The sequence below is a fragment of the Primulina tabacum genome, chromosome 18 (genome assembly GCF_025594145.1).
Source record: "Primulina tabacum isolate GXHZ01 chromosome 18, ASM2559414v2, whole genome shotgun sequence".
Classification (NCBI taxonomy): domain Eukaryota; kingdom Viridiplantae; phylum Streptophyta; class Magnoliopsida; order Lamiales; family Gesneriaceae; genus Primulina; species Primulina tabacum.
This window is the reverse complement of record NC_134567.1, coordinates 27671510-27742415: the sequence shown is the minus strand read 5'-3', so window position 1 is coordinate 27742415 and position 70906 is coordinate 27671510. Positions and strand designations below refer to the sequence as shown.

At 33.8% G+C, this 70906-nt stretch overlaps 8 protein-coding genes across 14 annotated transcripts in view; 2 read left to right on the top strand and 6 right to left on the bottom strand.

The window, feature by feature from the left end:
- The first annotated feature begins 5365 nt into the window (after nt 1-5365).
- On the top strand, nt 5366-9039 carry LOC142532708 (violaxanthin de-epoxidase, chloroplastic-like). The gene is made up of 6 exons (XM_075639085.1): nt 5366-5545; nt 5901-6146; nt 6231-6397; nt 7246-7342; nt 7429-7820; nt 8272-9039. Exons 2-6 carry the CDS (start codon nt 5916-5918, stop codon nt 8771-8773), a joined length of 1389 nt encoding a protein of 462 aa, XP_075495200.1. The 5' UTR covers nt 5366-5545; nt 5901-5915; the 3' UTR covers nt 8774-9039.
- A 649-nt stretch (nt 9040-9688) lies between these two features.
- On the bottom strand, nt 9689-12531 carry LOC142532709 (U-box domain-containing protein 9-like). Its single transcript, XM_075639086.1, has 2 exons — nt 12006-12531; nt 9689-11431 (listed from the first exon to the last, which is right to left on the bottom strand). The coding sequence occupies exons 1-2, from the start codon at nt 12303-12305 to the stop codon at nt 10346-10348; spliced, it is 1386 nt and encodes a 461-aa protein (XP_075495201.1). The 5' UTR covers nt 12306-12531; the 3' UTR covers nt 9689-10345.
- A 9057-nt stretch (nt 12532-21588) lies between these two features.
- Nucleotides 21589-29419, bottom strand: LOC142533839 (uncharacterized). The gene is made up of 7 exons (XM_075640745.1): nt 28478-29419; nt 25036-25088; nt 24499-24662; nt 24270-24421; nt 23652-24041; nt 22152-22213; nt 21589-21825 (listed from the first exon to the last, which is right to left on the bottom strand). The coding sequence occupies exons 1-6, from the start codon at nt 29238-29240 to the stop codon at nt 22209-22211; spliced, it is 1527 nt and encodes a 508-aa protein (XP_075496860.1). The 5' UTR covers nt 29241-29419; the 3' UTR covers nt 21589-21825; nt 22152-22208.
- Nucleotides 29420-39810: 10391 nt separating this feature from the next.
- On the bottom strand, nt 39811-44923 carry LOC142533004 (serine hydroxymethyltransferase 3, chloroplastic-like). 4 transcript variants are annotated; one of them, XM_075639585.1, is made up of 12 exons: nt 44773-44923; nt 43943-44216; nt 42899-43094; nt 42629-42803; nt 42431-42548; nt 42236-42348; nt 42010-42132; nt 41694-41798; nt 41479-41565; nt 41294-41401; nt 40971-41043; nt 39811-40671 (listed from the first exon to the last, which is right to left on the bottom strand). In XM_075639585.1, exons 2-12 carry the CDS (start codon nt 44160-44162, stop codon nt 40397-40399), a joined length of 1593 nt encoding a protein of 530 aa, XP_075495700.1. In that variant the 5' UTR covers nt 44163-44216; nt 44773-44923; the 3' UTR covers nt 39811-40396. The 4 variants fall into 4 exon arrangements, with proteins under 4 accessions (XP_075495700.1, XP_075495699.1, XP_075495702.1 ...); XM_075639584.1 differs by having other exon boundaries at nt 43943-44220; nt 44773-44921; XM_075639587.1 differs by lacking the exon at nt 39811-40671 and adding an exon at nt 40826-40894 and having other exon boundaries at nt 43943-44220; nt 44773-44922.
- A 2026-nt stretch (nt 44924-46949) lies between these two features.
- Nucleotides 46950-52827, top strand: LOC142532785 (uncharacterized). 4 transcript variants are annotated; one of them, XR_012816611.1, is made up of 9 exons: nt 46950-47065; nt 47196-47313; nt 47405-47692; nt 47782-47932; nt 48475-48815; nt 50366-50756; nt 51635-51725; nt 52281-52358; nt 52686-52827. XR_012816611.1 is itself a non-coding variant. In XM_075639243.1 (8 exons), exons 5-8 carry the CDS (start codon nt 48487-48489, stop codon nt 52737-52739), a joined length of 852 nt encoding a protein of 283 aa, XP_075495358.1. In that variant the 5' UTR covers nt 46950-47065; nt 47196-47313; nt 47405-47609; nt 47782-47932; nt 48475-48486; the 3' UTR covers nt 52740-52827. The 4 variants fall into 4 exon arrangements, 3 of the variants coding, with proteins under 3 accessions (XP_075495358.1, XP_075495356.1, XP_075495357.1); XM_075639243.1 differs by lacking the exon at nt 51635-51725 and having other exon boundaries at nt 47405-47609; XM_075639241.1 differs by lacking the exon at nt 51635-51725.
- Nucleotides 52828-53434: 607 nt separating this feature from the next.
- Nucleotides 53435-56367, bottom strand: LOC142533335 (uncharacterized). Its single transcript, XM_075640075.1, has 4 exons — nt 56103-56367; nt 54859-54966; nt 54536-54703; nt 53435-53713 (listed from the first exon to the last, which is right to left on the bottom strand). Exons 1-4 carry the CDS (start codon nt 56202-56204, stop codon nt 53591-53593), a joined length of 501 nt encoding a protein of 166 aa, XP_075496190.1. The 5' UTR covers nt 56205-56367; the 3' UTR covers nt 53435-53590.
- Nucleotides 56368-61793: 5426 nt separating this feature from the next.
- LOC142533130 (zinc finger CCCH domain-containing protein 20-like) lies at nt 61794-63108 on the bottom strand. Its single transcript, XM_075639775.1, has one exon. It carries the CDS (start codon nt 63046-63048, stop codon nt 61987-61989), a length of 1062 nt encoding a protein of 353 aa, XP_075495890.1. The 5' UTR covers nt 63049-63108; the 3' UTR covers nt 61794-61986.
- Nucleotides 63109-69483: 6375 nt separating this feature from the next.
- LOC142532574 (serine/threonine-protein kinase EDR1-like) overlaps nt 69484-70906 on the bottom strand; it is a 6150-nt gene continuing 4727 nt past the window's right edge. Inside the window, exons 8-13 of the mRNA XM_075638876.1 lie at nt 70901-70906; nt 70725-70823; nt 70560-70628; nt 70407-70456; nt 70140-70316; nt 69484-70034 (exon numbers count right to left, since the gene is read on the bottom strand). The exon at nt 70901-70906 is cut by the window's right edge and continues 73 nt beyond it. Of these exons, the coding sequence (XP_075494991.1) occupies nt 69878-70034; nt 70140-70316; nt 70407-70456; nt 70560-70628; nt 70725-70823; nt 70901-70906 (558 nt within the window). The 3' untranslated portion in view covers nt 69484-69877. The remainder of the gene's footprint in view (nt 70035-70139; nt 70317-70406; nt 70457-70559; nt 70629-70724; nt 70824-70900) is intronic.

The following is a 70906-nucleotide window of genomic DNA, read 5'->3' as shown; positions in this document are numbered from 1 at the left end:
GTAAAAGAAAAAATTATAATATATTTTAAATAAGATTAAAAATGAAAATTTGAGAGTGAGTAAAAGAAAGATGAAAACAAAAAGCTCAAAATTAAAAAATTAAAACTAAAAAGAAATAAAATAAATATTAAAAAATTTTAAAATTTTTTTGACACATCATTCCCTACCTGTGGGGATGCATTTTGTAGCCATATATGTAGTTTTGAAACAACAAATGAAAATATCCAGAAGCAAATTTAATACTATACGGAAAAATAAAAGATTTAAAATACAGATATAGATTATGGGCTAGTTTTTGACCCAACTCTACATTGTACACTATATATGATTTTGCCTTTTATATATTATTGCTTTGGTTTATGTGATGTCTATTTATATAGTTGTGATAATTATTATTGATTTTGACATATTTTTATTATGAATTATTTCTAAAAATGCAATGATATAGATATACTGAAGATAAATACATACTTTTATAAATTTAAAACACTTTTAAAGTTGGATAAGATATGTTAACATCAAATACATCAAAACTAGTTAGTCTAAGATAATTTTTACTTTATAATATAAAATAATATTTACATATATATATATATGTATATATAATGCATTATAAGAATTCAAATTGAGGAGTAAAACTTGAATATTTTTTAAAAGTTAGAATTTCTAACTATAGATAAATTAAAACTATATATAATGCATATCAAATTGAATGATAATACTGCATATTGTTTAAATAATATGTCTTATGTGAAACAGATCGACCTGGTACATACCTATAGTGAAAAGTAATAATTTTAGCATAAATTCTTTTTATGAATAGAGTATGAAATTTGTCTCACAAAATTGACTTGTAATATGATATCATAAGAATTTTTGGGTTATTTAGAAACCGTCCATCAATAATTTTGCCAACAAATATTGAAGGGAAAGTTCAAATGTCACAAAAAGAGAGTATTATTTAACATATAAATGTTAATAAAGGTAAATTATTAAAGCTTCAATCCCATCCGTTTAATGAACTATGTATTTGATGTTGATCCTCCCACATGATTACCTGAAAACATAGGCAAACATTAAATTAATTACCAATTTTAAATATTTATTATATTTCATTTATTCGACATATTTCACATAAATCTATTATATATATATATATATATATATATATATATAAATGAAATATAATAAATATGGTTACTTATCATATAATGACACATTACAAAATTTTTATTTTGTCTATGTACATGAACATAAATAATGTAGCATCAATTTAACTCAAGCATAATATAAGTTAGATTACATACAAAATGCTAATCGGAAATATATATGCATACATAATTTGTATAAACGATGTTGAAAAACAGATACTCGACCCGTGCACACCCCTAGTTATGAACGAAAATTTATATTAACTATATTCAAAGAATTTTTGTGGCTAAAGCAACTTACCATTTGCGTTGCTTGCAAGAAAGGCTCGGATATGTGGATCCATAGGAAGACCAATTTCTTCATACTTATTATCATAAACTCTGTACCTGAAAAAGTCCATTTCCAATCCAAGAATTAATTATTAACGAAAATCAGCATATTATTTATTTCAAAAACGAGATTATATATATATATATATATATATGTGCGTGTGTGTGTTGTAGAACTAAATTTTTGTATTCACCTTTCACCAGGAGTATCGAATACCGTGAAGTTTTCTCCTTGAAAGTTAATATTGCCTTGGGATATCATTGTCCTCTACAAAAAATTGTTTTAGAATAAGATAAATTATATATATATATATATATATATATATATATATATATATATATAATATTGAACCATAAAAAGTGTTACGTTATTAGATTTGCCCTCAATTTATAATTCGTTTGAGTCTCGAACCATGTATGACACACGCAAAGTAAATTATTCACCGGATCACTTGAATAACGTGGTACTCGACTAGGCTGAGTACTGCAACTCATGTCCTGTGTTCCGGTATATACCTTGTGTGGTGCAGCACCTTGAGCCGAGCTCTCTCCGACGATGTAGGTAGTAGAGCCACCACCATCCGAAACATCGTTTGCATTTGGAACGCCTTCAAATCGCAGCACTCTACAATTATTAATATAGGTATAATAAGTACTAGTTTTGTGTATATATATAAAAATTTACTGAATTTTCAAGAATATAGGAGCTAGTAAACATTATAAACCTTGGTGGCAAGGCTGGCAGTGGATCGCCTCGCAGGTTTCCAATTAGTGCCTGCGATATAGAAGGATCAAATATTTAGAAAATTAAAAACATCCGAACAGATGCATTGGATTTAACCAGTAGATATGAAATTCCTTCAATTCAAATTCATAGATCGATTATAAAAAGGAGTATACTCTTGATTAATTCGGGCACATACGTACTTACCCGGTGCCTCAGAGACGGGTGCTGCTGAAACCCGAAAGAGTAGAATGGTTCAGGTAAAAGATATCCTCTCGCAAAATTCTGGTAGTTTGCAGCATTATTTGTGGCTGCATGCAGCAACATAGCGTTGGAGTACGACGACGCTGATAAATTGCTGCTTGATCCCTGTAATTAAATTAGCTAGGCGTGAATCTACTGTAATTAAGAATATATCAAGTGGGACATGCATGATTCACATTCTTGGGTTACGAACAATTTTATAACACACTAAATATACAAAAATATTACTCTAATATTTACGAAAAATATACACTTACAAGCGTTGTTGTTGCTGTTGTTGCTGTGGTTGTGAACGCTGTGAAATTCCTTGCAAGTAGACTGAATACAGATCTTCAGTAGTTCTTCCCACATATGATAATGACTCTCCCTACTCGTTTATAATATTAATCAGTCATATTCACATATTAAATATATATGGAAGAAAAATGTATACACATGGAAAAACACAATTTTTGGTCACCTATGTTTCTTTACGATTTTGATCATATGTATAGTGTTCAATTTCACTTTTTGTCATGTATATTTTAATTCTTGGCAATTTTGGTTATTTTTTAGTAGAGTGTTGATATGATACTGCACATATCGTCATGTCGAAGCAGCGTAGATGCATTGGTGGCACAACACGTCAACATTATATCAGTAAAATGACAAAAGATAACTGAAAGTTTGACGATATAAAAGACTAAATTGCAGAAGACAATGCACGAGACTAATACCTCTGTATGAGAAGAAGTTGATTTGTCTTGCAACTCTGCTGCACCCTCCATTGATCTATTTCCAATTAAAGGAAAGATGTGAAAATAAAGCGACTCCACAGATTTAGAAATACATGAAATTTCAAAAGATTTTTACATCCTTTCTTTTTTTAATAAAGTCGGATACTACATGGGATTCAGTATTTATATATATATGAGAGATTTATACCACTTCAAAATAAAGGTGGTGCATGTCACTAATTATTTATTATCTAATTAATATAGACAATCAACCAAAAATTAAGTTCTTATATCCAAAACCCATATAAATAAACTGGGAAAATTATTATAAAAACCAAATAAACGTATTAATTTTGTTAATGAATGAACTATCGGATCAAGGGGACATATGATTTATTTTCGTTAACGAACGAATCTATAACTTTTTAAACGAGAAATTATACAACTATCAATTTTTTTCGGCATATAAAATCCGTATCGCCAAATTATACATGTAATCTATAGCATTCGCGTTTATTGCCGAGTACATTCAAATAAATGAAAACAAATGCAAATTAAATGTCAATACCTCAACTTGTACTTCTCCTCACTTCTCAAACTTATAAAATTCTTCGAAATTGCCCGCGTAACAATAAAACGAATAAAAACGATAAATATAAAAAGCGAAAAAGAATTAAGAGCGCATGAATAGATGGATTAGAATAGTGAGTATACTTCTGTAAAAGACTTGGCAAAGAAACGAGTTTTCCAAATAGATTCGTGGTCATTTTTATAGTGAATAATATTAGCTTAATTAGGTTAAAAAGAAAATGAGATTGCATGTATAATAAATACATTTAATTTTGCCTTCGGGGTATCCTTTAGGCGTGATCTGTCTGTCAGATAAGCACCCATGCAAAAGCACAAAATTATTTAATGCGTTGTTAAAATTCAAAACACAAAATTATGCAAGGAAAATATTGGTGTGAACTCCAACACTTTTAAAGTTTATAATTTAATTTCAAAAGTCATAAATCCATTATGGATAAATGATAATGAATTAGGAAACCAGGATACATATATCTAATCACATGCTTTTCAAACATAAGTAGATCTCATATGATACAGTTTTACGGATATATATATCTGTGAGATATGTCGATCTTGTTTATAACTGCAATGAAAGTAATATTTTTTTGACCTAATAATATTTTTTATGGGTCGTGTTAGATTATCACAAAAGTGATCTGTGGGACGGTGTCATATAAATTTTTATATTTAAACGTATCATTTTTCAATAATTATTAAAAATAAATTTTATTAAAACTATCAAGTTAGGCCCAGTTTGGTAAGTATTATTAAGGTTGGATTATTTAGTAATCTTTTGTTTCCTTTCATTTTTAAATTTGACATTGACTGTCTTATAGACAACTTTTACTGTTTGCGTTGGAGAATAAATCCATGCATTGAAGATGGATAATATTTATCCGGCTACACTCAGAAAGAGTAATGACCAAAATACCCATGATTGTGAATTAAAAAATTGCAAGTGGGTCTTGTACCGCCATTGTCCCTATTTCTTCAGAAGAATCGATCGCTGCACAATAGCTTCGAAATTGAAAGTGGTCAACCGTAGATCCTCATTTCTAAGAAAGATCCGAATAAATCTGAAGCTTATTCTCGAACAACATGTTCATGCTTTATGTTCACCTGTAAAAAAAATTTATCAGAACAACATGTTCATGCTTTATGTTGGGTCTTCGGTTCAGAATAACACGGATCTCACCTCATCTTTCGATCTTCACGGACGAAGAAAATGGAGAGGGTTTCCAATTCGCATTTTTTTGCAAACAGACAGTAGGTTTGGGGAGAAGTAAACAGTTATGGGAAATAAATTAAAATTAAAGATTAAAGGGTATTTTGGTCATAAATAAGTTTGTCATGATTTTATCACTCCTCTTAAATTCACATAACACATGATATCATATATCTATCAAATACATATCTCATTCTATCAAACATTTATCAACCAAATTATTAATCATTCATTTATCATATCCTAAAAATCAAGCTAACCCTTAAAAAAAACAATATGAATAGAAAGATGAAATTTATTTAAATGATATAACCCAAAAACATGTTAGGTTAGATTTGAGGTTTTTCCAACGCATTTGTAATTGTCTGAGACTCACAATTCACAAACCAAACCCCTACCAACGTAACGAGGTTAAGGATCACACGACTCCTTATCCGATTTCAACGCTTTTCGGGAGACGTGTCACCCTCTATTCCCCATTTCTCAATTCATACTTCGATACTTTCGTATTTCTTCATTTGCTGCGTGTCGCTGATAATGTTCAAAACAGCTATTCCATTCAAAGGTATGTTCTTTCGTCGTTGGGCATCTCACACTTGCGCAATTAAAGCAGTCGCATTATCATTCTGTTGCCATTTTTTGCGTTAAGTTTTTCCTAGCTGTATCAGAATTCTTGAATGTGTGACGGGTTTGTTTATGCGAATGTGAAGCTTGTGTAATCATGTATATTGCTGTAAAAGATTATGTAGTGCAATTCTTGGGCCAGAAATTGGTTCTTGGATTGAAGAAGTCTATTTCAGCAAATTGTAAAAGTGGACGTTTTTGGAGTGTTATGGCCTTAAGTATAAGTTTCCTTTGGAGGCTTTTTACCTTTCGTGAGTGCTCAAAGAGTTTAATAAAATTAAGTTTGCATTTGGCAGTCATCACAGTGAAACATGGCTTTTCCTCTGTACTCGGGAGAGCTTTCGAATGGCCGAACCATTCTCTTCCGTGCTAAATTGCCGCTGGCTGAAAGAATGTGTTCCAGTAAATGGAACTCCCGACACTTGGAATTGTCGAAAGCTCATCAATTTTGTGAAGGGTTGGGGTTGAAATGCTCGAATCTGTTCTCTCGAGGAATGGATAGGATTTCTTCAACCTGTACGAGTAATGCAATAATAGCTGAGGTGACTTGTACTTTTAGCCATTTTTACTGCTTTTACAACATCGACTTTTACCTTTGGAACTCATCATAATTGAGATGTTTCCAGGGCATAAAGAAAGTAAACTATGTAAGGGAGGTGACCCTCGTTGCATGGAAGGGACAGAGCTATATTGGGTATGCAGCAGTCTTACTTTCATTGACATTGTTGATCATCCCTGCAGCTGATGCTGTGGATGCTCTCAAAACTTGTGCTTGCTTATTGAAGGAATGCAGGTAAATCGACGAATACATGCTATGATGCTTGTGGAATGAGTAATTTTAGTAATTAGGAAGTGGCTTTAGGGTATCAACGCCCTGAAATCCCTTTACATGAGCAATTAGATCACTAAAAGTTGAAGTTCATTGCATTTCTCTATTTTGTGGTGGACTAATTTTTTAACATCTGGACATAGTGTTTACATGGTTGAAACCTAATGTGATTTTTCGAAGCTTTTGGCTTTTGGCTTTTGGATTGGATTGTTCTATTCAAAGGACTTGACTGATCGGTTCTGGATCTCCAAACACAATTAATTCTGCAAATGTTGACTAATGGAAAAGGAAGACATATTAGTAATATGAAATATAATCTGAGAAATATATCAGCCAAAGATATATCCGTTTACAAGAAGAATAAACTCACTCTCCTTGTCCCTAGCACAAGCTAGCAAGAACAAAACACAATAAACATGAATGAATCCCTTTCCCGTCTCTCTCGCCTAATTTATCTTCTCCCCCTCCTAATCCCTTTCCTCTTCTCCAAGTTATTGTTTCTAGAATTCTCTTGATAAATGCAGAGGCCCAATTTATCTAGGCCCATGATACTATTCCCATCTTTAATAATCCAACCCAATTTTCTCAAGTACCTAAAACTTCATTAGAGTTCATCCTTGTCACCAAATATTCTTGATATTTGAATTAAAACTTTCATTGTAAGGCCCCTCTATTTCCTTAGTTTACGATCTTCCTGAGCTTCTCTCTTATGTATCATAAAAATTGTGCTGGTCGAACGAGATAGTCTAGACCCTTGAGGCCGTGAATGATTACTTCATCGTACGTTATCCAATTGCATGATGTTTGCACAGGTTAGAGCTTGCCAAATGCATAGCAAACCCATCATGTGCCGCCAACGTTGCTTGTCTTCAAACATGCAATAATAGACCCGATGAAACTGAATGCCAGGTAACACTGTCGTCGTCCTCGACCTTCAGCGTGGTTGTGTATCTGCCAGGTCCTTTTCTGATCAGAAGTAAATCATGTTTACACAGATCAAGTGTGGAGATTTGTTTGAAAATAGTGTTGTAGATGAGTTCAATGATTGTGCGGTCTCACGAAAGAAATGCGTGCCTCGTAAATCTGATGTGGGTGAATTTCCGGCTCCTGACCCTGCCGTTCTTGTGCAAAACTTCAAAATCGACGACTTCAATGGAAAGTGGTATATAACTAGTGGTTTAAATCCTACATTCGACACCTTTGATTGCCAATTGCACGAGTTCCATACCGAGTCCAACAAACTTGTGGGGAACTTGTCGTGGCGGATAAAGACTCCAGATACTGGTTTCTTCACTCGATCAGCAGTCCAGAAATTTGTGCAAGACCCAAAGTATCCTGGGATATTGTACAATCATGACAACGAGTTTCTTCACTACGAAGATGATTGGTAACTCTACTTTTTACAACATGATTCCGTTATATTTCATCTGGCTGTGATTGTATTAGCTGTGTTTGGTTGGATTTTGAGTGGAGATTGATTGCCAGACAAACTTTGAAAGTCAGGTTTGTTTTTCTCAAAAAGTTATACCAGCTATAGATTTTACGTTTCAAATCAATTATTCAACTTATAATAACAAATCACTCTGTCTCTCTATTTTTTCCCAACAATTGATAAGATTGTGTTTTGATTTAGATATTTGGATTTGTGGGAGAATTTGAAATCCAAATGACTACGTTGGAAAGTGTGTTTGATATTGAAGAAAAAATATACTTGAAACAAATAAAAAAGACTGACCAAACGGCACCATAAGTTTTCGTTCTTGAATACTGTACTTGCAAATGTTGCATGGATTGTAACTGAATGATTACTGATTAGCATCCGAAATGAACCTGAGCAGGTATATTCTCTCATCCAAGGTGCTTAATGAACCAGATGACTACATATTTGTGTACTATCGAGGAAGAAATGACGCCTGGGATGGATACGGAGGTGCTGTGCTATACACACGAAGTCCTGTTCTGCCTGAAAGCATTGTACCTCAAGTGGAAAAGGCGGCTCAAAGTGTCGGCCGTGATTTCAGCAAGTTCATCAAGACGGATAACACTTGTGGGCCGGAACCTCCCCTTGTCGAAAGAATAGAGAAGACAGTGGAGGAAGGCGAGGAGATAATCGTTAAAGAAGTTGAAGAGATTGAATCTGAGGTGGAGAAAGTGGCTAAAACTGAAATAAGCTTGTTCCAGAAACTGGCAGATGGATTTAAAGAGCTTTTGAAAGAGAAAGACTTTTTTTTGAGGGAGCTGAGCAAAGAAGAGATGGAGGTTTTGCGTGAGCTTAAAATGGAAGCTGTTGAGGTTGAGAAACTCTTTGGGAGAGCTTTACCAATAAGAAAATTAAGGTGAGTTATAGTAGTTTGTGTCGTACAAACAAAGTTTAATGAGAGCACAAAAACGCTGGAAATCCACGTTTGATCTTTTTGTTTCAATAACATTTACTGTGTAAATTCCTGGCAATATATAATCATAGCATTTCCCATTTTTGTATATTGGATCCTTTCTTTTTTTATTGGTAGGATCATTTTTCATTTCATGGCTATCCGATTCCATGTATCATGAGACAATTAATAATTTTCGTAAAACGCAAATAAACATAACGTGGGACTAGATGTTAGAGTTCTAGTTTTGCAGGCTCTCATCTAGTTGGCTTGGTGCGAGCATGATGAAATATTAATGGAGTAGACAGAGTCAAAACAGGGATCTAAGAACTAAGAAGTGTCAAATTCGGGAGGAACCATAAATGTGGAGACGCCCACAACAGTATACAATGTAAGGGTATCGGTCAAGGGGAAGAAAGTGATAAAGGGTAGTGCAGCAGTGACTGAACCTGGTGATGACAGTTTTGTGGAAGGTTCTAACGGTCTCGCTGTACCGTCTCGAAATGAATGAGGCAGTTTACCTCTTGAGAGAGACCCCACAGGCAACGCCCTTCTACACCCAACACAAGATCCATATGTGGCGGAATTCTGCCTAACATTTAGTGCATTTTCCTTGTTTAAGAAAACCATCCTAAAACTAGTATCCAAAGTACCCGTCTCATATGTCCTTTGCAACTACCCTTGCTTTATTGCCTAGCTGCAAGTAGATCTCACCTTATCTCAGTCTCCTGCTTCTCGTCATCAATAGAACATAATTATGTAAACCATAGCCCATATTCAATACCTAAAAAATAGAGTCAATAAAAGAATTAAACTCATTACTGACCCGAAAAACCATTCATTATGAACACTGAAGTATGCTTCAATTCGTATATGTTTCTTATGTAATGATCGAAAGCTTGAGATCTTTGAATAAAAAAATAATAATTTTCGCTGCGCTTAGTTCCGAAATTCCAAAGAATGCTGACAGTACTAACCATTCTAGCATCTTCAACCCTTGCTTGTTTAGACCTACTTCTTGTGTTCTTTTCCAGGTATGAAATTCCTTGCTGTGATTCGCCTATTTCAGCCTATACATATGCTTGAATATTAGATTCCCTTACCTCCTGTAAGGTGTTCTACACAATCTTGAAATGGATTCCGACACTTCGAAGGACCAAAAGAAGCAAATCAAAGTTCACAACTTGATGAATCTACCAAAAAAAGATCCTCCGTTTGGGAAGCAGTATCCAAATCAGAGTAACAGAGCCAGTGCCAGAAGATGAATGAATGGTGTACAACCCTTGAAGGACCAATTTATGGCTACACCTGTGGTGATGATTGAATATATATGCTGATAATAACTCTCAATCTAGTTGCAACAACAGTACCCAGAAAGAAATCAACACGGAAAGCTTTAAGATATAGTGGATGATCGAGTAAAAGTTTCTTTAAAAGAAGTTGAAGGTTTACATCTAATCTGGGTGTTATGAGGCACAAAATCGAACCTATTCATCCTGGTTTGATCCAATTTATAAGAAGTTGAAGAATTACATCTAATCTAGGTAGTATGAGACACAAATGCAAACTTTTGCATCCTTTCAAGAATCCCACTTGCTTTCCTCTTTGCCCTTGAAGTTCCTGTTTGTGCAACCTGAGTGAGAATTTCACATGCATTCTCGACCCCCCTAATCTCCCTTAACTTTCTTCTATCATTATAACACATTGTGTAAAGAATTGCGACACAAGTTTCCTTGTTATGTTCATCAGTGTTGTCCATGAGTATATTGAAAAAGTGAACTATCCCACCGTGCTCTTCTATCTGTTCAATAGCCTTGTGATGACTAGAAAGTTTAGCAAGAATCTTCAACATTTCATCTGTAAGTATAGAACCAGTAATCTTGCACATCAAAACAGCAATCGCTCCTTCAGAAATAGCTTTCTCCCGATTCTCAATCACAGTGCAAAGATTTTTCAGAGCTAAGGCTGCATCCTTTGAAACCAGCGGATGCCCTTCTTCAAGAAGATCAATTAAGAGCTTAACAATGCCCAATTTTCCTAATTCGTGTTTCTTTGGGTCAAGGGCTGATAACAAAGAAAGTACCGCAGCAGCATGGCTTTTAATTTCAGTCCTATTGACTTTTAAAGACTCCATTACAAGAGACACCGCTGATGGAATTTCAGATACCATATTCATGACGTTGATGTCATGAATGGATATATTCAAAATCGTTGCAACAAAATCTTCTTGAAGATCATCGTCAGAGTATATCCCCTTGAGTAAAATTGGATTGAATAACTGAGGAATGGCGTATGAAACATCTGCAAAAAGAGCTTTGAAAGATGGAAATCTATTTGTGAGCATTCGGAGTTCTTTTCCTGCACTTTTGGCATCAGAAAGAGGAGAGGATGATAACTTTTCGAGAAGTTCAACCAGATGATCCGAGTTTTTATGTGCTGGATTTTCTTGATCGTTATCAATTATCCTGCACGGCACCTCAGAGTTATGCAACTTGCACCATTTCACCACCATATTCTTGATTGAGAGATTCGGTATAAGAACAGTATGGGGCAGTAATTGATTTGTCCGAGGGCAAGTCTGATGGCCATCTTTCAGCCATTTCTGGATAAATGGCTGATCGTATGTCTGCAAGATTCCAACCCAAAAATCTCATCACGTATCATCCAAAACGCATAGAACAATATGGTATTATAGGCTTCAATAATGGGCAAAGGCAGACATATTTCACTTTCCAAATTTAAATTCAAAACTTTGGATATATCAAGAAAAGCTTTGGATACATCAAGAAGAGCCTTTTAATCCCATTCATTAATCCAAGAAAGTCGAAGTAAAATTTAATTTTTGCCTCGGTATCGTTCATTCTTCTTCCATCCATAATATATCCAAAAACTTGAGTCACGTACCTTTCTTTCCCCATCAAATATAGAACTAACCATCAACTAAAACCCATTACTAGATCATATTACTCAACGTTGAGGTCATACTAATAAATTCAAGACGTAATTAAAATTTAACAAATCAGCAACTGATTATTATAAAAACAGTGCTAATAATAAAATGTGCTGACATCGAAAGATGAGTATAACAATGCAAAGATATAACGAAAGAAGATCAGAGGTACTCCATATTCAAGATTCACAAACAATTTCCTTTTTTTCTCATCGCACAACGAACAAACAAAAATTCAAGCCGATCCAACCTGACCAGAGGCTAAAACAACAGGTTCTTTGAAGAGAAGCCCAGAAATCGGGCACCTGAATTCAACAGGTACCCCTTCAGAATCCTCGCTCAAGCCATAAAGACCCTTCAATTTCGCAGATTCTTGGGGCTGATTTGACTTTGAGTTTCTAAGTACAAACAAAGTTCTTATCGCATGATCAGTAACCTCCAAACAGTAATAATCATCACTCTCATCTTCTTCTACAATGGCTTCCACCAATCTTTGCAACTCTTTCTTGAGCTCTGTAGCACCCTTTGCTCCTCCTCCTTTTTCGGCCATTCTCCAGGCATGAATTATATCGACAGAAGTTGAACCGAGTATTGCGAGATTGTTTCTCTAAAATTCATACTTTTCTTGCTTTTCTTTTTCGTTTTATTATCACTGCCACACTCATACGAAAAACGGTTTCATAATAATAATAATAATAATCATTATAAAAAAAATTTGTTGGTGGTTTTTTTACTTTAAATTTCGATTTGATTTATATATTGCATGGTTTCTTTCCATATTCAGTATCTGATAAATTGCCAATTCTTCTTATGTTCACGAGTTCATGAATTTTCTTGATTTGGATAGAAATAGAAAGTTTGTGTTTTTTTTTCTCGGTCGGTATGTCTGCCTGTTTGGTGGCAGCATGAGGCGGCACGTGTTCTATATTTTCTCTATAAATAAAAAAAAACATTTCTTGATAATTAAGTAAAGAGGGTAGATGCAACGTTTTTGTGCAAGTCTATTGTTAGAAAAAGGTTGGTTGGTCTAAATAAATCCATCAAATAAATAGACTTGAATTGGGTGTTTTCATGCGTGTAAATATCATGTAAATAATTAAAGTTTGGTTTATATTTTCATTTTTAGTGTATTTTATTTAGAACGTTGATATGACATTTGACACCTTTAAACGTTCGATGTCATATCATCGATATTTGACGTTGGGTTAACAATATTGTCGTTTTATCAATTTGTGATATCACATTAGCACATCAATGAAATTAGATTAAAACCAAATTTTGACTGCTTATAAATCCAAAAACGAAAATATTGCAAGATATTTTAGACCATCGCCTCTATAATTTTATTTTCGCTTTTGTTTTAGTGGTTAATTTTTCAATGTTGTAACTTTTTTTTTTTAAAAAAAAATATCAAGTGGAGACGAGCTTTGTACTTCAATTTATCAATTTTAAACTATTGAAACATTGTTGATACCACACTACATGTTCTGGCATATGATAAACTTCACCAAGGGGAGTCACAAGTAACAGGACAAAATCCTTGTTATGGATGTATTATTTTGTGAGTTTGTTTTTGTGTATATATCAGTGAATTAGATTGCTCACGTTCTTGTTAAAAAAATTTGTTTCAATGTGTTTGATCTGGTAGCCGGTACTCTTCATTGCACAGTGGGTAAATCATTGGGTTTACGCAGTAGTCTGCAAGCCACATTGGTCGGATAAACTACGTTCAATAAACTCTTTGCAATATATATACTTCGTCCGATAAGATGTTGATAAGAAGAATCAAACACATTAACATTTATCAAACCCTTACCTACTCACTATTTACCAACTCGGTCGCCCCTTAAGTTGCGATTTTAATCACACGAGTGGCTAATCCTTACTAATGACAAGATTAAGAAAATATTTGATGATAAAAATAGAAACATATGAATAATGTAGCTATCACTTGTTTTCATGATTAGAACATTGATTCACCCCAAACCTAGTCTAATTATTTTTGAAAGCTGGGCTAAAATTAAATTTGGCACAATCAGTCGTTCAAACCCAATAAATATTTGAAAACAGCAGTAAATTCATAAAATGGCAATTCAGGGTTAATGATTTTTCCTTTTTTAAAATATTTTTATGGCTCAATAATTCAACATTTAATGTTTTCCTCTTTGTAAAAAATATAAATATTTTTTTTTTGAAATTTGGAATTTCAAATGCTGATTTATACGGCTCAGAGAGATTCCTCTTGCATGTGAACACATAGTTGCAAAATTTTCTCTAATTTTCAATGTCTCCTAGAATGATTTATAAAATTTCCGACTTTGAAAAAGTGAATAAAAAATTATATTCCAAAGTTGCTTATATAAAAGCTCCAAAACCCTCGTTTGATTTGGGTAGTTGACCATTTTCTCTCTATCTTGAACCAAAATCTTTCCTTTCTTGAACCCAAAATCAAACGAGGATGTGGTAATGTCGTCGTTGCATGGAAATGAATGAAGTTTCTTGGAGTATAGTGGATTCATTTTCTCAAGAATTTCGGGTTTGTTGGTCAGATTTTGAGCTGAAGTTATCAGGCTTGAAGGTACACTAATCATATAGTGATAATAATACTGATGGTGCTGCGAGAATGGCGGTGATGCTATTTCAGTAATTTCCTCGTTTTCAAGATTTGTTTTTCACTATAATATTTTACGGTGTACAATCACACACTGTATTTCCAAACATAACAAGCATTGTCTTAATACAGTAAAAAAACATATCGCAAATATTATAAAACTAAGCACTCAAATGCTATGAAATGAGAGAAAAACTCGAATTGAATGATTTTTGAATGAAGAGGGAAAGAGAGCTCATTGTCATTGTGAAAACGCGTCTTCCCGTCTGAATGTTTCTGTTGTCAAATTTGATACACAAAGCTACTGAATCATTTCACTCAACAATGATGACATCCAAACACCATCATCAATGCATTTAATTCATTTCATGTGTTGCCATCCATTTCTTTGCCGACACTTTGTTCTTGCACAAGCTGGAATTTTATTTTCTTTAGCTGTTGTTAGGATTATGCAATGCTTGATGATTAAGCTTTTTCTGTTTTTTCCTCATGTTTCTTGTTGTTTTTTAGTCTTTCTTGGAGCCGAATGTGGATGAAGTTCTACTCTTGGTTTTGTTGTGGACATTTAATGTTTTACTAGATGATTCGTGAGCAATTTGGAGAAAAATACATCTGTCTATGATTTATTTAAGATTCAGTACCCATGAGTTTTTTTTTTGTATTTTAATACCTGACAAAAGATCAATTTAGTTTTTAATACATGTTTTATGCATTTTTACTTTTTTACCCTTTTAATTAATAAAAAATGATATAAATACCTATTTCTATTGGTCATCTTCTCTTTCCACTCATCATTTCCAATGCATTTGGATGACATGTAAATTGAATTTAAATTTAAAAAAAACAAATTCGCAACTAATTGAACTTTTTGAAATACTTAGTTTTACTTGCGAAATACTTAATTTCAATTTTAAAATACTTGATTTAGTAAATAAAATACTCAGAATGTGTATTAAAATACTGAATATTCGAATATGCAACGCAAGTTCACCAAATGCTCGCATTTCCATCCAAGATCCATTTGGATGACATTTTCATTTCATTTAATTATTTTTTTATTGTTAAAAAAATAAATTCGCAACTAAGCATTGAACTTTTTCAAGTATTTAGTTTTACTTACGAAATACCTAATTTCAATTTTAAAATACTTGATTTGGTAAATGAGATACTCAGAATGAGTATTAAAATACTGGATATTTGAATATGCAACGTAAGTTCACCAAATGCTCGCATTCCATCCAATATGCATTTGGATGACATGTTCATTTAATTATTTTTTTAAAAAAATTCGCAACTAAGTATTGAACATTTTGAAGTATTTACTTTTATTTACGAAATACCTAATTTCAATTTTAAATACTTCATTTAATAATTGAGATACTCATAAAAATTAATAAAATACTGGATATTCTAGTAGGCAATGTAAGTTCACCAAGTGCTCGCATTTCTATCCAAGATGCATTTAGATGACATGTACATTTCATTTAAATATTTTTTTATTTTTAAAAGAAAAACAAATTTGCAACTAAGCATTTAACTTTTTCAAATACTTAGTTTTACTTGCGAAATACCTAATTTCAATTTTAAAATACTTGATTTGGTAAATGAGATACTCAGAATGAGTATTAAAATACTGGATATTCGAATTTGCAACGTAAGTTCACAAAGTGCACGCATTTTCATCCAAGATATATTTAGATGACATGTTCATTTCATTTAATTATTTTTTTATTGTTAAAAAAAAACAAACTCGCAACTAAGCATCGAACTTTTTGAAGTACTTAGTTTTACTTGCGAAATACCTAATTTCAATTTTAAAATACTTGATTTGGTAAATGAAATATTCAGAATGAGTATTAAAATACTGGATATTAGAATATGCATCGTAAGTTCACCAAATGCTCACATTTCCATCCAAGATGCATTTGGATGGCATGTTCATTTCATTTAATTATTTTTTTATTGTTTAAAAAAACAAATTTGTAACTAATCATTGAACTTTTTCAAGTACTTAGTTTTACTTGCGAAATACCTAATTTCAATTTTAAAATATTTGATTTGGTAAATGAGATACTCAGAATGAGTATTAAAATACTGGATATTCGAATATGCAATGTAAGTTCACCAAGTGCTCACATTTCCATCCAAGATGCATTTGGATGACATGTTCATTTCATTTAATTATTTTTTTTATTGTTAAAAAAACAAATTCGTAACTAAGTATTGAACTTTTTCAAATACTTAGTTTACTTGCGAAATACCTAATTTCAATTTTAATATACTTGATTGGGTAAATGAGATACTCAGAATGAGTCTTAAAATACTGAATATTCGAATATGCAATGTAAGTTCACCAAGTGCTCGCATTTCCATCCAAGATACATTTGGATGACATGTTCATTTCATTTAATAGTTTTTTTAATTGTTAAAAAAAAAACAAATTCGCAACTAAGTATTGAACTTTTTCAAGTACTTAGTTTTATTTGCGAAATATCTAATTTCAGTTTTAAAATATTTGATTTGGTAAATGAGATACTCAAAATGAGTATTAAAATAGTGGATATTCGAATATGTAACGTAAGTTCATCAAGTGCTCGCGTAAGATGTATTTGGATGACATGTTCAAGGACATTTCAGCAGCCACAAAGCTTTGAAGGAGAAAAAAAGGCTTAGAGCGAAGATTTGAAGATTTCCGGACAATGTTCTTCGAGAGAATAGTCCGTGATAGGAACGAGTAGCATAATCCGTGGATTTACAATATACAGAGAAATATGAAGTCGGATACACGTCGATAGTCATAGTTCAGTAGGTCGAAAGCTATGAGATTTAATAAAACGACATGCAATTCACCATTGATAAATAATTAAAGAGATTTAATTACTTCACTAAGTTGAATTAGTTTGACATAGCTTGAGAGGGCGTGTTCAGTTGGATATGAAATCTCGTCGAAAGCATAGATCATTGTCGAACGAATTAAGTAGATTAGCGAGGGATAGGTGAATCGAGATTCACAACAAATTCATTTATCATTGAACTTTAATCAATCATTCTAGCTTATTTATTTCATCATTTAATCATTGAACCATTTCATTGAGTTTTTATTTAATAATCGTAGTAGTAAACAATCATCTGAAGTATCGCTGCTAAAAATTGAATAACTGAGAATAATAATTGAGAAATACAGTCCTTAGACAATGAAAGTTTTGCTCAATCACTAAGCATGGAACATTTTGACATCATGCACTTGCGATTATTGAAAGTCAATGACTATATTATTACTTGACATCGTGCACTTGCGATTATTTCGAGCTTGAATATTATTAATTTTTACTAAGAATTTTACAATGAAAGTTTTGATCGATCACTAATCATGGATTACATATTCATCTTATTTAATATTTTTTTGGTAAAAAAATTCTCAAATAATCATGAAAATTTAAAAGTACTTAGTTTTACTTGAGAAGTACCTAATTTGAGTTTGTAAATACTTGATTTCGTAAATGAGATACTCACAATATGCATTAAAATACTGGATATTCAAATATGCAATCTTTCCATGAAAAATTCATTAGTATACTTATTCATATCATTTAAATAAATAAACATAGTTCATTATTCATCATGGACTAATTGAGAGATGCATTATGAACATAGTTCGTAAATGAGCTTGAAGTTTGCACTTTAAGCATATCTATCGATTCTTGGATCAATGATTTATAAAATACTCATAAATATTAATTGACAATACTTTTTGATATTCATTGAATGACTTATTTGACAATTATACTTATTTGACATAATACTTATTGGTAATTATTCATTATATTTATTAGTATTTTTTTCTTTAAATGAGATGAATATGTCATCCAAATGCATATTCCAAGGAAAGATAAACACTTGGTGAGCTTACGTTGCATATTCGAATATCCAGTATTCTATTACATATTATGAGTATCTCATGTACCAAATTAAATATTTGCAATATCAAATTAGGTACTTCTCAAATAAAAACAAATACTTTAAAATTTTTATGCTTAGTTGGGAATTTGTTTTTTCTTTTACAGAAAAAATATTAAATGATATGAATATGTCATCCAAATGCTTATTCCATGGAAATATCAATACTTGGTGAACTTACATTGCCTATTTGAATATATAGTATTTTAATACATATTGTGAGTATCTCATTTACGAAATCAAGTATTTGCAAACTCAAATTAGGTACTTCTCAAGTAAAACTAAGTACTTTAAAATTTTCATGCTTAGTTGAGAATTTGTTTTTTTTTAATTATTAAATGAGATGAATATGTCATCCAAATATATCTTCCATAAAAATACCAACACTTGATGAACTTACGTTGCTTATTCGAATATCCAGTATTTTAATACATATTGTGAGTATCTCATTTACGAAATCAAGTATTTGAAAACTCAAATTAAAATACTTCTCATTTAGGAAGTAAAATAAAGTATTGGTAGACTCGAATTAGATATTTTTTGTACTAATTTAGATATCACATTTTAACTTCACAAATGACACATCAAAAGTCACTCAATATTACTAACTATATTTTTTTTTATCCCGAAATAATCAAAATTGAGTCTTAAAATGGTAAAATCAAGTATATGTGAAATCAAAATAGGTACTATTTGTACCAATTTTAGGTAGCACGTTTTTTATTCACAAATCTCATCATAAAAAAATATTCAATATTATCTTCAAATTATATATTTTGACATACCCAATCGAATTTGATTATTTAAAAGGTAAAATCAAGTATTTGTGAACTCGAATTATGTATTATTTGTATTAATTTAGGTATCACATTTTTGTTTCACGAATATCATCATCGGTGTCACTTAATATTAACTTCAAATTATATTTTGGCATCCTCAAATAATTAGATATGAGTATTTACGGGGTAAAATAATGTATTTATATACTCTAATTAGATACTCTTTGTACCAATTTAAGTATCACATTTTAACTTCACAAATGACACAATCAAAAGTCACTTAATATTACTTGAAACTTAAGTATTTTAAATAGCCAAATCAAATATTTGGAACCCGGAAATAGGTATTTTATTGATCAAAATAAGTAATTTTTCTAATTCAACAATGAGTGAGAAACTGTGTTTTTTCAAAAACTAGATGACATGAATAAGTCATCTTAATGCATTTTCAATGAAAATACCAACTTTATTGAATTTATTGTGATAGCTCGAAGATCCAGTATTTTCTTACACATTTGGAGTATTCAAAGAGTAAAATCAAGCATTTGGAACTCCAAAATAGATATTTTGTTGGTCAAAATAAATACTTAATCTTATTTCATGATGACTGATGACCTATGTTTTTTTTAAAAAAATAAAATGACATGAATAAGTCATCCTAATGTATTTTTCATGAAAATACCAACAATGACTGAATTTACGGTGAATGCTCGAAAATCTAGTATTTTCTTATATATTTGGAGTATTCAAATAGCGAAATCAATTATCTGAAACCCCATAATAAGTACTTTGTATGTCAAAATAAGTATTTACTTTTATTCCATGATAATTGAGAAACACAATATTTTGATAAAATTATATTTTAAATGGAGAAAAATGATATAATTCTGGTGGATAAAATAATATATTTATTTAAATAATAAAGGGTAAAAATGTAAAGTTTGCTTAATGGGTAGTTAAAAATAAATGTATAGAATTGTCAGGTACTGATTTCTAAAAAATTATGGCTAGGTACTGAATTTTAATGAAAATATTGACAGATGTATTTTTGGGAAATTCACCGATGATTCATTGAGAATCTTGGATTCCTAGACCTTTCCTCTTTTTGGTATGTCTTTTTGGTAATGGATATGTTTTTATATTCATGCAGAACCATGTGTGACTGTTGTTTATCTCTAGTGGGAAAAAGATCGGTTGCTTAAGAATGTAATAGACTTGCTAAATTCTAAATTTTACGAGGAATTCACACTTCCTCATAGAAAATAGATTCTGAATTTAAGTAATTAAAACCAATAAAGTGAATTTAATTTTTGTCGCAAATTATTTGTGCATGATGTATGTGTGACGTCATTTGTGGTAAGTAAGTTCTATGATCGTAAAATTATAATAGTTCACTTGTTGTGTGCGGGTGGGTATAATATATTTGACCATGACCATGAATATTTTTATTTTCTACTTTAAAAATAGAAAGACAAAAAAAAAACAATATGAAGGTGTGAGATTTATTTTAAATAATTATAATAATAAATTGGAAGTAGACTAGATGAAGATATCTGGAAATACATCTAGTAGAGTGGGATTCTGAATAAGGCAGTGCTAAGTTGTCCAATTTGACAAGGAGTTGGTATTTCGTGAGACGCTCTCACGAATCTTTATCTGTAAGATTTTTTCATGGATGATTTAAATGAGATATCCGTCTCATAAATATAATTCGTGAGACCGTTTCACACAAATTTTTGTCATTGATAAGAATGTTAACGTGCAGAAATTAAATACTATTAGAAAATAAAAGAAAACCCGTTAACTTTTCTCATATTATTGGTGTGAGATGTGATGTTTTGGCTCCAATAGTCTATGTTACGTGAGGTGGATAGGTCCATAGTTTTGATAGGTTGGTAAATTGTTAACTTAACCCAAGTTACTTAATTTATACAGAACGAATATGTTGATTTGCCTGAGGTTGTGCTTTTTCATACATTTCTTTTCCAATAAAAATATCTCTAATTATGGTATAAATATTAGTTTTCATTTTCATAAACTAGGTGTATTTTTATCCTGATATGATACAATATCATATATGAGTAGCATGTAATATAATGTTTAAAACAAGTAATATGCCTTTAGCGAGTCTGATTATCCTTGTCTTCGTTTAAGTCTGGGGTTGGAGCAAATTACTATAATGCGCCCCGGCCTACGGATTAGTCGACACTTTTCACAAATTTTACAAACGGAAACCTTAAAATATTTAGTTACTAAATTTAAATATGTAGCACAACGTGAAAGGAAAAAAAGTAGGAAAATATTTGACTTGTTTTTCAAAAGAGTGATGAATTACTAAAAAAGAAAAAAAGAAGAGTGATGAATTGAAGGTGGAACACCAAGGGAGACAACTGAATACTGGGAATTCAAAAAGGAGTTGAAATGTTGAATCAACGTTTAAAACTATATAAATTATGTTCTTCGTTATTTTACCATTTATTTAGCAACCAATATGCATTTTATACGTTTAGAAAATTAGCATCCACATAATAAGTTTACATCACATGATCAATTGGGGATATACAAAATCCCAACATCATAAAAAGTAGAATAATTCTAAGCATCAATCTCAACATACTCCAAATATGTTCTAAGACTTCTTCGACATCTCTAAATTACATAGCCCTCAACCTATAGTACTCCTTCCCATAATCTTCGAGAAGAATCCTCAGCAACATCCTGCCCTGTTATCAACCACATACAAAGGAATAACCGCTCTCGAGGAGATGAGCAAAACAGATAAACAAAAAGTATTGTATTGACAAAATAGATGATACCAATGAAATGGTTAACAAAGGATCAATGTTCAACATGAACGCTAACAACGTACTTCAATGTTACATAAACGAAAAGTATTGTATTGACAAAGTAGATTTTATTTTCACGCATTGATGGTTTTATGAATACATCAAATCACACACCCATGTAAATGTCACATAAGCCATGTAAGTAACCTAATCACATTACAACATTGTAGATACATAGCGTATTTTAATCGGTTGTAACATACCTTATCGAAATAGTCCAGTGGCTACAATAGAAGCTGGTATTCATAGAGAGGAGGTGATCACTCTACAATATCAAATTGCAAAACTAAAAAAATTAATCACATGTTGGACTTTCGAACTCGCATAAAATGGCTTAAACTTGTCTAAAACCCAAGCATAAACTCGAACTATACGACATTGAGCTAGGTTCAAACAACATACATTAAACTAAGACAGGCTTTACTCGCTCAAAATATGAGACTCGAGTCTCAACACTAGCCAAATACTTGGTGTAAATGTGATTTATGGTTCAAAATTTTCACCAAAATCCTCGATGAACAACAAAAATTTAAAATATTATAAACCATGTTATCAGCCTCTAAACATGATCTACAAATATTGAAACATCAAAAAATCCAAAGATAAAGGCTAAAACTCGAAACACACGGCAATGATACTTAGACATAACAATATGCAACTCATATCTTCGGAAAAGTATTGTAAAATATTTGTATAAACTATGAACCATGTTTACCATTTTCGGATGAAAAAATAAAAAAATGATGGAAATTAATGTTTTCAAACAAATCTTGCGTCAAGACAAAGAGCATGAAGAGAGGAGCGCAAAATTATGTATGGATCATCGAGATACTGAACAATCAGAGCTTAAAATGAAGTTGAATAGCCTGGATCTCTCTCTCTCTAGATGTTTAATGTGATGGTGAAAAGTTGTGAAATGCCACGAATTTAAAGAAATACTAGTGCACCGACGCACGCGTTACGTGCTTGTATAATATTTTTATAATTCATTTGATTTATATTTAAATGAGGATCAAAATATAATTATAAGAAATAGTGAGGGACTACACTGTAATTTTGATATATAAATTAAAAAATAAATTGAAAAAAAAAATAAACTCAGTAAGAATTGAACATATAACCTAAATCCCAAGTAACAATGATTCTATCCGCTGAACTACTTATAACTTGAATTAAAATTTTAACATTTTATTAATATATATAATTATTAAAACAGATCATGACACCAAAGTTAGTTACTCTAAGTGTCTCAAACTTAATAGAATAGTATAGATATCCCAAAGGAGTGGGATTTGTGCCGAGTCTGGACCTATTGTTTTTAACTTCAACCAACTTTGACTCAAAGGTTAAGGGGTCCGTGCAAGGTTTGTGCAGGGTCTGTGCACGGTTACATGTGTACTCTGTTCCATGGAACAAAAAGAACTCTATGTGTCACGGCATCTGTGCAACCTCTGCGCCATTGTTCGTGTGCGCTTTGTCCAAGAACACAAAATTTAGCATTTCGTGCGGTGTTTGTGCAAGGTCCGTGCACACCAAAACACGATATACTAACACACAGATGTGGCACGGGATATGATGCACATCAAAATTTAAAATGTTTTATGAACCACACATGATTAAAAGGCACCATAATTCTAGTAGTAGTAACTGATTTCATGCTCCAGCAATGTCATCATCAGAAGTACCACAAGTAAAGTCATCACCTGCAGGAAAACTTCTTGGACTGTCGCCATGCTTGACATGCTTGGATTGTGGATCATTTACATCACTAAAAAATGCCTCTTTGCGTTTTTTACTGCTTTCAGCCTCCACATTTGCAAAGTTATGAGCAGTGCCCCAGGGATCATCGCCAATTCTTCGACCTTCATTGACATCAACATCTTCAGAAGTGAATACAGCATCTATTTCTAGACCGTTGTTCACAACAGCATCACCAATTTCTTGACCCTCGTTGACATCAACAACATGGGATGAGAGGTTGATAAAATTAGGTGCAAAGTTGATTCTTGGCGCCAACATTGATTTGTTGGCAAGAACCAATGTCTCTTCATCAAATATTCTGATACCATTTCCTTCAAGAATCAATAGCCATGCTGCAATCAAGATCAGTCACAGTTATACCACTTGCACAAAAGCAAGAAAAGAAATGAGATTGAAATGAAATATAGCATGTTAGTGTAGTAGTGTCGATAGGAGTTGGTGTAGTAATTATCTGAGTAGCTTAATAGTACCGTGATTCTGCAGCTTTCTATAAAAAAATACGATTTATAAAACTGGGATATGATGGTATAAAACACAGTCCAGGTATACCAGCAACTCACCGATGAGAACTTGAGGATGCTGGATGTGAAGCCTATTGATTGGGTCCTCAATTCCAGCTTGAAGTTTTGCCCACTTAATTATTTCGGTGACTATTTGAGATTCGCCAAAAGCATTAATATATGATCTTGCAGTGGCGAAATCATTTGCAGACCTAATCCAAAAATGAAAGGCATTACTTTTTGAGTTTTGACATATTATATATGTAGACTTTAAGAACTTATCCCGTACAGAGCAAATCGAATCGCTTTGTCAGCAACTAACAGCCATAACAGAGCCACTTTTTTGGGTTGGTTGTCAGGTGAATGACTCCATCTTCCAAAATAAAATGAATAGTCAATCAATACCACAGCATCATACAGCACTTTCCGTAGAAGAATCTCATCTGTAGAGCACTGCAACAATCCTCAAGTTCAGTTTGCGGAGCATAAAAACTTTGAGATTTTTATAAATTATTCTCTAGCATGGCACCAAATTAGAATCATGAAAAAGTTCCACTATAATAAATTATTTCCAGAAACTACACTATGCAAGATCCTTTGAAAGATTTTCGATTGTGTCAAGTAAACATGATCTATGTCTTTTTACCAAAAGTAGCAGAGAGACGTGCCACCAAATTAGAATCATGAAAAGGTTCCAATATAATAAATGATTTCCAGAAACTACACTATGCAAGATCCTCTGGTAAATTCTCGATTTATAGATTAAATAAATTGTGTCCATTAACATGATCTATGTCTTTTTACAAAGAGTAGCAGAGAGACATACCAGTAAGGTTTTAACAGGCAAACTTGGCTCCAACAGGGTTTTGAAGAGTATATCTGTCAAGGAGCACACCATTTTTTAAGTATATTGTGTGCAAACACAAAAGCTAAGTACAAATATGGAATTTCATTTAGTACAGGTAGAGACAATTTCTAGAATGAATAGGAACATTTAAGCAAAACAAGAGGGAAGAAAGATTATTGGTGTAGAAGAAAGTTATCACTCTGAGTTGTCATCTAACCAAATCCTTTAATTTGGCTGCATGTGAATCACTAAACCTTGGAGAAATGATGAAGTTGTTTCCAGGTAAATGGTTTATTTCAAGCTAAGTCATTTTTATATTACTGATTAACTATCATGAGAACTTCACTCTCTTCTCTTTACACAGGAATCCTCTGATTCAACACACACTTTCTTAAGGTAATGAGGCATTACTAGAAGATGATCAAGTCCACAATCACGAGCTTCCGTTATTGTACAAAGAAAAAATGCACAAGGTATTCGAAGTGAGTTCCACTTTTATCATGTGAACAAAGATATTTCTATTCAATCATACTCCTGACATTTAAATTTGTAGTTGTTCCAATGTGCAATAGAAATTAAACATAATACATGATGCATGACCTGATAAAGCCAAAACACCATAGCTAAATAGCAAGAGTACGTATGCATTGTTTAGCCTATACAAATTAAGAAATTGGAAGTTGGCACCTAGAACCATAATTGTCAAAAGTGCAAGACGCATTAAAGCGCTCAAGTGTACTGGGTGCAATAAATAAAAAATATTCTCAAATTTAAAAATAAATTCAAATTCTTTTAAAAATATGAAAAATAAAAAAACAAATATTGAAATCATCATTTTTCAAATATCAAATATTAAAACGCAAGGGCAAAGGGCCGAGGTGACACACGGGCAAAGGTGATGGGAGGAAATGCGACGTGATGTTAGGGTTTCATGTGCTCTTTTTATGAGGAAAAGGCGACAAAAGAGAAACTCCACTTTAAGGCAATTTCACCTCTATCATATATTTTTTTGGACAAAAGTCTGTTTTTTCTCCTAAGCGAGCTTAAATGTGAAGAGCAAAGAAACGCACGAAGCACGCACTTCATGAAAGTCGTGTGCTTTGAAGCGCACTGAAGTGCAGGCAATGCATTTCCCTGTGCTTTTCACTTATTAAAGCGCACACTTCTTGCAATTTTGACAACTACGCCTATAACATTAATTTAACAACAAATTGTATGACATTCTCACCAATAAAGTAAAAATATTGAAAACACTTGATTGTCTGGATAGCTAAACTTAACATATCTCTCCGTGAGACCTCCTCGTTAAGGCCTCGATCAATTCTCAAGCATAGCCTTAGAAGTAAAGTTTCATTCATGACAGCCCCAGCCAGATACCCCGGCTGCTCAATAACATCCTTTAGAAACCTGTTATTTAGAATTGGAAAGAATGTAGCCGAAACACATGCATCACAGATCCCCCTGGTCTGATCAATGGTCCAAACCCTTAATAAGTCCACAAAATGTTCCCCAAAATTATTCAACCCCTCATTTTCTCCATACAGATATTGCGAGCAACAAATGCTAAAATAACAAGCAAGTTTTTCTACAACACTCCCAATCTCTTCCAACAAGAGTGTATTCCTCTCTGACAAATTAAGCCCTAAACGATATAAAAGATAAAGAATGGGGGCAATCAAAGCAATTTTTTTTACCACACCGCATTGATGTGAACATTTTCTTATTAAATGCAATAAACTCTTAACAAGAATAAATCTCTTCCGAGGCTTTAAATTCTTGAAACTGGAGCTGTGAAAGGAAATCGCAACATAAAACCATAAAATCTCCAGAGGCGGATCTTTCAATTTCTGTACCGATTTTTGGTACAGAAGAAATAAAGACGAGAAATCCGAGCCATTTTTAGGGTATTCACGCATGAAGTAACTTATTGAACATTTGATCACAACATCATGACCCACTTTTAGGTTCCGACCATCGATCAAGTTCATGACTGGAGCACTCATATTGCTTTAAGGGGGTAAAACTAAGCTATTGTAAAGATTAACTGGTGTTGTGTGTATGATAGGGAAACTATGGAGAAAGTTTGGTAGGTGAATACAACTAAGAAGCAATTTTCGCCAATGATGTAAAGTGCGATGGAGAGAAATTTTCAAATGCAAAAGCGTGCAAAGTGAGAGCATCTTTAAGGAAGGCAATTTACTATTCTAGGAATTCGAAATCCAATTATAGATTGCTTGTATGTTATACATTACAATAATTGGATTTCACAATTAAATGCGTCGGAAAGAAGAACACGGTTAATTGGAGGAAATTTTATATGCTAAGATAAATCGACTAGTTCACATAGAGCCTCTATTCCACTATTTGACAGATATGCATATGGGAAAATTGATACTAGCGCTGATTTGGTACATAATAGGCTACTTAATCTCATTTGAACAACTTTAGAAAGACAAGATTCACGGGGCTAATTCATTCTGCAACAACTTGCAGAATATTAATTTGAATGAATCATAACAATGTCACAAAAGAAAACCATAGGGGCACCATAAGCTTATCGAGCAATGTGATTGAACATTGACAAATAAATTGGATTCAACATTGAAACTGTAACTTGGATCAAATTTTGTTGACTGATCTATTTGTATTCCATCGCCTCTTCTAATATCACTTTCTATGATAAGGTTGTTACTTTATGTCCTGTAATATTATCAAACTCCTTGAAGCTGTATAAATTTGAGGGCTCCATACCACGGCTATCTTTAGTTGTTTCACCAATTTACTGCCTCACAAGTGTAAAAAATAATCTATCAATCACAGCCCTCTCACCATCCATGAATTTTCAACTGCCGAACTACGCATGGTATGACCTGCTATATCCCAAGTCTTCCCATTGTCAGGCATATGTTCTACGTGCAGCATTCAGACCGAATGTCTACATGAAATTACAACCCATGCTTCAATTTATTCCTTAATCATATGAAATATAAACAAATATATAAGTTGATTCCACGAGCTTTCTCAAGCTGTGTAGCGTAGTTTTGCATTATAAGCAAACCTTCATAACCAGATATTTACTTCCAGGACATAACAACAGAAAGGTCTGTTTTTTTTTTCTGGATTTCGCCGTTCCCTTTTTAATATAGAGGACTTGTTCAAAGAAAACTAGCATAAAACTCAGTTCTGTTGCTTAAAACCAGAGCCTTTATTCTCTTGCAAGACACTAAACAATTTGAAGCACGTAATTCTATTGACAAAATAAATCTAAAATAGTGCAACGTTACCATAACGTAGAATTGCTTCGAATTGGTACAGATTTTGGGGAGTATAGAATTTTGTAAGTGTTGTGATCATTCAAGATTAATAAATTTTAGTTTTATACTTTGATTACAAGTACAATATGAAGTTAATGAAACCTCACCTACAAAGAAGCAGTTAAGTAACGCCTTGATCATGCGAACAGTATGAATTTTTGTGTCTTTAAGAAAATCTTCTTTACACTGACCCGAACCAAAACTCAGACACAGCTTCAGCAAAAAAACTTCACATAAAACTATCCCTACAAACTCCTGCATCCCGTGCCTCGAATTCACCCCCCTCCAAATGCAATCACTCAAAACCGGAAAAAACACAGTCAAGTTTTCCCCGATACTGCGACTCCCACCACCTCGATCAGCAGTCCATACACGAACCAAATCCTCAAAATACACAGCCATGTTTTCAAATTCCACAATTCCTTTCCCATAGTCTTGAATTCCAGTGAACAACGTGATATGATTAGTAATATTCTCCAACAATTTACTGACTTCATATTTCACGCTTAATTCGTTTTTTCCAAAATCATACAAGATATTGTACAACTCGTATACAACAGGAGCAAGCAGCACGATCTTTTTTGACGTGCTACTCAAATTAGAACACGAAATATGCAAATTCATCAAGTCTTTTACTATGAGAATTCGAGTGGAAAGGTCCTCCTTTTGTGAGCTGGACTTTGCGGCGTGAAACGTTACCGCTGAGTAGAACCATGTAATTTCGACAGGTGGATCGAGCATTGTTTGTATTAAACGGAAGAAAATCGTCTCAAAAAACGAGAAATCGGAGCTCCCATTTTTGTGCAGTTCAAGGAAGTGCTTGATTGATTCCTTTAACATAAGTTCCTGATTCTGAACAACGGAATTCATCGGCTTTGCGGCCAAGAAAATGAGGAAAATGGCAGGATATCGGGGGGGGTAAAAAAGGCTTGAATTTGCCTACTTTCAAGGATTCTTCAGGCTGAAAGGTGGAGATTTTAGGCTTCAAATTCAGTTTAATGCCCTAATATGGACATAGTTGAAAATTTGGGGATTTGTAACGGATCAGTTATTTGAATTTCCGCACAGAGTATTTGAATTCTATATTATATTTTTTAATTTTATTGTGCATTCATCGTGTGTATTGTGTGCTTGTTTCATTGATTCTTTGTGCGTAATTATTTTTTAAGTTTGGTTAATTTTTATATAAAATTATTCTTTAATTTCATGTGATACGGTCTCATGAATCTTTATTTGTAAGACGGATCAACCTTACCGATATTCATAATATACGACTCGTGAGACCATCTCAAACAAATTTTTGTCTAATATAATTATAATGAATTATATATTTTAGCGCATTATGCACCACATCATGCGTGTGTCGGGTAATAAAAAAAAGTTAATTGTAATTTATTAACCTTGTGATTTATGATAATTAAAAAAAACAAATGAATTTTAAAAATAACAGTCACTCCCTTAATATTTTTACTTATCTTATATATTGCTTCCTCCATAAAAAAATTAATAAAAAATTATTATCAATCAAAGATTCATGTAACATTCCAAATTTACCGTTTTATAAACATAAATTATTACAACTTGAACAAAACATACTTGGTTATAATTTTTAATGTTTTCATAATTACTTTTTTTAATATTAATAATTATATATATTAAATAGATTTTTGTAAATATTTGAACTTTTTGATTTTAAATTACCATAAAATTTGAATGCATTTTAAGTAATTTTATTTGTTCACTAAATTATAAAATTAAAATAAAAAAACTATTATAATTTTATATATTAAAATTAAAATATTTCATATATAAAATTTAATATACCCTAGTAATTTTGACTATTTTCAACATTTTACAAATTATTATACATATAGAAAAAATAAAAAAGTAGGTATGCCCCTGCAAAGTCGAAGTGAAGTAACCGTGATTTTTAAAATTAATTGGATCTTTTTGTGATAGTAGAAAATCTCAAGGACGTGGACGTAATTGAACAAAAACAATAAAAAAAAGAAATATTTTTTTAAAAAAATTAAAATTAAAATTATAATTTTTAGAAATTGAACTGATATGAGATAACATAAAATATAAATAAATATGTTATTATAATTATAATATAATAAAATGATGAAGTTAGTTTGATAAGATGCCTATTTATTGACGAGTCAATTTGGTCTAAAAAATGGGCTTGTTTAAATAATTGTTAAATAATTTTAAAACCAAATCTGTTATCAATATTTCATAAATTAAAGATCAAATTATACGTATAATTTAAAAAATCATATTATTGTGCTTAAAATATAATCCAAGAAGCCCACTTTGAAGCTCATGAACAGTAGCCCAACAAAGGAAAGCCCAGGAGAATAGCGGTTGGCCTAGGGAAAAGCACGATGCACCATTATACGACGTGGAAATCGTGGGGAGATCGTGGAATGTGGCTGAAACTCACCCATGGAAGGTGATAAAAGAAGAAGGAATAATCAGAAAAGGCCCCCCGACAAATCAACAAAAAAATCTACAGCAAAGCTCTGCAGAATCCTCTCAATTCTATGCATGTTTATTTCAATTTCTAGCAGTCAAGTATTTGAATTTTTTACATATTCCTTCAATTTTATTGTAGAATGTTGATCAAAATTCATAAAAGCATATTTAAGTTTGATGTTGTCAATGGATTCTCTCTATAATTTCTGTATTTTTCTCAGTTTACACGTTTAGCTTTGAAGCCATTTCGAAGGAATTATAACTAACGATCGAATCGAGACTCGCAACGCTTGATAAACGAAGTCAGATCATTTCACATTTGGCACGAACATGTGCCTGGCACGCCCGCAAAATTTCGTGATAAACAAGTTGGCACGCCCAGTGGGACCCAATGCCTCCAAAGCGTACTGAGAAGAATGAAAGAATTCCTCCATCACAGGGGAAAAGTCATCGTTCACAGGAGAAAGAGACTGATGCTGATGGAAGATCAGTGGAACGACTGGTACACAAGTTCGAAGAAGAGGCTGTGAAGGAAGAAATTTCATTTTTTGGTGGTGAGGGACTTCCAGCAAACATTATATTGTCCATGGAGAAAAATATCCGTGGGGATCTCATCGAAATGACCAAAGCCTTTATTGATGTTATGATGGAATTTATAGCAGAAATAAGGGAATGGAGGATGTCTTCGAAGGAAGATAATAAGTCACCAAAAGATGATAAACCTAAGGAAACTGGAACAAAACTGTCTGAGGACCAAGGCCAGGGATCGGGGAATCCTCAAGCAGGTGAAAATCGCCGCTTGGAGGAATCACCGACTCTGGGATCTGTTGACGAAAGAAAGTATACTCCTCCACACAGGAGGGAAGATGATTTGGGTCCGAAAAGCCAAAGTTACAGTAATGGTAAACAAGTAACATGGAATATGTTCGCTGTTACTTCTCCTAGCATGCATCCAGAGATGTATGGTGATGGGGGAATGCATGGGTGTTCAGTTCCAGGTTCGGGGAATAACACTCGGGGGGCAAATTATTCCCCGTACCCATCGCAAAAAACTCCAGGCTTGGACTTCGAGACTGTACATGATGTTATTCAAGAGTTGTATGGCCCAGGTGAGGCCAATCAACCGACCAAAGTTACTCAAGCCATATCCCGATGTTGTTGATCGTAAAAATCCTTATCCACGATGGTATAACATTCCAAACTTTACGTTATACTCAGGGGAAGATGGCCAATCTAGTGTGAAACATGTGGCGAGGTTTACGGTACAGTGTGGGGAACTAGCAAATTTGAATAACTTTTCCAACTATAAGCTGCGTTTGTTTCCCAATTCATTGACTAGTACTGCGTTTACTTGGTATGACACACTACCTCGAAATTCTATTATGACTTGGCATGACATGGAACGCCAGTTCCATACACAGTTTTTCAGAACAGTGCCTGAGATCAGTATAGCTGAATTGTCGAGAGTGGTCCAGAAGTTGGGAGAATCTGCTAATGATTTTATTTGCGAATTCAAAAGAGTGATGAGTAGGAGCAAAGTTTTCATTCCAGAATCAGAATATGTGAAAATGGCGCAGCGAGGACTTGGCTTTGAGTTGAGAAAGAAATTCCAGGGGATGGAATTCCGCGTTTTTATGAGCTTGCTGCTAAGGTATCAGAGTATGAGGAATTATTACGTGAGGAAAGTCATAAAAAGAAGCCTATTGTTGGCTCTTACTTCCAGGAAGTTGAAGAAGTCGCCTTGGCAGAAGTGGTGAATTCTGGATCACGTACAGTCCCGTTGTTAAAGCACAAGAATGAAGAATTTCCCAGAAAAAATGATTCTCCTGTTCAAACGCCTTATACCTATGATGCATCAAAGACAGAAGAAATTTTTGATCATTTGGTAAAGGAAAAATTCATAACATTCCCCCCAGATCATAAAGTACCAACCAGAGATGATATCAAGGGAAGAGACTAGTGTAAGTATCATAATTCCTTCAACCATAATACTAATGCTTGTTGGGCTTTCAAGAATGTCTTGCAGGAAAGAATCAATAAGGGGATCCTGAAATTTCCTGAGAAGAAAGAAACAATGATAGTGGATGAAGATCTCTTTCCTCGGTGGCCAATGTGAATGTAAACAACACTGACTTACGTTTCTTAATCAACGAGAGGAGAAGGAATGTGAATGGGCACATGTCCATTAAACCAAGACTTACCATAAAAAAGTGTTGGGTGCCTCGAAAATTGATATTTGAGGCCAAAGAGAACAAGACAGAAGCTGCTCATGGAAGAAACAACTATTACAGTGGGGGCGGCCTGCATTATATTGGGAGGAATATGAGGTATAACAGGGAATCCATGGCCAAAAGGCCGGAGAACCAATACCTCAGGAGGAGCTCACATTCTTGATCTGTGAATGGCGAGAGAATAAATGACCCACATTTGGTCCAGAAGATAATCCAGAGGCCAGCACCTATAAGCGCTGATAGAAAATATGAAAGGAAACCTCGTTTTGTTGTTCCTCCCAGAGCAATCCCTGATGGTGTATGGAAACGGGTAGAACATCCAAAGTTCCCAAAACCTCTTTCTAGGACCCAAAAACGACGTTTGTTGAGAAAAAAAGCTGCTGAACGCAGATCTGGGATGGAGGAGTCATTCAAAGAGAAGAAAAAATTTGGGAGGAATGCTACTGAAGATAATGAGGAAGAAGATGATGACTTGATATCTGAGGAAGACAGTGAACCAGTCAAGAGGGCTACTTTCAAAATGGGGCAGATTCTGATTTCATTTGAGTGTACCACCGGCTCTTTAATGTTGCCAGAGGAATTCAAACGCAAAAGGGGGTTTGAATCCGATGTATTCACTGGAAATCAAAGTGGCACAGAATCCATTCAGATTGATACTTTGAATGAAAGCGTTGGTGTTCTTGTGGATGAAGAGAAAAGAGTGTTGATGAAGCGACCTACCAGTGAGATGACTAAACATATCAAACCACTCTATATTGTAGCACATGTTAATGGTAAGCCGTTGTCTAGGGTATTGATAGATAATGGGTCAGCTCTGAATATTCTACCCTACAGAAACCTTCAGAAGCTGGGGAAGAATGTGGAAGATTTGATTCCTACCGAAGTCTCTGTGGCAGCTTTCACTGGGGAATCTACAAAAACTTTGGGAGTGTTGCCAGCGAATGTTACTGTAAGATCCCGATCCTCGCTGTCAGCCTTTTTCATGGTCAATTCCAGTGCCAGCTTCCATGCTTTGCTAGGGAGGGATTGGATTCACACCAACCATTGTGTACCATCATCCATGCACCAGTTACTGTTGATGTGGAAAGGAGATGAAGTGGAAGTGATACAGGCTGATTCACAGCCGTATCAATCGAATTCCAATGCCGTGGAAGCTAGATATTATGATGGAGCATTTGGTCCAATCAAGTTTTGTAACTACAAGGTGCATGGACAACCAGGAGCAGTGTACATGGATACTCAAAATGTTAAAGAAATAGTTGAGAAGGTTCTCAAACCTACTGCCATGGTCTATCCTAGACCTATGGTTCGACCTATTATCGAGGAGGTCGATGACTAAGTTCACTAAAAAAGAGATGGAAGTCGCTGCAACTTCCGAATGGAAAGTCACATTGCAGCAGCTGGTGAATGAAGTACAATCTCAGGAGTTGTGGGATATCGATGGAGCTAAAGTAATATTTGAGAAGGAACGTGGAGGTAGTGAGGAAGAAAAGTTACAAATGGAGGATTTCATCTTAGCTCCGGCTCAGATGGAAGATCGACAGCCGGAGACAGGTGGTTTATAAAAATGGAAAAGATGGGAAGTATTGTACAAAGTAGGCTGGATGACCACTTTGGTTAATTTTGTCATATTGCTTATAAGAAGTTTCTGTAAATATCATAGGAATAGGCTTTTAAGCCATTCTTTGCTGAACTTGTTTGTAAATAATGATGGAGGATTTGTAAATAAATAAAAATACTTGCTCGTGGAGTTCGCTGTAGTTAATTTGGGTAAAGTGCTCTTTGTGTTAGTTGGTCAAATCGGTGACAAAGCGAAGTTCATTTAGTGCATGTTTTGAAACTTCGGTGAGCTTTATTCGAAAATGTGGTTTGGCCGTTCATTGGGAATGTGTGTTGATTTGCGTTTGTTTGTGTCATTATTAAATGTTTACTTTTTAGAAAAAATTTGGCAGAGTTTCCCTTGTAAATGTGATATGCCAAAAATATAAACACCTGCAAACAAATCCCAAGCAACAGATACCCAAACAACAGTGTATTCTAACGGCAAAGTTGAGTTTCTGACCATTCCCCAACATTCACGGAACAGAAAAAGAAACAAGCCAAATCATGGCAAACAAGTACAACATGTCAAGAAGGTACTACACTATGGTCCAGAAATTCCATAAAAATGCCAAAACATAAACTAGGATCGCCATAAAGATGAGACGGAGTTTTCAAGAGAGATCAAGTTGACGCAACTCTTCCCATTTGGACAGACACTTTGCCCGAGTCTGCTCAGCTGTTTGCAAGGTGTGCTTTCACTGTTGGTAAGCATGCTTTGTTGCACCAAATCATCACCCAAGTGCTGGATATCGGCCTTGAGCTTATCGGAGGAAACTTTCAAGGCTTCATTGTCGTGCAGAAGGGCCATCATGTCGGTTTTATGCTGAGCGAGTTTGGCCTTTAATTTCTTTACCAGCTCTTCCTTGGAGTCAAAGTTCGCATTCTTCTATTGGAGAGTTGTTAGGATAACCTTTCTCTCAGAGAGCATACTGTCCAACCTCTCTTTCTGTGCTTTGAAATCTCCCACTTGAATCAACGTCTTCGAACAAGTGAGGATTGAATTTTGAAAAGTTGAAAACATTGAAAGTAGATTATTTAAGATATCATGTCGTGGGTGTTGCTCATCAAAAACTCATTCAAACATAGGCACAAACACCTTGTGTGCAGCATGAAATGTGGCAAATTCTACCGTGTTTTTGTGATAGAGGATTGGAAAAAATGGTGAAACATACCTATCTTGAGAAGATGTGGCTTGATATAAAGAAATTTGATTATGACAATTTTCAGAAACTTGGATGGCATTACAAAGGCGATGTAATCTGCGGTTTCTTCGGGAAGATCGATGGGTGCTGATGGAGATTTGGGGGAAGGGAATGAGGAAGAAAGAGATAAAGATGAGGTTCAGGGAATGCACACTCGGATTTAACCTGTTGGAGGAAGAACATGTGTTTTAGCTGTCAATTCTTCTTCAAGTCCGTAGAATTATTCCTTTCAACCTCACGTATCTGAATAAGAAAGAAGACTGAACAAAAGCAAATATATAGCAACCTTGGCCCACTGGGCCGAATTTGTCAAATTAGCCAAATTGTGCCAATTTGGCAATTGGCCCAAATTGGCTAGGGGGGCAATTGTTGTGCCTAAAATATAATCCAAGAAGCCCACTTTGAAGCTCATGAGCAGTAGCCCAACAAAGGAAAGCCCAGGAGAATAGCGGTTGGCCCAGGGAAAAGCACGATGCACCATTATACGACGTGGAAATCGTGGGGAGATCGTGGAATGTGGCTGAAACTCACCCGTGGAAGGTGACAAAAGCAGAAGGAATAATCAGAAAAGGCCCCCCGACAAATCAACAAAAAAATCTACAGCAAAGCTCTGCAGAATCCTCTCAATTCTATGCATGTTTATTTCAATTTCTAGCAGTCAAGTATTTGAATTTTTTACATATTCCTTCAATTTTATTGTAGAATGTTGATCAAAATTCATAACAGCATATTTAAGTTTGATGTTGTCAATGGATTCTCTCTATAATTTCTGTATTTAAGCCATTTCGAAGGAATTATAACTAACGATCGAATCGAAACTCGCAACGCTTGATAAACGAAGTCAGATCATTTCACATTTGGCACGAATACGTGCCTGGCACGCCCGCAAAATTTCGTGATGAACACATATATTTATAATATAGATCCGGTTCAGATTTTTTTAATCAACACGTCTAATCAAATCAATTTTTCAGTTTGATTAACTCGAAAAAAATCCAACCATGATCCAATAAAAATCAAATCGGCGATTTGGTTTGGTTTTCTGGTTCGGTTTTTGCTCTTCCCTAATATATATACACTGATATTTATGAAGTTTTAGAACTTATTTCCTGAAAAATTATTTTAGATCAAATGATTGATTTGAATAAAAAGATTTGAAGTATGAATTTGACATTACAACCATTTTGGGAAGATTTCAAATTCATCGTAATCACCGTTGTATTTACATAAATTAAAAAAAATAAAAATATAAACTCATTCAAACAATCAAATATATTATAAGACCATGATTTTTAATTTCTTAACTTCAAATCTCTATGTCTAAACACAACCTGAATTGTATTTAGATAGAAAATTTTGAAATCAAATCAAAAGATTTGAAACGTATGAATTTCAAATGACGGGAGAGTTGATTTGAAATTGAAGAAAAAATAATTAACCAACACAAAGGATTTCAAACTCTTCCTTCAAATTAAGTCAAAGGAATATTTTGCGAAGTAGATTTAATTATTCAATCTTGGAAATTTAATTACTTTTATTGACTTTTGTAGAGTTTAAAAGTCTAGAGGTATTGAACACAGACTTTTATAAACTCTATAAAAGTTTTGTGGTATCCAAATTAGATTTTTATAAAGTCTTAAAAAGTATAGTGATATTCAAACTTGACTTTTTAAAAATCTATAAAAATCTATAGGTATCCAATATTTCCATAGATTTACAATTATTCTAATATAATTCTCTATGTACAAACCTTAAGACTTTAGGTACAACTATAAAAACTCAAAAATTGTCTTCTACTCACCTTAGATATTTTGGTAGATATTTTGGTAGACTTTTAATCAAATAAAATATCTTTCTCACTCATATATCTCTCTTCCTCATTCAAATTGTCCTCTATATTATCACTATACTTATAAATTATAACCTAAGAAAACAATAACAAGATAAAAAAATTCCGCGAGGACAAGCTAAAAAATTCAGCTCTAAAAATATCATAAAAAACAGAACCGAGCATCCGTTGTTACTACTATCTCATTATTATTTATTATCTCATGTCTCACCATTTTGTAATATTAAATTTTATTGTTTTTATTAACAAAAAAAGAAGAAAATTTTTGAAGAAGTTAGACACGGTATGAATATAATTTATTGATAACCTTATAATAATAATCAATTGAATTGGAAAATATTATTATACTTGAGTAATTATATTTTATTCAAATATAGTAACTTTTTAATGTCCAATATATATATATAATTCATCAATAGTGTACATGAAGGCTTCGGTCTATCAGTTTCTTTAAAAAAATAATATGTTTCAATTTCTATATTTCATTCTGTTGAAGTTAAGAAATTATCAACAGTGGGTCATCATATATTGTACCGAGATGAACAAATTGGAGATAATTTAACAAAATATGTTAAAAATGTATATGCTTGTTAGCTTCTTATGAAAGTTTTTCAGTACAAGAAATTTTGCAATCAACAACACCTCTACGACAACGGTTTTAACTAAAACTGTTGTTAAAAAACTTTTTGACTAAAACCGTTGTCGTAGAGCGTTTTTTAAGCAAAAGACAACGGTTTTATAAAATCGTTGTCTTTTGAGGGTCAAAGACAACGGTTTTTAGGGTCAATGATAACGGTTCTATAAAACCGTTGTTTTTGAGCATTTATGACAACGGTTTTGTGAACTGTTGTCTATTAGCGTGTTTTTTGGACAATCGACAACGGTTTGTGTAAGATGTTGCCATATTTAGCGACGGTTCAACAAAAATCATCGCTAATATTAGCGACGGCTAGAATAAAACCGTCGCTATTTCAAAATTGTGACAGTTTGACTTACATTCATCGCTATATTTAGCAACGGTTTTACTAAACCGTAGCTACATTTAGCGACGGGTAAAGCCAAACTGTCGCATGTTTTCACTTAGCAACGGTTTTATTCAAGCTGTCGCTAATATTAACGACGGTTATAGCTTTACCGTTGCTAAATATAGCGACGGCCGTAAGTCAAACCGTCGCAAATTTAAATTTTGAAAGAACCGCCATAATTAGCGACGGTGATGTCATTAACCGTCGCTATTTGCGACGGTTTAAACAAATAAACGCCGCGAAATTTTCTATAAATACCGCCTCTTTCAATCCATTTTCTTACACCCATCTCACTACACTTAAATTTCTCTTACACAATTTTACCACTTCAAAACACTTAAAATTTTTCTCTTTTATACGATTTTAGTTTCGATTTAATGTAAATTTTTTTTTTAAATTTTTGGTAGGAATTATGTTTTCATAGTAATATTGTAAGTTTTTTTAGATTTTTTAAATTATTAAAAGTAATTTTTTTTTATTTTACCGAAAATATTAGCAACGGAAATCATGTTGTAACTGTCGCTAAGGTAGCGACGGAATGCATGAACAAATCGTCGGTAATGTTAGCGATAGTTTCTTAATTCCGGCGCTACATTTGTATGCGACGGTTTCTTAATCCGTCGCTAAATAGCAACGGTTTTACATAAATCCGTCGCTAATGTTGTAGGCGACGTTTTCTCAGAAACCGTCGCAAATTGTAGCTACAACAACGGAAAAAAATCGTTGTCTTTGAGCGCACACTTTAACAACAGGGACTTTAACAACAGTTTTAAAAGACCTACAACAACGGTTTTTTCGGCCTTTTTTCTTGTAGTGTTTGTAGGAGTTTGATCCATATCACTATTCATTGATTTTATTTTGTGTCAGAGACTTATTTGTTATTTGCTTCTTTTGGGGCTATTGATGACACTCATATTCCAACAGTGTATGGGCAAAATACTAACAATTATCTATCAAAATCGTGCAAAAAGTCTATCAAAATCTTGCAAAAAGTCTACAAAAGTCCATGAATTTCTGATTACAAATCTATGAGATTCGACAAGAGTCAATAAAAATCTACCAAATCCACGGAAATCTATCATTTAAAAGAAGTCATTGAAAGTCATTAAATCTCTACATTGAATACATCCCACTTAATCAAATCCACTCAAACCTGTCTGATCAATTTTCAGTTTCGACCCACACACTCCGAACAATTCGACCGTAATTGATACATACACAGTCTCTCTGAAAAATCACCTTCGATGCAAATATAACACAAAACTTTAGCACAGTAATTTAAAAAAATATACATCTTGGGCAGGGAAGTTTCTCCTCTTCTCACAATACCACACCAAGAAGGAAGCCTGCGGAGATGATGGGATGGGACCATATCCAGCCAATTAAACGCGGGAGAACTGTCGGTTTTCCAGCCTATTCTTTTGTTCCATGTGTAGACGTAATTTTACCCCAAAAAGCTTGAATCCAGTTAGAAAACAAAGTAGCATATGAGTTAAACCACTGAAGGTTGAAGAGGTCTAAACACTTCAGTTTCTCACATATAAATAGCTGTTGGAATGCTAAGCTGGGGGGAAACATTTTTGCTTCAGACATCCTATAAAAATTAAGTGTGTCCACTATACATGCTTAAATTGTCGACTCATAACCCAGGCAATGGGAATTGGGTTGTAAGGGTCTCCACTCGTTTTTGCAGATCCATTACCTTGTCGATCAGAGGAAAGCTTGGCGAAGTGACAAATTTCATAAAGTCTTGAAGTTTCGAGCCGGTGACAGATTTTTTGGCTTCTAGGGTGATTTGCACACCCTCATGAATAAAATCTGCGGCTGCTATAAATTCATTTTCACTAAAACCTCGGGTAGTCATTGCAGGTGAACCTATGCGTATCCCACCAGGCACTAGTGCACTTTTGTCGCCTACAAATTTGAATGGGTAAAAATGAGGGAAGCTGAAAGTTTCTGCGCAGAATACAAGCTCGGGCATTCAAATATCCATTTTTTATTAAAATTTGATATAATAGACCTCCTTTATCTAACTATGTGCTAATCTTTTGTATTTTATTCAGAGAGAATGCTTAGCCTAGCCCCTTCTCATATACTTATTTCTTTATTTATACCTGGATAGCGATCTATGTCAACCCTGTATAGGCTAAGCTTCTTTAAATTTATAAAAATGGTCGGGGCATATATGACAGAAATGGATCTTGTACACTCACCAGGTACAGAATTTTTATTGAGGGTGATGGATGCCATATCGAGAATTTTCTCCACCCTAGCACCATCTATCCCCTGCATATGGGAGAAGGGTTGATATATTACAACATATCGCACATGATAAAGCATCCAAAGAAAACAGGCAATAATAAAACCAAAGATTACAAGTAGTTGATTTCAATTGTACACGGGTCGATGGGCAATTGAGTGCTAGCAGAATAAATTTAAGAACAATTTTGAGTATGAAAACACATAATATTTTGACTCTAAATTTGTCTGGGCTATATGAGAACAAGAAAGATAAAAATAAAAGCCAGATGCTCACCAAGGGGTGGAGATCCACTAGGACCAGATGGTTATCACTCCCTCCAGAGACCAGTTTGTATCCCAACTCCATTAATCGGTTGGCAAGAGCTCTACAATTATTGACCACCTATCAGACAAATTGATGGTGTCAAAGTAATCATACATGAAGGGATCATTTAAAAAATAAAATAAAACATCAAGAACCTTATTTTGATAAGCCTTGAAGGCAGGTGATTTTGCGTGTTTTAAACAAACAGAAAGCCCCCCAATTGTGTGATTGTGTGGACCTCCCTGTTCATGATAATAAATGGTTTGATTAACTAGAAATATATTCGAGCAAAAATGCAATAATTCCATGATGTCAATATTTAGAGCATACTCAATACATCAATGACAAGCAAAGCACAGACTCCACAGACCTGTAAACCTGGAAACACAGCATTGTTAATGGCAGATTCTAAATCAACTCCCAGAACAGGATCCTTCTTGAAAAAGATCATGCCGCCTCTAGGACCCCTCAGAGACTGAAAAACATGTCCAAGTTATGGTCACCAAAATGAAGAGAATAAAAATTTATAAATTCAAGGATGACCCGCTGCTGTCAAATTTGACGACAAAAAAAGAAGACCACATTAATTAATTTCTACTTCTCATAGGCAGCAAATAGCAATCCAGGTGCTTTGGTCCATGTTAATACAACTTACATAGAGCAAATAATTATAATTTATAGCCAACCTTATGTGTTGTAGTCGTAACAATGTCACAGTAATCAAAAGGATTAGCAACAACGGAGGCAGCAACAAGTCCACTTATGTGAGCCATATCCATCATGAGAAAAGCACCAACAGCATCAGCGATCTTAATATTAAAAACTAACGGTTAGATGCTGAACATGGCCGAAAACACGAAAAAATGCATGATAAGCATACATGACTTCGGACGAGGTACGTATAAAACGTACCTTCCTCATGCGAGGATAGTCAAAATCTCTAGGATAAGCACTAGCACCAGCAATTATAAGTTTTGGACGAAACAGAGTGGCTGTTTTCTCAAGCATTTCATAATCAACAAAGCCTGCAAAAAGTTTAATGTCAGTGATGGTTACAATTAATATATGAAATCATGCTACTTAAAATTCATAACAAAATACCAAGACCTGTAGACTCATCAAGTCGATAGGGCATGGACTCAAAAAAAATTGATGTGCCAGAAACTCGCCTCTTGGGAGTCATGAAACCATGTGACAAGTGTCCACCGTGAGGTAAATCCAATCCCTGGAGTCACTCAAATCACAATAAAAAATAACTTCAAATAATTCAACAGATTGATGCTGGAGGAAAAGATGGTATTTTACCATTATGCGATCATGTGGATTAAGAACTGCAGTGTAAACCTCGAAATTAGCAGGAGAACCTGACAATGGCTGAACATTTACACCCCATTTTTCCCCATCCAAGCTAAATGCTGCAAGTGCCCTCGCTTGACAAAGAATCTCAAGTTCATCAATGTACTCGTTGCCACCATAATATCTAGGCAAGTAAAAATAAATAAATCTCCCAAACTTGTCATGATGTCCAGTGCTTATTATTGTACTGATGTCATTTTCCTTCATCCAAAGAATTACCTTTTACCAGGTAGTCCTTCTGAGTATTTATTAGTGAGGCAAGAACCAACAGCTTCCATCACTGCACGTGACGTAAAATTCTCTGAAGCAATAAGCTCTAAGCTTCTAAATTGTCGATTCTTCTCCCTGCCAATAATGGACTGAACTTCGGGATCTGCTTCACTCAAGCCATAGTCCACATAGTTGCTCCCAGCATCTAATTATCCATTTCACGATGAAGAAAACTTGCACTATATAATCAATTACATGAAGGGAAAACCAAGGAACTTTATGCCAACTCATCCGAGTTGCCAGGAGAATACTGGGAAAAGTATCAAGTCGCAATTTCTGTGAAAGGCTCAAGCATTTTTCACTAACAAAAATTGCAATAACAAAGAAAATGCCAAAGCTTCAAGGTCAAAAATTAATGCATAAATACATATAAAGACAATCATTAGTCAAAACACTGCCAAATCTCCCGTAAATATCAGCCCATCAATTGCCACCTCAGCTAGCTACACTCATTGAAACTCAACCGGAGAACGTTGCAGACTGCAGTTACAGAGAAAAATATACTCGAAAATTATGAACTGGCTTAATAATTATCACGATAATGCAAGGGGATGCTGCACAAATGGCACTCCTATCATTTTAAAATGTCATACCCTGGGTTGTAATCTTTCATGATAACAGATTCAGCGTTAAATTCTAATTTCTTGTGTCAGTAAAAGTATAAATGTGTAAGGATATCCCTTTAAATCAAAAAACACAAAATCATGCTTATCAAAATTTAAGGAACTAAAATCACGTGACGCTCAGGTCTTCACGGAGGCATCATTAAGTTTCAGAGAAAATATCAAACAAAATAAGATTCTGGGGCCAGAACCAAAGCAGACATTTATTGACATTTACAGAAAAGAACCACATATCGATGCAAAGGAAATTTACACACACACACAACACTTGCAAGACTTAATGATAAATCTCGTACGCAGTCAGCAAGCAAGTTTGAAAATAATCCACTGTTTTTCAACATTTGAACTATGTTAGATTTATAATGTTTACCACATTCAATTTCATGGATAGAAACAGACACAGAAGAGGCTGGCTTCCCGGTAACCAAGTTCACTTCCAATGGAGACGACCCACGTGGCCTCATTGAACTCAATTTCACGTTATTTGAGCACCCATTGAGACCAACCAATTTAGAAGGAAATGCTGATCCCTGTGTCCAAACAGTTTGTTGAATAGAGCTCAAAATTGCAGATCCACCACAAGCCTGCATGCTCTATCTCTCTGACGATACACTTTCAAATTTACGGTGTTTAAACAATATCTCCTGCCTTAAGGATAGAATTCAAGAAAATTAGCTTGAAACAAATTTTAAACTGCAGGCGCCTGATGCATAGCATGCAGGGTATGACAGCCATTTCACTAATTACCAAAAAAATCAAAGGACAGTGATCAAACTGACATCTTGTATAAGTTCCATTATACAGAGGTAACATAATTAAATCCAACAATAGTTAATCAGCTTCTCCATGCATTAATTCATCACGAAACATCCATAAATTCGACAAGTTCAACCGGACTTCATGATGCTAACATCATTAACCAGCTCAAAGAAACAGAATAAACCCCCAACCAATCCAACAATATATGTTTTAGTATATGTAGCAGTTTTGCACAAACCAAAACTCCACATAGGCGACTCCCTTTCCTGAAAAAGTCAATTCAACCTTCGCATAACACAACACGACGAAATCCCACAACAAAAAACAAATTAATGTTAGGGAAAAAAATGTACATTTTCCTCTTTGATAATCCTTTGTAAATTAGTTGGTCCTCTAGTTCAAAGCACACATAAAAAAATGAAAACAGTAAGAAAAACTCACACTCATCCTGCTTATTCTTCCGTATAAACAAAATTTTCCAGAATAATAATTTTATATTGGTGTTTTGGTTTTCTTATCACAAGGAACGATTTTGTACGCGGTTTTCATACAGGAGAGGAGAGTCGGGTCGAAAACCTAGACAAGGTAAAAACGATCTCTCTTTTTTAGCATTTTATTTTTTTTTATTATTATTGTTATAAAAAATTAAATAATATTACGTTAAGGTCTTTTCTTTTTCTATACGTCATTCAGTTTTTACGTTATAGTTATATTTTTTAAAATTTTATTGCAATTATATTTTTATTAATTAAATCTTAAAAATGTCGTTTTTTATGAATTAAATAAGGATAAATTAATAAATTTGTATGTGAATTTATTCTTCTAATTATTTCATAATATTTGTGAAAAACAAATAAGTTTATATATTTGAAATGAAAGGAGTCTATATATTAGGTGGTCACCGACGGTCATGGTTATGATTATTTTTTCTTCGTCGTTTCTTAAAAGTAAGAAAAAATTGTAATTAAATATTATATATTTTGTCGTTTTATCAAATTTTAATTTTAGTCATTGTTTATTTGTTTTAATACATATTTAGTCATTTTTTCACGTGGCGCTGAATTCGAACCGACATTATACTGACATATTTTATGTCATATCAATGTTTATACGAAAAAATTGTAAAAAATTGAAAAATTGACACTTAAAACTAAAAACTATCAATATACATAATTAATATTGCATACAGGCTAATAAGTAGGATAAAAATTAGAATTTTTATCCTAAATTAAACATATAGTTTATAGATCTAAGCATATGTTTACTATTTAATAATGTATGAACCCTTAGAAAAACATCATCAATTTATTTATATAGAGAATGTTATTATTGTAATGTTGACAATTCATTTTATATTTAGGCAAAAACTTGTGTGAGACGGTCTCACGGGTCATATTTTGTGAGACGGATCTCTTATTTGGGTCATCCATGAAAAAATATTACTTTTTATGCTAAAAATATTGCTTTTATTGTGAATATTGGTAGGGTTGACCCGTCTCACAGATAAAGATTCGTGAGACCGTCTCACAGATAAAGATTCGTGAGACCGTCTCACAAAAGACTTACTCTTATATTTAACTTGTAACAATATCTACTTTCTATTCTCTACTATCCTTATATCTTTCCTTATGTGACTATCCCTATATATTCTAGAGTAGGTATGTTGTGAGACGGTCTCACTGATCGTATTTTATGAGACGGGTCAACCATATCGATATTCACAATAAAAAGTAATACTCTTAGAATAAAAAGTAATACTTTTTCATAGATGACAAAAAAAAAATAAACGGGTCAACCCTATCGATATTCACAATAAAAAGTAATTCTCTTAGTATAAAAAGTAATATTTTTTCATGGATGACCTAAATAAAAGGATCTGTCTCAAACTCACATAAATTTTTGCCTATATTCTAAGTATTTCACTTTTTTCTAATTATTTATGTAAATATAAGCTGAAATTAAGTATTAGATAATAATTTTTAAAGTTTTATCATTATATTTACATAATATTTATGTATTATATTATACACATAGAATGAATATGCATGATAGCCAGTAGATAAAGAACATACGAACACGATTGAAACTATATATTAGATTTTGATAAGAAGTTATGATTATATATGGCTGCGGATCAATTAAAAAAAATAGGTTTTTGTTGTGGATTTTTTTTTGAAGAAAGGAGATTATATTTTAGTCCATTCACGAAAAGAAAGGATATTAGATGTATAAATTTTATATGTTTTATTATTTTTAATAGATAAGTGTCACTTTATCAGTGTTCACGACAACGAAATTTAACAATTATCAACTTCGTTTTTAATCTATGAATTTTTAATTATTTCTTATATAATTTAATTAAAGTGAATAATTAAACTTGTATTAAATTTATATTTAGTTATATTTATATCGAGCGATCTCACAGCACGATATAGATTCCGTTTGGTGCATTAACGTCGTTACGAGATATCCGGTGTTGAATTGGGGACCACTAACGGCGTTTCAAATTTTTTTGAAGAAGCAATCCAGTCCGTTAATTATTTTCAACGGTGTAGATCGAGTTAGAGAACGGAGTGTAAACGAGAGGGTATAAAAATGGGATTGTAGTTCAGAAGTAAAAAAGAAAAAGTAATTTCATATTCTTCTCATTCTTCACAAGAAGAACAAAGAGCTTCTCTCTCAATTTTCTTCTTTTGTCAGATTTTTTTGAAAATTCATTAAAATGGAGAATTTGGTGCGTGAAATGCAGTGAATCTATAATTTTCAGAAGATGGTCTTTGTTTCTGTTTTTGAGTTTTCCGAAGATATATGAGTTCTGTATCTCGGATTTAACATGTGATATGTATGTATATTATGCATCACAGGTGCATTTTCAAGCGATTTGAAGTCGTTTTCAAGAAGGTGTCGACGATTGGATGAGATTCCAAGCTTTGAAAAGGCTGAAGAACTATCGGATTTCTCGAAAGAAATTTGAACGCAGAGGTTTGTAATCATCATCGTGTTTCCATTCGCCGGTTCTTTTTTTGTTCTCTTCGTAATTGACGAGTTTATTTTCTTAATTTTTGTTTTACAGGTTCGTCTGCGTAGATTTGATGTTAGTTTCTTGTCTGTAGGAAAAATACAAAAGCCTTGGATCGAAGCTCAGGTTTGTTGTTTTTCACGTTGAAATTGCTGTCGAAGATTGCACTCGAGGCTTGGATCTGTTCGAATGACTGGTTGAAATCGCTGTATGCGTGAGTTGACAGAGGCTGAAGGGTAGATTTCGAGTCTCTGGTCAGGTACACGATATTAATTCATCTTTCTTGAAGTTTTTTGTGAGAAAATCATCAGCAATTTTTCGGCCAAAATCAGAGTAGACAAGGTGTTATAAATTTTCATCTCAGTAAACATCGGAAAAAGATGGTTGAATTTGAATTGTTTCTCATAAATATTTACCTTCTGTGACTGCAGATTCAGAGCAATCGGTTTCGGTGTTCTTCGGTATTGATTCTCAGAGAATATTACGATCGATTTCGTCAAAATTTCCCACTGAAAGAGGAGAAAAAAAAACAGAGTTCTACTCTGAATCCGTACAGTCCCGTGTTTTAATTGAAACCTCCAGGTAATGGATATGGTGATGGAATTTGGTGACTCGCCCGCGTATATCTGCCTTTTAACCCCCGAATCGCATCGATTTCCATCTTCTCCTACCTCTCAATCTGGAGATATCGTCTTCTCTGTCTTAAAATTTTTCATAGGCTAAGGTGCCAACCAGACTTATTTTCTTCATATTTTTCAACCCTCCTTTGCATTTGGATATGACAGAATTTTGCTCAGTTTCTCCTCGATTCCTTCGGCAAACCCAGAAAACCAAACCAGATTACCAGACAGTACTGCATGTTTTACCATCCTCCCTGCCGGAAACCCAAATCTATTTCCATTTCTTCATCAATTCCTGGTGGTGTAAAATTTATGGGCTTCCCCCTTGTTATGCTTGTTTATCTATGCATTTGGCCAAAATATATAACCAAAGCGCAGCTTACAGAGCAATTCTTAGCCATCTGTCAGCTGAATTCTGCATTTTTTTTCCTCGGAGGAACTGTTAGCTAACAGAATCTGAACTTCCGTTAACGCTAATGGCGGAAATCTGATTGGATTGAACAGGTGATTTTGAATATGGAGAGGAACAATGGCCAATCCACCAATAATAGAGAAGGGCCACTATTGTTGAGATCCGAGCCCAGGTCAACAACCTCTACGATGTCGTCCGAATTCGTGCTGCAGTGGGGTAATAGGAAAAGGCTGCGCTGCATGAAGATCCAAACGAACAAGGACTCAAGCTCCGGATCCGGTCGACCCATGACCCGGGTCAGTCGTCGGGTAATTAGATCGGATCTAACCAAGGATCCGAATTGGCTTCAGCAGATAAACGCAGAAAAGGCCAACGGGAATGTGAGTGTGAATCTCCGTCAACGTCCGCCGTCACCTTCTCATCGAATTTTGAGGTTTTCTCTCTCCCTATTTTTACGTGTAAGATTTTTGAGATTTTGTTTTGTCAGGTTTTAGTTTTTTTAAAATTTTTAAAAGAATCGTTATTTTTTTTTACACTACTAATTAATTTCCTGTTTTTAGAAAAAAAACAATATTAGGATTTATTTATTCAAATTAAAATTTCTCGATATAATTTTAATTTTGGTACATTTAAAAATTATTCTTTCTTTAATTCTATTACATCCTAAGTTGATCATATATTGTAATTGTAAGATTTATGAATAACTCAATATAATGTATAAAAATATATAGTTTCATTAAATAAATAATTTTTGAGAAGATAGATCTTACGAGATATTACGGGAATATGACGGAGCGCAGCATCATCAGTTTGCTGTTAAGTTTGGTATGCATTTATATTAAAATTTAGAATATGAAATAATAATATAACATTTTTTTTATTTTTTTTGTTGGGGACATTGTCATATAAAATTGTTGTCAAAAACTTGTGTGATATGGTCTCACGAGTCGTATTTTGTAAGACGGATATCTTATTTGAGTCATCCATGAAAAAGTATTACTTTTTATGCTAAGAGTATTATTTTTTATTGTAAATATCGATAAGGTTGATCCGTCTCACGGATAAAGATTCATGAAACAGTGTCACAAAATACTTATTCAAAACTGTTTTCCTTGATGGCAAAGAAAAGTTCATTTAATATTTATTTTGATATTTGTAAAAATATTGAGGAAATATGTTTTAATACGTGAAAATAAAAAATATATATATAGTAATTTTTTTTTGGGTATAAAAAATTTATTTTGCAAACAAAAACAAATTAGGTTTTAATATTTTATCTGCAGTGGTTGATAATGGAAACTTTGGAAAGTGGGCCGCCATTTGTCCTTTGATCCCCTTCCTTTTTCATGAATGAATGAATTAGGTGATTACTAATATGAATTTTAGGACACGTATACTCTTCAGAAAATTCAGACATATTGTTTCGATCCAAAGGCCCAGATTTTATTCCACAGAATTATATTCTAATCCTTGAAGTTTCTCCTTTCCAACTCTGCTTCGTATTTATGCTTCAGATTTCTCGCATCTGTCAAATTTCTTGAATTCTTGAGCCTTCTAAATATAAAAGCTGACCCAAATCACAACCACACCCTCCCTTGACGGCTCTCATTTTTCTACGCCAAACCTTGTGATATACAACTACCCTACAAGGTTATTCCTGTAATTTCACCTCCACCAATTTTTTTTCTTTAGTTTTTTTTTCTGGAAAAAAGTGAACCCTTTTTTTACCAGCTTTTGGGTTGTAAATTTTTTGGGTAATTGATTTATGTGTTGTGAATGTCTCGTGTTTTTTTTTTAATATGATGCGATCCATTGCTGCGTTTTTTAACATGTTTTGGAGCGAAATTTTTTAATCTGTGAATTAAATTAGAAAGTATTTTGTACTTTTGGTAACTTCATAGTATATGTCAGTTTTTCTCGTACCCTCTCCACTTGGATGGGATGCATATGTCGTTGTAACCTGTAATTTCTTATTTCCTTTAGGAATTCAGAGAGTTGGATTGGTATGAGGGGACATAGCAACGGTGTGAAGGGATTGGCTTCACCGGATAGAGGTGGTGATAAGATCAAAGCTAGTTGCGGCACCAGCCCCAACAATAAAAAGAATAGCAATAATAATGGTAATCAACAAAATGACCACCATCACCACCAGGGCAGTGGCGGAAGTGGTGGTTCTGGGTCATCGGAGACAGCCCATGAAGGGAAGAATGGTGGGTTTTTGTCAGGTAATGAGCCTGTCGCCATAGTGTGGCCGCCTAAGTTTGTGATCGCCTTGACAAATAAGGAAAAAGAAGAGGATTTCATGGCAATTAAAGGCTCCAAACTTCCTCAAAGGCCAAAGAAACGAGCCAAGTTAATTCAGCGCACGGTCAATGTTAGTTTTACTGCTCCCCTCTCTTTTCTCTATTTGCTGCATTCAAATAAGTCCATTATTTATCATTACCTCGAATTAGTTGCTTGCATTGTGCTGAAAGTATAGGATGCTTTGCTCTTTCATCCGTGATTTTGCTTACATTGTTTCCATTTATTCGTGGCTAGTTAGGTTGACTCATGTTTATTTCAACTCTTCCGCTTGGTTCGTATTACATATGCTGCTATGCTTCATTATTGGATTTTTTTAAGTGCGTTTTTCACATTTACTCACATCTTCGGAAACAAGGATTACTAGTTTTCCATTTCTATCTCTGCGATCAGAAACCTTAGGCATCCATGATAAGCAATTCGATACAAACTTTATGAAGGCTAAGTGGTTTCAGCCGTGAAAAAGCAACTCAGTTTTACTTTATATCAAAATGGTGTGCCCAAAATGTTAGTGTGAGGCTAGACCAGGGATGCAGGGACGCAGGCATGCATAACGTGCCCCTTCTTTCCTCCATTCCTTTGTGAATAAATGGGATGACATGTCTGTACGGGAATGTGCTTTTTGCTTGTTTAATGTTTATGTAGCCAAGTATTGTGCGTTAAACTTCACATGAATGAACGGAATTAAATATACACACACACACATAAACCAGAGGAGTTTAATCCACATATCATGGCTAATGTTTTTCCAGATTTGTTATGCCCTGCTTGAAATTAAACTCGTGATCTTGAATTGCCGCGGGCGGTATTTTTAGAAGTTTGTATCTCATAACGCTACCTCCTACCAAACGAAGATTGATTAAAATGGAACTATAAACAAACAACTATCGAGAGTTGGTTTTTGACTTCCATGTTTTTGATCCACTAAGCGGATCCAGGAATTTTTGGCAGGGTAGGAGGAAGCTGGAATTCAAATAGTTAGAAAATTGTTTATAAAATTTCGATTTTTTTCCCAACTTAGACGCTTGGTCGCCCCTTCTGGGTAGTTACCCTTTTGTCGTTTCTGAAAGCCATCGTTGAATATATTTCTGAATTTTCCATCTACCCTGCGAGTCTTTGCTATTTTCATTAATTATTATTGTGGAGGGAATATGCTTTTGCCAATTATTAATTTTGGTGGGGTTTATTTTTCTTGTTTTCTTTCTTATATGTATATAAAGCTTAAACATATATTATTGGATGACCCACTCTGTCTCACCACCAACTCAATATAAACAAAGCACTAAAAGGTTCAAGAGTCAATTTCTGTCATTAGTGGTTCATAGTTGGGCACCAAGAATAACATCTGATATTTCATTACCATCCAATGTCGAAAACATTCATCAATCAGCTTCATGTACAATATTTTATGCATGTCATTGTGAATTCTATTTTGCGTCATCTTATAAATTTAGATAGATCATGAAGATACATGCTTTTAAAAATACGACATTTACTAAAAATACATGAAATATGGAAGAAACAGTATTATCCTGTATATCCATCGGAATTTGGATTCAAATCCGGTCTGATTCTGAATGTTTGGTTGCAATTGCAGTTGGTATGCCCAGGTTCATGGTTATGCGATCTAACCCTTGAACGATACGAGGTTCGAGAGAAGAAAGTTTCCAAGAAGGTACTCTCTTTGTTTCTCCATGATATAGTTTAAAGAAACCTTGAACCAGAATAACTTACCCCACCCCCCCTAAGTAAATATTTCGTATTAGTTTCATTTTATCATATATCTTTCTTGGTATATACAGATAATAGGTTGGAACATAAACTGAAACATTACGAAGTTACCAAGATTGTTATTAAATCGTTAGCACACATAAAAATATCCTCTTTTTTTCGTCGAATATCTAAATGGACACAAATTCATGATCATAAAGTGGTATTGTATAAATCGTGTTTTCTTTTTTTGAAATTCTTTATAATTGACGCATCACTTCACCATTTTCAGAGACCAAGAGGCTTGAAGGCTATGGGCAACAACATGGAATCAGACTCGGAGTAGAGGAATGTTAAGGAATCGTAAAAATGTGATATTTGAAAATTTGTACACTTGTTCAGCGCAAATGAATGAACGGTTCAATTTGACACTCTACGTTACAATTACCTTCCAAAATATGTTTCCTATTAAAAAAAAAAATCAATTCCTTCAAAAATAAAAATATAATATAATAAAATTAAGCCAATAGCATTAATATATAACGCTTCCAAAAATTTAATTATTATTTTAAAATTTATATTAATTTAATACTCAATTTTATACACACGTTATTTGAGTGTACATTCGATTTTTATTTTTTAAACACTATTGTTAAAACAAAATAGAAACCAAATTTAGAAAAATATAAAATCAAATTACATTTTCTCTTGTTTCTAGTATTTTTTTTTTCTTTTTTATAAAATTTAAAATTTATTTCAAAATAAATAAAAATTTTGAGTAAGCAATAATCACACATGGTTGGAGTGATTCCATTATAAGAGAGGCATTTATGGCATTATGAAAACCGGACTATGACATTATTTTGTCACTATTACTACAAACTTTAATAATATAATCACGAGATTGCATGTTTTTTTCAAATGAGAAGGCAAATGAAGATTCTAAAACAAAAAATTATTTGACCAAAATTATATATCTGACTAGTTTATTTACATTTTATAGAAAACACGTGTCAATTTTTAGGCCCAATCAACAAGGCAAACCAAAAAACCAAGTGTAGCATAAAATTGAAGTGCAGAAAAACAACAGGTATCAATCACACAAAAGATGTCATCCTTTTACATACAAGTTTAGTAGCAGTTAGATGCCGATGCCCAACTTATTTCCTAGAATAATTCAGGAAGAGATTGTTTGAGTTACTTAACTACAGTGAATACTGCAAGAAGGTTAGAGATCATGACAGGGCATCCACCCTTTTCATCATATTCAACAAACTCCCCTCCGGACAAGTCAACATCTGTAAACGTGGTTCCTTCGATCTAAGGGGAAACAAAAAGAGCAAATAATGTAAACGAAAGCAACAATGCAGCACTCAAAAGAATCATGACAAAATGTTTGTGAAAGAGAGTTACATTTCATAAAAAATAGAAGAAAGAACAAGATTGGCAAAAAAAAATAATCGACAAGTTGCAAGGAGAGCTTAAAATTTTAGTTGGCCAACTCAATTTTTCATGAAGCAGTGGGGACGTAAAACTTGAAAGATTTGTAATCTTTCGTGTTAGGAAGTTGACCATTCAACTGTCCCTACTCCCCCATTTGATGGTTGTGCTCCTCACAATAAGGAAAGCAACGAAATTTGGAACAGAGGCACACTGAAGTGTAAACTTTGTGATACTTAGCTTTTCCTTCTTCCATATTCCATTGTTACGTTTTCTTTTCAGGTTTACTCTATTTAATCAGCCAAACCAAAAGTATCTGAGTACAACCATCGATACCTCAACATAGAAATTGGTAGGTTCCTTTCTCCAATTAGTAGTCAGACAATGAGATAAATTTATAGGGCCTTGGTTTTCTAAGCTGTCATAACTAAGGGCAAAAGGCATATAAAAACTATCACTGCGATAGAATTCCTGAATTATCATCACCTAAACTCCTTTATCAGCAGCAAGAAAACATCAACTATTTTCTCAACCCTTGTAACACAACAAAATAATATTATTTCCTTCTTCTATCAATAAATGCAGAGCATCGAGTTTTGTAGATAAGAAATTAATACTCAACAAATTATAAAGTAAGCTCTGAAGATGCATGAGAAAAAAATGTTTTCACACTCAAAACAGATAAAAAATAATTTGACGCACTGATTCAACTTTCCACGCGCTACCAAATACAAAGTCCAGAGGCTCATAACCCCTGCAGTCAAATAACATTAGAGGAGCAGACTTTCCATTCTCAGCATCTGCCTGAGTAAGAGGACGGCCCCGACCACTGATCATAGTCACAGTTCCTTCCCTAGTACAAAACTTGCACTGGAAGTTGAAAAAAATAAGAAATTACTATAAAATAACAAATTATCCTCGCCAAACCTAAATCAATTAGTCTAACAGGTATTTAAGAAAACAAAAATATATGTTGCCAGATATTATTCTTGTGTGTGTGTGTGTGTGTGTGAGGGAGAGTTTACCTTTTGTGCAAGATGGGTTTCACCCTTGCCTTTTGTAGAAGAAACTGTCTCATTCAAGCTAACACAAGTTTCTTTCTGTGTCACTTCTCCACAGTTTCCACATTTCAGCTAAATGTAGTTGATGAAAAGTACACAAAAGTGTGAGGAATGATTTTTGAAGAATGAAAATTGTTACCGATTCTACTTCAAGTATATTCAAAACAAGGTTTAATTAGTCAAGATAACTTAAAAATCATTATCAGATCTGAATCCCATTTGGATGGTCATTTTATGTGATATTCATGAAATGCCATGATCCATAATGTAAATAAGCTGAAACACGCCTTATATCAAACAAGTTGACCATAAAAGATTTTACAAAGTGATAATAACTCTTTTATGCTAAAACATGGGAAATAAACAAATGTCAATTACATGTACTCAAATCAAGTTAACAACTTACATTAATCAAAACGAAGGCTCAAACGATGATCCCCATTCCCCACACTAATTTAACAACTTGAAAGAGAATTTAATAAGAAACAATTAGGCGTGACATTTACACGAATAGCAACGGATATCATTTAGCTTTCCAGCCCACCACATTGACAGTTACCAGCTGTAAAATACACATCAGGAAACAGGACATACTATTCCGGAAAGACCAGGATGCCATTACATAGATATAAATCTAGACAATACCAACCATAAAAAATCTCAGCAACATCATATAATTTACCTGCCCTCATATGCTCATTCGTAAAGATTTACGTTTACCGTCTGCATGTTATCTAGGTTCAAGCTATTTCAAAGTCAGTGCAACTAAATTAGACAAAAACCTTTAGCTAACACTCAGAGAATGCAACGTGAAAATATAGGGAAAAATTCTGACAGCACCATATTAGCATACTATCACAATTAAGGCATGGAATTCCACAAATAAATTACAAATGAGTTGAGCATGAAAACTATGATCCAAAATGGCTGATTAAACAGCAAATGGAAGTGACAACTAAACTAAACTAAACAGGCATACAATAATCTCTGCCCCTGAAAAATACAGAGAGGAAACCAAATCAACGCATTAACCTAAACATAAATAATAATCGAAATAAAGCGACAAAACTGAGAATATATTGCAACCTATGGGTGATCAGAACTACCGAATCCGACATACAAGTTCAAATACGATCATAATTCATAAATAATCTCAGATTTAGTCAAAAGTTGTGGACAAAATCGACAAAAAAGAAAAAGGGAGATACCTTGAAGTAGTAGGCGAAGTTAGCATCATCGCAACCGTCCTGAGGCTGGAGGTCAGTGAGATTCTCAAGCTCCGCGCTTATCATCAACATGTAGTTCACCATTCTTGAATGTAAAAGCTTCGAATCTCCGGAATTCTCGCTCGTGTCCTTGCTCTACTTTTACGTAGGTATCTGAATACAATTGTCGCGTTTCATCCTAACGCGACATCGGGATTAAGCCAACGATTTCGTCTTTCTATTTATACGCTAGACTCATTTATGGTCGTCGATCATGGTCCGACACTTGCGAACCCATACACCCGACCACGGTCCCCTAAACGGAACCGAAATCGAAATCGAAACCGAAACCAAAATTTTGTCATATGGTTAGGGTTTCTAATACTAAAAATTGAAATCATATGTAATAATAATCAAAATCACGAGGTTGAATTTGGATTTATGAATTTATTGAAACGAGTTTGATTTGAGAAGTAGTTTGAATAATATTATTTTTTTACATCTGAAATTCATCACATATAATTATATTATATTTTGTTTATCTAACTAAGCAAATTAATGAATTTGAAATTCATCGTCTCAAATCCGTTAATTCAAGTGCAACCTAAATTAATATAGAGTTCAATGACATCGAATAGATGTAGATAATTTAATTTATATGATTAGAATAGTTCATTTATATAAACTGAAGTTAGCCCTAATTTTTTTTGTATTTCATTTTAATATAAGGATTTATATTTATGGGATGATTTTAAATAATTGGATTGAACTATAAATTTAAAATCGAAGCAAAAAAATATGTCATGTAACACAATTGATTTCAAATATTTCATTATAATTTTGAGTTACATGCATACAATAGATCTGAGATGTAAATTTTAAATCAAATACATTCAAATTTTTCGATCTAAATACAACCTCGTTGGATATGTTGCAAGAAAACATCAAATCACCATGCATCATCCCTCTATGATGCAGTGTAACAATTTAAGTAATTAATTCTTTTTTTTTTCTTGGCATGCTATTTATACACGAGGACAAATGAGCAAATCAGGTACATTTTCTGTACGTGTCAAAATTAAATTAGTTATACACCCAAAATCTTTATCAAGTCTCCTTTCGACCAGCAAGGAGAAATCTAGTGTAAATGTCCTAAATAATATATATATATATATATATTGAAGTACCCAAAAGGGTTCCCTAGAATAAGACTCTGTTTTCGTAGAACTACCACAAGAAATATAAAGTTATACAGTGATGTTAACTGAGCGGGATCTTCTACTGACATACAATCCACATCTAGGTACTGTTCGTTTGAATGGGGTAACCTAGTAACGACGTAGCAAGAAGCAAACTGTAGTGGCAAGAAGTAGTGCACAAGCGGAATTTCGGTCCTCGGCCAATGGAATTTGCGAAGATATATGACTTCAAATATTGTTGACTGAACTTAAATTGGAAGGCCATCAGACTGTGGAACTGAAGTGTGACAATCAAGCTGCAATAAATATAGTCAAGGATCCAGTTGATCATGATCGAACTAAGCATGTTTAGGTCAATCGTCATTCCATAAATGAAAAGATTGAGAAGAGAATCTTGTTGGTCCCACGTGCGGAATTTGAGATAATAAAACCCGAAAATAAAGAATAAACTGGACACCGAGATTTACGTGGAAAACCCCTAAAAATTATTATGGTAAAAACCACGGGCAAGATGAAAAGAATTCCACTATAATATTTTATGGTGTACAACTCACTCACTGTGTTTCCAAAGAGAACACACACTCTCTTAATACAGGAGAACAAAATACCTCACAAATATTATAGAACTAAGCACTCAAATGCTTATAAGATGAGAGAAAACTCGAAGAATGGAAGATTTCAGAATGAAGGGGGAGCTCTATTTATAGAGCCCCCTGACCGTGTGAACACGCGTTAAAAACGCGTATTCCATCAATTCTGCGAAACTTCCTGCAAAATAGGCAACACACAATTATTACATGTTTTCCTTTCCTGTGCTGCCTTTCTTGACTTTTCCAACAAATCTTGTAACCATGCCACGTTCCTAGCCATTCACAAGTTGCAGACACAGTAACAAAGGCCCTGTTTCGCCCTACATTTGAAGACTTGGTATCTAAGTTGGGCATGATTGACATGTACAACCCAACTTGAGGGTAGTGTTGAATATCCAAAAATTAGATAAGGATGGGCATTTGAAAGACACTTAAAGTTTTGGGTGAAAGTTGGTAAAGTGTTGGATATGTTGGCCTTCCAGACAATGGAGGATTGAAGAATAGTGGCAAAGGAGGTGACAAAAATAGTTTCAGAGGAGGAAAGTACTAGTTATTTTAGAAATTTTACAGATGAAGTTTTAGTTTTTTCGGTGCATTTCAGCTATCCCTTCATCAATTCCTTCTTTGGTTTTCTGCAAAGCTTCATTAACTTTCCCTTTCAGTTTTTGACATAATATTTTCTTTATTTGCAGCCAAAAACGAATTTTTGGGTGTCAGATATTCAAGTTGCATAGACTGATAAAGGTTGGTGCGCAGTTTAATTGGCTTCGGGTTTCTATGACGCAACTCAATTTTCATGCTTTATTTGCTGTTTCTCACTATAATGCTAAATCATAATGTCACTCAGCATAATTTTGTGTCAGGTTCAGAAAGGCATGGCTTTTATCGGGTTATTTCACCCTCCCCGTGCAGGCACTGCCCGCACGGGCAATGAACGGCCCAGATCACTCCACATGAGTGATCCGGGCCCACCTCCATGTTAAAAAAAAAATTGACTTGGAAAAATCCGAGCCGTTGGATCGACCCTTGCGGGCACTGCCAACAGAGGTAGGGTCGAGTAAACCGCTTTTATCACCTCATCTTGTCGAGGACGACGTTGCTTCTTCAGAAAAACCTATAGAACCCGCTGTACCTCCGAAGACTCTCCCAATGGATTACCCCAATTTGGTTCTTCCAAATGTTTCCAAAGGCGAATCAATGAAACAAAGCCACAAGAACCAACTCATGGTCCAAAACATTTTTGGAAAATGTTTGGGCATGATAATTTATTTTTTGCACTTCGACCTATAAATTTTGGATTAGTTGGACTCTAATATATCCAACGTGATATAGATCTTTAATGTGTAAAAATTATAGGTAATTTCTATTTATATAATGGATTTAAATTAAAATGTGATATATTTATATATATAATTGGCTTAATAAATACAAAATTACAAAAACAAAGCCAGTTTACCTCTTTTTTTTTAAAGCATATGTACACAAAAGTTTTTTTTTAAAAAAAAAAAAAGAAAGAAAGAAAGAAAAGGAAAACAAAAAATGGGCCCAATTTTTTAAAGATGTCCCTAATCGAGTGAACGGACCTAAATTAAAGATAACATATAAAAAAACTCAGTGGGTCCATTTATATATATATATATATATAACGCACAAAAATGCGTTGATACATATTACATTGTGTAAATTTTTAAGTAAAAATAGAATAATTAATGTTAATGATTTTTTTTCCCAATATTTATACCCCTTTATCTGTGCATATTCTATGTCCATCTCTCCTGAATTTAAATTCATAAAATAAAGGTGATCTTGGATATGATCATAAGAATACAAAAATAATTGCACTAAAAAATATCCACTTTTTATTAAATCCCAATCCACTTTGAATTTTAAAATTTTTTTAATGGACTTTTACATCAATGAACATCAATATTCAGTTAAATATATGTTATTACACACAAAAATTATAGTTTGTAGTAATAGTTATGTTCTATTCAATACATATCATATATTTTTCAATCATTGTGATAAACAAACAACAATATATGAATCGCACATACCATAAAGGACTTCGTAAATGTATTTCATACTACCAAATATAAAGATAATGTAAGGTATGACATTTTGGACGTCTCTTATTAATTACTTTAAAGACATTGAACATCTTACGAAATATCTTATCAAACATTATTTTGAATTCCAAAAACATGTTATATTAAATACTTGTATTCTAATAGCAATGATACCCTGCACAGTCTTTTCATGCACACCTGTGGGCGTCTGCCTACGTGGCACACTCACAACCACACAAAATTTTTTGTTTTGTTTTTTTTTAAAAAGGCTGATCAATCATGCACCGCCACATAAGCGGTGCTCATGATACCCTGCACACCTGGTGTGCAGGGTAACAAATTCGTATATATATATACACACACACATGGGGATTATAGTGTTATTTTTCTAATGACTAGGCGTTTTAGTGGGAAGGGATAAGAATGGAGGAGTACAAGCTTATCAATTAAAGTTACACCTCACCCATTATTTTTAAGTCCTTCTTTAATTAAACAAAAGTTTGGATAAACATATTATAATTACAATGTGGGGTCCATTTTAGATTGTGATTTGTGGGCCGTTGATATGTCATCTTCAGTTCCAACAGTGCTCAAGGCAGACACCATCACCTTCATTTTTTGTCTCTGTTTTGATTTTCGAGACTTATAAATTATAGTCTAATTTTTTTATTTAATAACATTTTTTTTCCGCCATTATATCCTTATTAACGAAGTATTAGAAGTTATTGAATATAGATAAAATAAAAAAGATCGATTTTAAAATGTTTTTCTTAATTTACGTTAAAAAAAAATTGAACCAGCATGTATTAATGATAATTTTATTATTGAAAAATGTATGTTTTATATATAAATACTTTGACGAGAAATTGTAAACAAATTACTTCATCATGAAAAATGACAAAAACTTGTGTAAGACAGTCTCACAGATCGTATTTATGAAACGGATCTCATATTAATGTCATCCATGAAAAAATATTACTTTTTATGCTTAGAGTTATATTTTTTATTGTGAATATCGATGGAATAAACCCATCTCACAGATAAAGATCCGGGGGACCGTCTCATAAGAAAACTCCTCATAAAAAAATAGGCATTTCTTTCCGCTATGAGGGCATCCGCATCCGTCCACATTTATCTATGTTATTAACTTTCCATCTCCTCAAAAATTATGGGGTCCACGAGCCACATATTCATTACATTAACACTTTCCCATTATTAACACACACTCACATTCATTTAATATCAACTTTCATTATTTATGAGTTCCACTGTCCACTTACTCATTTTTTTTAAATTTTAATTAATTCAATATCTTTCTAATTTTGTTAAAATTTTATAACAAATATTATTAAAAATAATTAGTATTATTATTTTAAAAATAACTTAATTTCAAATTCATTAAAATATTATTAAAAAATGAAAAAAATTGACTCTTTTATTTAAACAGTTAGTTTGACATTATATTCTAATTTGACATTAAGACATTATGTAAAAAAAATGTTGCACGTAGCGACGGTTTTTCACAAACCGTCGCAAGTAGCTACGGATTTTAATAAACCGTCGCAAGTAGCGACGTTTTTCAACTTGCGACGGTTTACGAAATAATGCTGTTCATTTTGATGAATTTTTTAGCTGACATGGTAGCCAAGATTAATAATTCATGCACCCACATTGATACATTATTAAAATGCACCAAGTGGATGCCCCGAGTGACACCAAAAATCCCACGTCCGTTAGTTTACAATAGTTATTAAACTAAAATTTCGAAATACAAACTTGCTAATGAATTCGTTAAAGTCGGAAGTTTGAGATTATTATTTTTAAATAAAAAGAACATAATCGAATTTAAGTGGATAAGTAGATAAACTCCAGAATGTACAAAGTGTGTACAGAAATCTGCAAAATTCTTGGTGCCGAGTACTTCAAACCCGACCCAAATACCCATATTTACAAAAGAGCTTGAATGAAGCTCAGTCAAAAGAAACATTATTTACATTCAACAAAAACGAGCCCGACCCGGTCACTCGGTTCATGGATTCTGGAACCCAAGCATCGGATCAACCCGATCCAGAGAATTCTCTTTGCTCAGTTTGGCGTAGATTCTCTCGCGCAGGTGCTTTCCTGATTCCACTCGCTCCATGACTGGTTCTTCCTCGCGACAAGTTTCCCATATGTCGAAAGCGGTGGGGATTCGTGGCCGAATCGGAGTTGTTGGTAGGCTCATGAATCCGACCCGATGGGTGTTCGGGCTCCGAGGAGATCCGAAACCGGAACCCAGCTGAAGACCCCACGACGGTGACCCCATCCCCGTTCCTACATTCGGTTGGCCGATTCGCAAAGAGCGAACCGATTCTGTGAGTTGACTCAGTGCTGCTACGCTCGGTGACAGCGGGGGAGATAAGGTCCTCGGGGACGGCGGCGGGGAGTATGGTGACGATTTCGGAGAGTATCCGAACGGGCCACGGTATTCGGGTTGACACGGAGACCCGCACCCCAGCCGACCGGGAGAAGCGTCCGGGCTAGAGTGTGGCAGAACCCGGAGCTGATCCGGTGTATGGGCAAAGAAACAAACGCGCCGCCGGCAGTGGGTCCCATCCTTGCATGGCTCCGTGCGATAGCGTGCCGGATGAAGCCAGCACTCGAACACGCCGTGCGCGTATTCGCAGCCGTCTCCACTCCTACACGCGCCTTTCCTGAAATCAGGGCACGCGCTCCCAGAGTAGTGGTACTTCCGTGGGTCCCGGCGGCGGGCCTTCTCTCCAGGGTGCGCGTACGGGCACTCCGTCCAGTCATGCGGCCTCGCACGCGTGCATTTCTTCACCTTAAACTCGAACATCCGGAAATTGTCGCAGGAAAACGCGTCCACCGGGAAGTCGAAATCATCTGAATCTCCATCCTCTTCCGCCACGACATCCTCCTTGTTGGAGGGCAGGTAGCGCTGCAAAGCCGCCAAAGCTTTCTCGTACTGCAAAACATCAACATTGTGTGTAACAGGGGACTGAACGTGGGCCGCCTGATCTTCGGCAAAAGGGTAATCCCAAGACGGAATTTGGACGGTGGGATGAAAGCGAACTCGATCTCCGATCATCATCTTTTATTCGTGTGCGATCGATCTATAGTAATGTCAGTGCCGCCATGTATTTGCATGCCAAGTGGTTGCGATGGATTTAAAGTGGTTTTTTAACCATGGTTAGAGGTTTGACTTAACCATGGTTCCATTAAAATATCTGTTTTGGTTTATGAAATTTATTATCATTATTCTTTATTTTATTTTTAATATAAATACTTTTTTTTAATATTTATATATTTGTCATAAACAAAAAAACTTTATTCAAAATATAATAATAATAATAATAATAAAGAGACAAAAGTAACCTTACCTTTGCACTTACTCCATCCTATCATCAGTCGTGACTCCATTCTTGACTTTTGAGGAATGCCATGAATTCTCGTGGGTCCTAATCCTATTAAACCAGGACTTACTTAAAGTCAAATATAATCTATGATGTTATCAACACCTCAATTTACGTTTTTAGCGAGTATAGCAGCAATCTTTGATCAAAATTACAAGTTGATTAATTTTTTGTTATATTTCCTAAACTATAGGGTGGGAGGAAACGAACTTGAGCTCCGTACAAGGTGAAAGTGGGTGAGACTACTTGGGCCCAAGCCCGTCTCTGATTTAATACGATTTGATTTTGTATGTGTACAAAAAATGTACATGTAATACAACTTTGAGGAATTTCCTTTTTATTTAAAAAAATGAAAAAGAAAGCCAAATTACCAAAATACCATCGGCCGTGAGGGTGTGTACGTCTTTTGGGGATTTGAGCAATGGGGAATCAATCACGCTATTCTCACCTGTATGTATGTCACGCCGAAGTAATTACTCGACTCCACTCGAAAACTCTTCGGGACCCATCCGATTAAATTCTGGCCGCACGATCAAGTTTGACTAAGACACGCAATAGTATAATAATTAACAATTGGATTATTATTATTATTATTATTATTATTATTATTATTATTATTATTATTATTATCATTTTCTTCCTTAAACCCTTGATAAATTATTTTTGCCCCCTAAAAAATGGGTGAATTTTAACCGAAATATAATGAAACAAAACATTTGCTTATTTTAAAATAAAAATGATATTTTTCTAAAGAAATAGGAAGATTTAATTGCATGCATATCCTTCTCTTCCCAAGAGGAATATGCCACATAGGCTTGTATGGTGAAAGAACATTGGAGGGCTTGGTCGACAAAATATGTCTGCAAAATAAAGATGTCGTACATGTGAAGAATATCACCATTTTTATGTCTTTTAACTCCTCCGATGTTTACATTCGTTTTTTGGGCATTTTCAGTTCGTTCCCAGACTCGTAATTAAATTGATAATTCGACAAGAATTCGATCCCATGTAATCAATTAGATTATGAAACCCTAATATCATACTTAAGAACACCTCAAACGACCCAAATAAGTAACCATGAATAAAATGTTCGTGTGTGTATAATATTTTTTTTCATTACTTATTTCAACAATTCAAATATCAATTTAATCTTTCCATAATTTGTCAAATTTCACTTTATTCTATCGATAATGATAAAAAAAAATTGTGCGCACACACATCGCGTGTACAAAATAACTAATATAGGTGTTTTTGCCGATATTTTGGCGAGATTTAAGGAGTGGTTGAGAAAGTAGGTGGAATATATGGAATTGAAAGCACTTCACGAGATGCACGTCGTCACAATTTATCGGGGACCGGACGGTTACGATGTAATCGTGTTCCCCATACACAAACACCTATGCTTAGGCAAAGTCGTGCTTCAATTTTTTGCTACACGACGAATTGTGTGCAGCTCACGCTTTTTCCCTTTTTAAATCCTCCCTTTTAATTTTATTGTAAATGATAATGAAATACGGCTTTATTTTTAAATCAGTGGATCGGTCATACTTAAAGTTGCTTCTCATTTTGAGATACGCAGGTTTTCAGTTTGAATTTGTACATCGGGGATACTTCCTTCACGGATGTTTATCTGTGAAACATGTCAATCATACCGATATTCACAATAAAAAATAATATATTTAACATAAAATATAATATTTTTTCATGAATGATCCAAATAAAATATCAGTATCACAAAATACGACCCGTGAGATCATCTCATACAAGTTTTTGTCTTTTTATCCAGGTTAATTTCAGGTCTTAGATCTATCTATCTTCAACACGATTATACACAATGAGTCTCTATAATTATTTCATGTTTTTCTTCATTTTATGATTTTTTTTTTTGGCCTTTATCATAGTCCAATTTAAGGATATCAATGGGTTCGGGTTTTATCCAGATCCACAATGGATCCGCCCCATATATGGCGGGTTTGGACATACTAAATGGGTCATGGGACGGGTCTCGGGTCCAATTTTTCAGACATGTCCGGGTATGAGGCAAGTCATGGGTTCTATAATATCTGTCTCATACCCGCCCCATATATGTGGATATAAATACTCTAGGGTGTTAGTTTTATTAATTTTTATTTTTTTAGTAGCTCACCTCAACCATAACGGGCTTAGCTATTCCTATGTCAACTATTGAATCTGAATCTGCTTTTAGCAATATTGGAAGAATAGTCGGTCCTCATCTTAGTAGACTTAATCCAACGACTTTGGAGGCATTGATGTGATCGCGAAAATAGTTGTGAGGTGAGGTGAAAGATAAATAAATCACAATTTTATTTTGTTATTGTATTTTCATTTTAATTTTGTTACTGTACTTTCTCTCTTTAAATTACATTTTTTTTACAGTTTTACTTTTTCAATATATTTTCTCTCTTTAATTTTATAGTTAATTCTTCAGGTAGTTTACCAACTTGTCTCACTATTATTGATGAAGAGGAAGATGATCCCGAAGAATGTGTCTGAAATATTATTTACTCGCTGATTTAAATTGATCTATTTAAGTTATGTTATGACTTATTTTTGGGGATGTCAAGATTTTTTTGGGAGAGCTAATAACTTTTTTTTTTATGTAATTCATTATGTCGTGAAAATACTTTGTTTGTTATTATTAAATGTGGTCGAAGACATGAATTAGTTTTCTATTGTTTTGTATTTAGAAGCTTGTCTGTTTCATAATTCAGTCATGTGAGAAAAATATTACTGTTTTTATTTTAAAAAATTCCGGTATCACTGGTCTCACGGGTCTACCCGGCCCCGTTTCGTGTTCGTGGTGGGGGCGGGTCCAAATAATATTTAAGTGGGGTGGAACGGGTAATAGGTCAAAGTTTTCTTCATGAGACGAGTCTTGGGTTTAGTCATATCCACCTCATACCCGTCACATTGACATCTCTAGTCCTATTGTTTCACTTAAATAAACATCCTTCAGAAAAATAAAAGATTCAATTAGTCTAACAAAAAAACTCTTATGAGACTGTCTCACATGTCAATTTTGTAGGATGAATCTCCTATCCGACATGACTCATGACAAATTATTAATTTTTATACAAAAAAGATTACCTCACAATCCAAACATGAATCAGATCAAACTATGTCACGAATAAAAATTCGAGAAACTATCTCACTAAAGACCTAGTCTTAATTCAAATCGTAAGGAACTAATGATAATTAATTTTATTTAAATATCCTAGCTAGCTCCTACCAAACGACCTTTAAATTGTAATAAATGAATGGTGATTATTTGAATTTTATTAATATCTTCCCACCCAACCACCAACAAAGATAAAATGAATGATCTTTGAGGCCTCCACCCTACTTGTTTGTTAGTTGTTCATCAATGTACAACATATAACTAAAAGTCGAACCATCCAAGTTGCCGATATTGGCTAGGGATGGACGCTGATCACACCTATTGGTATATTAGCATGTCATAGCACTCGGGATATCTACCAGCAGATCGTTGCACTCGAAATACGAGTGGTCGTAAAAAAAATAAAAAGAGAATTTCGAAAACAAATCTCAACACTAGCACCTTGAAGGCTAAATCTAAATCAGTTGTAGAACCAAAAAATCATGAAGACTATAATTTGTGGCAAAAACTTGTGTGAGTTGGTCTCATGGATCGTATTTTGTGAGACAGATATCTTATTTAGGTCATCCATGATAAATATTACTTTTTATGCTAACAATATTACTTTTTATCGGTAGAGTTGACCGATCTAACAGATAAAAATTCGTGAGAACGATACTCATAATTTGTTTATTTATAAATCAAATTGACTCATATAATAGTCCTCCCAAAAAAAATCTTTAAATAGAAAAATAAATGTAAAGGGACCAGTCAAAAGCATATCCCCGATCAACCAGCATTATCCAAATCGCTATCCACAGAGAAACTGTACGGACGCCACACCCACCTGTCACGTGAAAAGTACACGTGTCGATTAGTTAGTGGCTCCTTCATAGGGATTTGTCACGGGAAAGCTTGCCCAACAGTTTTCCGATAAAGATATGCTGATTTTTGGGATATAAAATCGAATTTTTAAATTAAACGATATTTACTTCTAAATGACCCTATCTTTGCTTACATAATAAAAATCACAAAAATTTGCGTCAGACGGTTTCACGGGTCGTATTTTGTGAGATATATATTTTATTTGAGTTATCCATGAAAAAATATTATTTTTTATACTAAGAGTATTGTTTTTTATTGTGCATATCAGTAAGATTGACCTGTCTCACAGATAAAGATTCGTGAGACCGTCTCACAAGAGACTTACTCGATAAATAATTGTGTTAAAATGCAAAATATTCAAAAAAAAATTGTAATTTTTAATATATATGTAATGATTATAAAATTTGATAATTAAATAAAAGTCTAATCTATAAAATATAATTTTATTTGTTTTGATTTTTATTGATTGATTTTTCCACATCCTCAAAAATGTATTCTTATCCACAAGGAGTGACCATTAAAGTTGGCCGTACTCGTACCATAGACTTCGTTGGAGTGCAAATGAAAAAATAATTGAACATTATTAATTCGTTGAGTCTTGAATACAAAATAATAATGATAAATATGTTAAATTATTTTTTATTTAATTAATCAAACTTGTAGAAGTTTATATGCTATATGAATTAATCAAACTACGTTTATCTAATATCAAACCAAAATAATAATAAAAACAAAAACTTATGTGAGACGGTCTCACGGGTCATATTTTGTGAGACATATCTTTTATTTGGATCATCCATGAAAAAAGTATTACTTTTATGCTAAGAATATTACTTTTTATTGTGAATATCGGTAGGATTGACCCGTCTTCCAAATAAATATTTGTGAGAGCATATCACAAGAGACTTACTATATAATAAATATAATAAAAGATAAACGAATTGTTAAATTAACTAAACAAACGGAACATAAAATAATGAGATTAGACTCTTGATGTTTTAAAATTTAGGGATCGGTTTTCTGAAACTTTTGAAAAATGGAGTAAATATAAGCCTACTCTCTTAGGCTATATCTTATAAATTCAAGAGAAATATCATTCCAAATTTTTTTTCTATTGGATGAAGTAACTTTCTTGAGTTTATAAGTCATTTTTCATCAGTTTAATATATCTATGTTAGACATTTGTAACATATTCGGATAATTAGATCGAGCTGGATTGAGCTCAAGTTTTTGATATCTGAGTAAGCATTTGATTATTTAATTTTTGTTGATGTATAAGATATTTGAAGTTTTAATATGTTATGCATTGTATGGAATATTATTTTTCAGCAGTGGAAAATATGAAACGGATAAAAATATATTTTAGGTTTGGAAATATAGTTAAGATAATAAGGTAAAAACTTGTGTGTCTGAGACGGTTTCACGAGTCGTATTTTGTGAGACAGATATCCTATTTGAGTCATCTATAAAAAAATACTACTTTTTATGGTAAGAATATTGCTTTTTATTGTGAATATCGGTAAGATGGACCCGTCTCACAGATAAAGATTCGTCAGACCCTCTCACAAAAGATCTACATAAATAATAATGCCTTGTTTTGTTTTAGAATGGGGAAATGATTGTTGGAATAGCAAACGAAACAAATCCTTAATTCATTTCAAAATTTTGTGATGAGGATATTTGAAAATAACAAAATTTATCTAGATTTTTGAGAAATATAAATTGAATTTATATAATATTAAAGACAAGATAATCATCAATTCATCGTACAATATGATTTTAAATAATAGAACTTATAAGGGTCTTCAATAATATAATGTATTTACAAATCTCAACACTAGCACCTTGAAGGCTAAATCAGTTGTAGAACCAAAAAACATGAATGACTATAATTTGTGGCAAAAACTTGTGTGAGACGATTTCACGGATCGTATTTTGTAATACGAACCTCTTATTTGGGTAATACATGAAAAAATATAACTTTTTATGCTAAGAGTATTACTTTATATTGTGAATATCGAATGATTACTTTATATTGTGGATTACTTTATGCTAAAAGTAATCCACAAAAGCCGTATCGAATATTATTTTCATTCTTTTTTTTCCTTCATAAAATTGCACTTGTTAGGTATAGAACAACAGTATACAGCCATACACAACAAATGAGAATACAATCTCCCTTTTTTCCTGAAGATACAATCTATAGAGATCCTTTTTTTTTACAGTTGCTACTTTGGTGATCTCAACAGATTATGTAACTCTCCATTCGTCTTTCTTTTTTTTCTACTAATAGACATGGACTAATGATAGACATAGGCCCAAGGAAAAATAATAATAATACCACTAATCCCTTTTTTTTTCTTGAACTAGACAAATTAGCGTAAATTTTTTGCAGATGTGCTCAACTTGTGCCTTTATTGAAGTTTTGGAAAGCATCCACTCTTGTGCATTTGGCGGCGTCGAGTTCCCACTTCGAATGAACCAACACTAGCCGAATCTCAACTTCAGATGTGAATCAACGCGCTCTCCGAATCAAGAAACGAGTACTCTGCTATTGTTACATCATGATTACACACTCTCTCTGATCTGTCCACCGTTAGCTGTCGCAGATGCTTGAGCCGTTTGATTATTTGCCCAAACGAAGGACGCGCCTGCGCGTTACTGCAAATGCAAAACAGCTAAAGTTAAACTCAAATGCGGGAATAAACTTTTTCGAGCAGTCCCATTAGAACTTGAGCGAGTATATCGTTATAAACAAAGCACCACCTGTTCCAACACTCTCTTATTATATCCGCCACTGGTGGATCTACGGTAGGAGGGACATCTAGGTGTCTACCCTGGAATCCAACAGCTCCAACAACTTGCATTGAGTTCAGTTCTGTCCATGGAACTCGAAGAGTTGCTAATTCCCATAATATGACTCCAAAACTATACACGTCAGATCTGGAATTTGAAAAGTATGTTTCCATCAGAGAGATTTGACTATGACATTTCTAAAGAGTCAAACTTAATGGGTAGACACAATCGTCTCACTTTTCATTAGACTGTTCGTTCCTTAGAACTTCTGGTGCCATCCACTCTGCCTGCAAATTGGAGCCCAATAAAAAGTAAATATTGGGTTGAGAGATTGTGTCACAGAAAGGGTATTCTAATAACAAGCTATACTAGGATACTAATAAGAATTACCGTTCCCGCAACTGATTTTGAAGATAGAAAAGTGTGATGCTGCAACCTTGACATCCCAAAATCAGAAACCTGGCATATCGTTCAAGAAAACATATAGTTTAGAAGAAAGCAATGAAAAATCGATTGACAGAAACGATAGTTTGGAAGGTTATTATTGGAACACACCTTAACAACCCAGTTTTTATCAACTAGGAGATTCGGAGACTTCAGATCTCGATGCACAATGATGGGATGCCTAGTATGCAAGTAATTCATACCCTTGGCCTGCAAGAAAAAAGCACACGTATGGATGAAGCAAAAATTTGGTTAGTGAACGGAGAAGGAATTAATACGATCAATACCACATC

Excerpts from the sequence above, each read along its gene's own strand:
- LOC142532708 (XM_075639085.1), top strand. The coding sequence starts at position 5,916 with ATGGCTTTTCCTCTGTACTCGGGAGAGCTTTCGAATGGCCGAACCATT. Across the intron at positions 7,343-7,428 it reads CCGATGAAACTGAATGCCAG|ATCAAGTGTGGAGATTTGTT; the intron begins GTAACACTGTCG and ends ATGTTTACACAG. Across the intron at positions 7,821-8,271 it reads CTTCACTACGAAGATGATTG|GTATATTCTCTCATCCAAGG; the intron begins GTAACTCTACTT and ends GAACCTGAGCAG.
- LOC142532709 (XM_075639086.1), bottom strand. The coding sequence starts at position 12,305 with ATGGCCGAAAAAGGAGGAGGAGCAAAGGGTGCTACAGAGCTCAAGAAA. Across the intron at positions 11,432-12,005 it reads TTGTTTTAGCCTCTGGTCAG|ACATACGATCAGCCATTTAT; the intron begins GTTGGATCGGCT and ends GGAATCTTGCAG.
- LOC142533839 (XM_075640745.1), bottom strand. The coding sequence starts at position 29,240 with ATGAATTCCGTTGTTCAGAATCAGGAACTTATGTTAAAGGAATCAATC. Across the intron at positions 24,663-25,035 it reads TGCCTGTTAAAACCTTACTG|TGCTCTACAGATGAGATTCT; the intron begins GTATGTCTCTCT and ends GGATTGTTGCAG. Across the intron at positions 24,042-24,269 it reads GCATCCTCAAGTTCTCATCG|CATGGCTATTGATTCTTGAA; the intron begins GTGAGTTGCTGG and ends TCTTGATTGCAG.
- LOC142533004 (XM_075639585.1), bottom strand. The coding sequence starts at position 44,162 with ATGCAGGCTTGTGGTGGATCTGCAATTTTGAGCTCTATTCAACAAACT. Across the intron at positions 42,549-42,628 it reads ATCCACATGATCGCATAATG|GGATTGGATTTACCTCACGG; the intron begins GTAAAATACCAT and ends GAGTGACTCCAG. Across the intron at positions 42,133-42,235 it reads ACTATCCTCGCATGAGGAAG|ATCGCTGATGCTGTTGGTGC; the intron begins GTACGTTTTATA and ends TTTAATATTAAG.
- LOC142532785 (XM_075639243.1), top strand. The coding sequence starts at position 48,487 with ATGGAGAGGAACAATGGCCAATCCACCAATAATAGAGAAGGGCCACTA. Across the intron at positions 50,757-52,280 it reads TAATTCAGCGCACGGTCAAT|TTGGTATGCCCAGGTTCATG; the intron begins GTTAGTTTTACT and ends TTGCAATTGCAG. Across the intron at positions 52,359-52,685 it reads AGAAGAAAGTTTCCAAGAAG|AGACCAAGAGGCTTGAAGGC; the intron begins GTACTCTCTTTG and ends CACCATTTTCAG.
- LOC142533335 (XM_075640075.1), bottom strand. The coding sequence starts at position 56,204 with ATGGTGAACTACATGTTGATGATAAGCGCGGAGCTTGAGAATCTCACT. Across the intron at positions 54,967-56,102 it reads ACTTCGCCTACTACTTCAAG|CTGAAATGTGGAAACTGTGG; the intron begins GTATCTCCCTTT and ends AACTACATTTAG. Across the intron at positions 53,714-54,535 it reads GCGCGTGGAAAGTTGAATCA|ATCGAAGGAACCACGTTTAC; the intron begins GTGCGTCAAATT and ends GTTTCCCCTTAG.
- LOC142533130 (XM_075639775.1), bottom strand. The coding sequence starts at position 63,048 with ATGATGATCGGAGATCGAGTTCGCTTTCATCCCACCGTCCAAATTCCG.